We start from the raw sequence: 72,089 nt of genomic DNA, 5'->3' as shown, positions 1-72,089 counted from the left end.
GAGATGTGTAGCAAGCATCTGCTATACTTTTTACCACACACAAAGTACTACAATGCTTTAGTTCTGATCAGGAATGCAATACTGCCCCATAACATCTTGCATCCAAGGTGGCTACCCCATGCGACCCATCCTAGGTTTGCCTCTGATCCAGGAGAGGTACATGAGCACAGCCAGGAGTCAGTCAGGTATTATTTTGGTTTGAACCCTTTTAATTTGCCTATTCATTTTAGTGGAAGTGGCTACTTTTAACAAAGTTTTGTGGCATATCTGGAATAGAGAGTATCTCCTGCAGCATTGTTTGAATTTGTGGTAGCCAGAAGTTTTTCAATGGAGATAACTTTCTGCACAGTGACTGTTACTAAAGGATGTTTTATAGGGAGAGACAACAAAGTGTAATGATGGGAATGGAGTGTGACATCTCTGTTCAGAGTGTTGCATTAATTTAGGTCTAAGAGGGTAAATCACCAGGTAAGTGAAAGCAATCAGTGTCTTTTGTCTTGGTCGTGTTAGGTAAAACAAAGGGGAGAATCATATAATAGCAGACTGTGTAAGTATTTCAGACAAGATGTAAAAGAGTTGATTAATATTGTTACATATTCAAGTGGTGGCCAGTAGTATAGTTTGCACACTGAGCTGTTGTGCCAGAATGACCTTGGATAACCTACAGCCCTAAAATGGGACAGGAGAAAGAGAGAGAGCTAAGGGGTTCAGTATTATATGCAAGATAGGGCTGGTACTGTTTTGACTCAATTCCTATAGTGGCTTCTAGATGTTACAAAAAAGTAAGACAGTAGAAAGCCTAATTATTATCAGCTGTAGGGGAGTTTATGTGAGACCTAATCAGCTCTGTAAACACCTGGATTCCATAATTAATAGTTAAAACTGTACTCCAGTTGTTACATACATTGCCAGTTGACCAGAAAGGATGGCTGTTCAACTTCTGCAGTCACATAGTGGCTTCTTGGGTGATTCACAAAGTGTAGTGTGAATAGTTTCAGGTAAAACATTTTGCTTTGTTGAGAAATAAATCTGTTGCTATGATGTTTGTTCAACTTCGATGCTAACATGTGGCTTCTTGGATAATTCACGGTATGCAGTTTGAATAAAGACAGGTAAACTGTTCTGTTTTTTTGAGGAACACAGAGCTGATGAGGTGATCACCGTTCTGCTAGAGAAGGTGACTAATTTGTAAATGGTGCCTCTACTTGTTATTTGATATTAACCATATTATGTGAAAAAGTGTATAAAAGGATATGGAAAATGTATGATTAGACAATCAGACAATATGATTAAACAAAATGGAGCCATTTTAAGGTCAAGGAGCCTATAACAAAGATGCATTCAGGGATGGATTTACGCATAGGGTGCCATGCTTGTAGTGACAATATTTCTATACTTATTTATTTGGTTGTTTTTACAGAGAAATGTTTCTTTTTTCAAAAAAATAAAGAAGTAAATAAAGCTCCCTACTGACAGACACTGCACATGCAGCACAGTGGGTGCTCTAGGGGACAGTGTTCCAATTGGCTTGACGTCCAGGTCACTTCACATTAATCTTGAAAATTGCAAGAGCACACAGCAGACCTCACAAAATCAAATGTGTGTCCAAAGCTGTCTGAAGGTTTATTATTATTATTATTATTTTATTATTATTATTATTATTATTATTATTATTATTATTATTATTATTATTATTATGGGTTTTTTTTTTATTTTGAATGCTTGGCTTTACTGACCGATTAATATGGTTATCAATTTACCTGTGAGGAACAGAGGCAAAAGCTAGGATACAAAATCAGGGGCATTCTACAGTTGAGATGAAGGTGTTGGTATGGTAAAAGATGAGTGATCAACCAGACAATTTTGTTAATATTTGATTTGTGTGGACAGCTGAGAATAGAGGAAAGGTGTTGTAAGATTAGTATTACTACTATTTTTTAAATGATGCTGGCAATGCTATATTTTTGTTAATATTTGATTTGTACCAATAGTTGGCATTAGATGAATGATGTGGTGACATAAGTGTGATTATTTGTAAATGGATGCTGTCAGTGATCAACTAGATATTTTTGCCAATACTTGACTTGTATGAATAATTGGGATTAGATGGATGGCACAGCAAGATAAGTATTATTATTGTTTTTAAAATGAAGTTGGCAGTGATCAACCAGATATGTTTGCCAATATTCGATTTGTGTGGACAGTTGAGATGTAAGGAATAGAACTGTGAGATACGTACCGTTATTATTTTTACAATGATAAACCACAAATCCAAGTCGGATCGGATTGGGGATAGCTTCAGTAAAAATCAACACAAAAATCCAAATAAGAAAAAACAAACCCCACACAGAGGAAGACTTTATTAAAATACAATGTGAGCAGTTAAAACAGGATAAGCGTTGTTGACTGAGCCTTCTTCAGATCCAGTTTAACATCAAAAGGGTGCACAGAAGGTGGCTGTCTTTGGGGTATGATGCGAGGAGTCATGCTGTATATACATATGACATCAGCAGCATTTTGAAATATATGACTGTGGACATTTCTGACTTAATTTTCATCCCAATTTAACAAGAGGAGGATACTCAGAAGGTGACTACCTAATTTGAGAGGGAGGGTAAAGGGCCAGGTACTATTCCCAGATATGATACATGTATATTCACAAGCATTTGTCTACTTAATTTATTAAGAACTGGTGTTTAGTCACCTTTGAACATTAAAACATGGATACAACTTATTTCTTCCTTGAAATAAAAAGTTCACTTCACTCCCCTCTTACCATCAATTTCCACCCACCTCATCGTACTGTACTATTATACTTCCCTCAGAATGCTATCACTCGTGACACCCAGTCCCTACACCTTCTCAAACAACTTAATTACTATCAAAGAAACACTATTTTTTCTATTCTCCTCTTCCTACTCCTATAAAACAATTTAGCATCATTCCCACTTGCCATTCCCACATACTGCTTTGCACTGTATCTTCTACTCATACCCCTCCCCAATGTACTTCTAGTTCTTTCTTGAGGAAAACACCCTCCTCCTTTCATCCCTGTAATCATCTGTCATATACTACAATCAGATTATTATTTGTCTCTTATCTCTTCCTATATATCTCTCAGCCTTCCCCTTATGTCTGTATACTGCTTATACTGCAGTCAGGAAATCCTTCTACATGGCACACCTCATCACGAAGGGCTTTTCTTCCAGAAAAAAAGAGGTCATTGTCCCACTGTACTCATCCCTCATTAGACCCATTATAAAATATAATGCCCCATTTGGTATGTAACTTACAAGACATCTGCAACAGCTGGAAAGGCCACAGAAATACCTCACTAAAAGAATCACATGCCTAAAGCAGATGCCATATGCTGACCGTCTAAAAAAACTCCAGCTATACTCTGTGGCATATCGTCTACTCAGAGGCGATCTCTGCTTAACATACAAGGCCATGTCAAATCCTGAGCTGTTGGACATGCTCCATTTAAAGAAATCCCAATACCTCAGAGCCACACGCTCCAGGGATCTAAACCTTATCATCACAATGAACAAAACATGCTGGAGGGATAGGTTCCTGACCCAGAGACTCCCCATACTCTGGAATAGACTGCCCATACATGTCAAGCAGAGCACCTCATTGGCCCTCTTCAAAAGGAACCTTGATGATTTGATGGGAGATAGGAAATTCACCCCGGGGATCATGTCAGTTGCCCTGCTAGACAGGGGCCCAGAGAAGTAAATATTGTGGGAAAACATTTCCAGGGAATTGTTATGGCTAGGCTTGCATAGGCCTTAGGGCCAATAGTCTAGTACCAACCTATAAACCTATGAACCTATACCCATCTACCTTCAATCTCTCTGTTTCTATACACAATTAAATCATTACTTTTTTCTTACTTCCCTTCCTTTCCATAGCTAGTCTACAGTGTTAAGACTCCTCACTATATAAATTCATACTCATTCATGTCAATATTTCCCTGTACCTACCTATCAATCCCTATACCTACCTATCAATCTTACCTATCACTGTATTTCACTTTACTCTTCCCATTAATCTTTATAACCTATAACTGCATCCCTCTACACTCCTCCTACCACAGCCTATCATACAGCCCTCTAAATCTCAAACATGTCACTACTTTATCTTCTGTCACTAGCATGTCTCACTATACTCACATTGTTAAACAGCTATCATAAGTCTTTTTCCCACTGTGACTTACCTACATCTACCACACAATACTTAAACCAGAATGCCACAACAAATTTCTCTAACATCTCCTCCAGCCTACTCAATGTTAATTACATTAACACCCTGAAATCCAAGCAAGCAGCACATGCTCCAGCATTATCCATAATTATCTATGAACTTATTCCCAAATATAAGGGCTCTTCAATAACCACATTGCTAACCGGACAATAATACTAGGAGGGGATATAATCCCAGTCCCAGACCTATTCATCTAACTCTAGACACCTCAAACCAGCCCTCACATATCCCGAAACAGCAACAGGCTACCTCTCCAACCACCTAGGACTTAAATACTACACAGTAACCCAATAAATCTTTGTAACAAAATCACAAACTCTCAGAAGTTCATGCCTGTATAGCCCATTACTCCCCTGATCTCTTCACAGCTACACAAACCTGGTTAGAGCCAATTACCAAACATACAGAAATTCTCACACCAGGTTATAATATACACAGGCTAGATAGAAGCAGCAAAATAGCATGAGAAGTTATTATTTTCTACAGGAATGTTTTAGATCTCTCCATTTTTCCATGATACCGTACCCACGTTCAACAATGCTGAATTTCTCATCTCACTTCTCAAACTGAATATTCACAAATCTTGACTATCGTAGGTCTATGCATACAACCTGGAAACAACATTCCCATTCTGGAAGAAATGTTCTGGATCTTGGCCAACAAAAGTCTAGAAACCATCTTTCTAGGAGATGTTAACATAGACTGGCAAAAGATAGCCATAGAAAACACAACAAATTCAGTTCAGTTATACAGCGTCTCTCAATTAATCAAGGTTCCAACTAGAATTAACAAGTCTATATCTAAAGAATCCATCCTAGACTGGATTTTAAGATTCACCATAACATTGTTGCCACAAAGGGCACCCTACCCAACAGGTCAAGTGACCACCAGCTAAGTTACATAATCAGGCACCCCAAACAGTCCCACAAAGTTCATCATTATAACACAGTTGGAAACATCAGTAATGTCAGTAAAGAATCTTTTACTTCCAGCCTTCTACCGATCAATTAGGCTCCACTTAAAACTCTCTCTCTTGATAAAATAGTAGATACATTTAATACAATATTTCTAAACATCCTTGCAGAGCAAGCACTATTAAGAACCAAAAGAGTTAAAAACACATCAGTTTTGAGGAACTTCCCAGATGGTTGCAAACTGATCAACAACTTAATTTCAGTTCTCCTAGTGCAAAAATAGAAAATGAGCAACAAGAGCTAGTAATTCTGCCAGCATGAATCAAATTCAGTTACTGGGTAGTAAGTACACTGCCTGGGTGCCAGCAAAGAAGATATTCAGAGAACCTTTAAGAAAATCAATTAGGAAAGGTGAAGAAAAAACACTGACTGTTCAGCAAAACAAAGTTCAAACTTCAGCTTTAGTATAAGAAATGACTTCCAGTAATTTAGAGGAAAAATAAATCAAATGTACTCAGAGGCGATTACATTAAATGAAACATTGAAAGAGTATGTCAACTCAAACAAATAAGACTGGAACAAAATAGAAGACTCTATTTAAATGAACTGGTAAAACTACAAAAAATATAGGTTAGTACCAGGCTAACTGCCTTTGTGGGCCATTTTAAGGCTAGCCAATAACCCCATGGGAGAACCAAACCCTGCACCTTGTGGTTGTAAGGGAAACACCTTAACCATTATGCCAACCTCCTTCCCTAAAATAGAGCTGATGGAACCAAACCCTACACCACAGGAATTATAGTTCATAGTATCCCTCTGCGCCATCAGAGGTTGAAATGAAGAAAAGACTGGAAGAGTATGACACCTCTCAAGAATAGCTGTTACAAAAATGGTAGCTAGAAAACAGAGCACACACAGAAAATCTGGGATTTTCTGCTGTACCAGAGAAACTGGAAGGAACATACTGTATTAATTTTATGAAGGTACAAATAAGCAAATTGACTGGTATTTCACATCAGGATTTGATAACTGAAAGGTCATGAAAAAGACCTGTATTATTAAAGATGTAATTATACCAGCAGAAAGAGCTGATCCTGATTTTACTGTGGCAAAAGGGAAAACTATTAAAAATTGCAGGCAGAGTATTTGTGAAAAATGATTATGCACTGCACACCAGGCAGAACAGAAGTAAAAGATGTCTTCAGAATTTTTTTTTGTGGAGGACCAAGGCATTTTTGATGCAGAACAGACTAAGGAGGAAATACAAAAATGTATCCAAAGAAGTGAGCCATCAAGTAGAAGGGGAACTCTACTTCTAATGCTTCTGACAATAAAGCTCATAGACAGACTTTGCTAATGAAATTTTTTCCAATGCTGCAAAGGAAACTATTTGTGAGACAGAGAAATGCCCAGGAGTTGACTAAAAGAATCAGGAGTACCTTGGGCTTGCATCAGAGTATTGTGCTGGGAGATGGAGATGAACAGGAAGAAGACGAGAAACACAGAAATAAGTGAAGAAATGTGAGATTATAAAGCATCAGTCACATTTGTGAAATACGACTTTGCAAGAAAAAGAAAAACTTGACTTCCGTTGACTTTGTTAAACTTGTGGGTGGACTGTAAAGCATATACCCCACTTTATATCATTAATGTTTAGAAGGGCACTAAAAGAGAAAAAAGTAACTGTATGTAAGTAAAACAAATTGTGTTCTTAATAGCATTTGTATAAAACTTTTCATAATAAAACTGCATGTTATATGGTAAATCGGTTTTGTGTAGTATGTTGTCAGGGATATTTTAAATGCTAGGTTGAGGGTGAGTCTTTTCCGTGACTGTTGTATGTAATAAAGATATTAAAGTAAAGAAATAGTTTTCTAGTTGTAAGAAATAGAGGCTTTACAATGTAAAAGGAGAAGAAAGGCTGGACAAAAGCAAGTTTAAACTAAAACTCTCTAATATTGGGCTTCTGGGTTGGGGTGGTGGTTCCAAAAGTGTATTGATTATATTATATGCAGAGTTGAGATATTAACTTATTTTCTTTTTCCTTTAGCAACTGCTAAGCAGGAGTTGAGTAGTCAGCAGCTAAAGGCAGTTGCATAGTCTATTCTGTTCTGAGGGAATTTACAAAGATTCCTTTATGCATCTACAGAACTGATAGCTGTTTTTTGTCATTGCTGACTATGTTTACACAGGAACAGTGGTATTTTCTTACTTTTTGATTCCCTCTGGATCATCATTGCTCTCTTAATGTTATCAAATGTTTGCCTCTCCTCCACAAAGCCATATTGATCTATAGTTATAGATCATTGTGACTGTCTGTAGTTGCAAGGAAATAATCTTGAGAGTTCTGAACGTACTTTGCTGACTGAAATGCAAAATTTAAAGGTACAGGGGCAAGCAATTTAGTAAAAACCAAAGTTTGAAATTACTTGATGTGAATAACAGATTCCAGATTTCCTAGCAATCTTAATACTTTCAAGAATAAACTAAAATAGTGTAAAATCTACTGTAACTGTATTTAAAGATAGCCAGCGCACTTTTTCTTAATGCTAAAAGTTAATGCTTTCTGAAAGCATACAATCTGATTCTCATCTGGGAGAGGAATAAAGAGGAATAGAGCTAAGAAAAGAACAGGCACCAATCAGTGTAAGCACTTTAAGCATGGATAACCTTAATTTTAGGTTAGGTAATGCCTGGAGATACAGCTGCCAATTTGGGAAAATTGTTCCTATCTGGAGGGTTAAACTTCATTTTTGAAGATGTACATGTTTTTTATGTTTGTTATTTATTTATTTATTTATTTTATTTGGAGCTTTTCTCCCTGGGCCTCTTCTGAAAATGGGTTCCTAACCCAGTCGGACTTTCCAGGTCAATAAATGACAAATAAATAAATAAAATAATAAATAAATAAATGTTCTTACTTTTTGATTCCCCCTGGATCATCATTGTTCTCTTAATGTTATAAAATATTTGACTCTCCTCCACAAAGCCACATTGATCTATAACTATCAATTTTGACAACAGCTCGACCATTCTTTTAAATAGTATAGACATAAACACTTTATAATCATGGTTTAAAATTGAAATAGAGCTATATAAAGCTGAGTCTTTACTGCTTTTTTGGTATTGTAGCCACCACAGCTTTCTTCCAATATGTTGGTACTTCCATTCCTTTTAAAATACTGTTAAACAAAATGTTCCAGATCTTTATCACTTTCTTTCCTCCTAATCTCCAAACTTTACAGGAATACCATCTATTCCTGGAGACTTTCCTGCAGATTTATTATACGTCACCATTTTACCTGCTATCTTAACTGTTAATTGTTGAGCCTCAATTATACTGGTATTGTTGTGGGTCTTGATATAGAGAAAGCCTTTGACAGAGTAAATTGGGATTTTATGAGTAGGGCAATGGAAGCATTTGCATTTTCTGATACAATAATAAGGTTGATTAGAAGGATATATGAGTGATCAGAGGCAAAAATCAATGTGGGAAGGGTCCTCTCTGATAAGTTGTGTCTGAACAGAGGAACCAAGCAGGGGTATCATCTTTCTCCTTTGTTATTTGTTTTATATTTAGAGGCATTGGCAAAGAAAATAAGGGACTCAGAAATTCAAAGCTATAATGGGTATGTTAATCAAAAATATTTGCTTTATTTGCAGATGATGTTATTTTGCAAGTGATGTATACAGAAAAGGACATCTTAGTGTTGTGGAATATTTTTAGAAAGTTACAAGTCTTTTGGAGATATAAAATTAATGAAGATAAAGCAAAGGCTATAGCCATACATTATATACCTACACATGAATTGGTTCAGCAATGCCCATATCTGTGGGGGGCACAATTAGATGAAGGGTTTAGGAGTCTGGATTAAAAAAGGCTTCTGTTATGGCAGCTATGGATATGTGGAAAGAGACTAAACAAAAGATAATACAAAAACTTAGAAATTGGGTGCTCTTCTTTATGGATATGGATAGTGCAATACAAGTAATGAAAATGTTTTTAGTCCCTTTTGTTTTATACACAGGTCAGGCATATTGTGATCAACCAAAGAAGAAGTTGAGGACAGTAACTAATAAAATTCTGAATGAATTTATCCAGGAGTGGAAGAGGACAAGAGTTAAGTGGGATAAGTGGATCCTTCAAATAGAACAAGGTGGTTTAGGTTTACCTGACTCAAAGGAATATTTGAGAGCAACATAATTAAAGCTGATATATCTATCACAAGCAGAAAGTTAAAATTAAAAGTGGAAAGAGATGATGATGATGAAGCAGGGGTGACATTTAAGAAATATGGAAAGAGTGAGATTTTGGATGCAGATCCTTAAGGAGAATAACTAAAGACAAGCAGAATATTATATTCATGAAGTATCAGAACTAAGTCAATATGAGACTGGAGAAAGGTGATTTCACTGATAGGGATGACTGCAAGTAAGGGTAAAGAGAACAAGCAAGAGGAGGATGGACTTTAATGGAGAAAACTGGCAAAGGAACCAAAGTATTGGGAGCAAATAACTTGAGAGGGAAAGGTAATAGAATGGGATAAGGCCATAAAGACATTTGGACTGCAGGTAGAGACTACCTTCCCTACCTGGGATTGATATCAGAGCACAGGCAAAAAGAAAGGAATAGGGGAATCATAAGACCTGATCTGGTAGAGGTTTTAGTTCAATAAAGAACAGAAGCAGCTGTTAAAAAGGGATAATTAGTAGGACATATAAAATATTGCACAATAACTATAAGAATTGATCAGAAGGGGTTATAAAAGATTGGGAAGAGAAATTGGATAAGTATTTTACAAGGGAAAAATTGAAGGACATATATATGTCTCCCAAGTATGCAACAAAGTTTAGAAGGTTTAGGATTTTTTCCTGGAAGTGTTTGCATTGGTATTTTTATACCCCAAGCAGACTTCAAATATTTTTTTCTCAGATAGATGGCAAATGGAGGTGTGACGAGGATGAAAGTGGTAACTGGGAACATTTGTTTTGGGAGTATAATATGCTGGCAGATTTTAACAATTCTGTACATAGTACTCTGTCAGAAGTTTTGGGTGAGCGAATGGTTGTATCTAATGAAATGGTTCTTTTGAGCTGAAAGACACAGGATCTGAATTGTCTAGACACAGTAAGGTTTTTCTGGTGACTGTCAAAAAGCAATTACTAAAAAATTGAAATCAAAGTCTAAACCAACTGTATTTGAAGTATTGAATATTGTAACAGAGATAAAAGAAATGGAAGTGGGATCCTTAGAAAAGGGAAGGAGCAAATTACATAGAAATAAATGGAAATTATGGGTGGAATACATACAGAATAATGTTCAGGAGGAGGAATGAGGTTTAAGGGAAGGAAGAACTGAGCAATTTATGTAATGTTGGAGTGATGATAGTTACAAAAAAGAACATATTTTATGTATAATGCATGTAACTGGAACCATGTTAGTATGTTTTTTCTTTTATATTAATGCATGTTTGCCTATATCTTAAGTGATAATTTAATAACATTGTTAAAAAAGAAAAAAAAAGCATCATCAAACAATCCAAAATGTTTCTGAAAATCCATAAATACATTTTTCAGTCCTGGAAAATCAACCCAACCCAGCCCATCTCTAACCAATAACTCAAAAATATTGCTTCACAATTTAAATTACATTTTATAAATACAGTAACCTCCCTTCTGCAAGAAACTACTATACATCCAGCCATCCTATCCCAATCATTGAAGCCACAACAGATCTTTACTCTCATTCCAGCTCCAACATCTACAATTTAAAAAATTCCTATGCTCCGATAAGACAACTACTGCCCCTGTCCAGCTTCCATCTAAATACCTCAGGCTTACTGCAGATGGCCTTGCATGTTCTGTCTCAGTTTCTAATATTCCCCTTTATCCAAGAAAAAATATGTACCCACTTTATGGAAAAAAATCCTATATAATAACTCTCCAAACTCTACAAAAAGGGGCTCATGAACCATACTCACAAGTTTAGAGCAATCACCATTCTCTCACCCTTACCCAAAATCTTGGAAAGATGCATTCACTCTCAAGTTACTATATATATTACTTTTCATAACCCCTCTCTCTCTCACAGCATGGTTTCAGACCTAATCCCAAAACAATCACTACCCTTCTAAGGTTCACAGATATAATAAATTACAATAGAAATTCAGGTCCTCTGACCTCAGCCCTATCTCTGAATTTATCCAAGGCATTTGATGCAGTCGGTCATCAAATTCTTCTACCTGAACTCTCTTCCTATGGGCTATCACCCTTCTCATTTAACTGGTTTCATACTTACCTCACTAATACTTCCCAAGCAGTGAAATAGAAAGATGATTTTTCCTCTTTATTTCCTATATCCATTAGAGTCCCTCAAGGCTCAATCCTAGGACCATTGCTGTTTAACTTATTTATCAAACACAGCAGCGTCAGAGGCCACCATAGTACATTAATGACTCCACTCTAATATATGCTGCCAGGATAATACTTATGCTCCAAACACTGACCCAAAAATCCTTCTCCTTCTCACAACCCCTGAAGCAAAAAAAAAAAACTAAACTACTACTGTTCACCCCAACTCTATCTCCTTAAATATAAATGCCTTTAATATACTGTCATCCAACAAGACCAATATAGTACTGATATCTCACACCAAACTACAATGTTTGATCATAAATGACTACTTAAACATTGATCTCCACCTTCAGCAAGCCATAAAGAAGACACAACAGAAGCTAAGCTGCCTGTACAAAGTAAAACATTACCTTAATGATTCTGCTAGACAAACATAGTCACTTCTGTTTTACTCCCCACCCTTTTATATGCCTCTCCTATCATAACCAATCTCAACTTCTCTCTATTAACCAAATTAAAACAAAGCTACAATAAAGTAGCCATATTTGTAACCAACAGATCACATCACTGCCTCTCTTTAAAACAACTAGTGTCTCAAACTAAATAAATCTCTACTGTACTCATAATTAATTACAACATTCAAAGTACTTCACAACCATGAAAAATTCCTATGTTTTCACTCCATCATTCAACCTTTCACTACAAAGAGACCTCTCCGTTCCACTGGCAAATCATTTCTCTCTGTAACTACACCTAATAACAATGCTGGATACTCCCTACATTCACACACTGTATTGCTAATTGCTGCAACACCATTCCTCTCCACTTAAGAACAGTCTGCAACCTGAATTACTTTAAATGCCAAATGAAGCAACACGTGATAGAGAAATTGCTCTGCACCTTCACCACCCCTAGTTAAACTGGTACTATTATAACAATATGAATTTGTGCAATAAGTCTCTGATGCACAACACTTAATGAACTATTATCACAATTGTACCCTCCTCTGTCATTTGTATCTTATCTCCTTTTACCTTCCTCACATCTCTTCCCCTCCCTCCTTTCTTTGGGATTCTCCTACTCTTATCTTATGTTCCTATGTCCTAGATTTTGTGCAAGTCTTGAATATAACAAATATTCTTACATAAAACCCGACGGGTATAGTCTAGGCATACTGATGTTATTCCACTGCATATACCTCATAGTATTAAAAAATGATTCGTATATAATCCAATGAACTGTTACTTTTAAGCAAAACTATTTGCAAATGATGTAACTGATGTTAAGGATGTCTTAATAATGGAACTGTTGCTCATGAATAAAACCGACTGTAAAAGATGAAACAATGCAAATGAAATTCATGATATCTGTATAATGGAGCTTATCTCCCTGGGCTCTGTGAAAAGAGCACTGCTCAGTCTTATTTTTTCCAGTAAACACATGCAAACAAATAAATAAAATAAATAAATAAGAATACATTGTTTCCATAAGCATGATTTTTTTGTTCAAGCCATCATTGAATCAATAGGTTGGGAAAAAGCTCTAAAATGCACCTTAAAACATCTATAACCCCATGGCTTATGGGTGTTTAGCAGCCTCCAGACCCACTGTTTAATTTAGTTCTTACAGTGTAATTGTGGTTAGTTAGGGTGTGCAAAAAAAAGGTGCAGGAAAAAATCAATGTTGCAGAGCAAGACTAAATTTCTTTCGTTAATCATGGTTTTCATTCAGGCATTCAATGGATGAAAAGGTTGTTTAAAAAGATTTAAAATACACTTGAGCATCTAAAACATTCATGACCTCTGAGACCCTAGAGGATCCCAGAGCCCTGATATAATACAATGATCTCCACTGCAGTTATTACACTGTAGTCTTCATCAGTTAGGATGTACTGAAAGGATACAGAAGAAAACAAAATTGAAGAGTAAGAATAAAGTTATTTCTTTCTGTGTTGTGCACAAGCTGTCATTAGATGAAAATATTAAAAAAAAACTCCTAAAAAGCACCTCAGGGCATCTAGAAACAAATGTGACTGCTGGGGACCTTGCAGTGTCCAGACTACCAGTTTAATACAGTTATTTCCACTATAGTTATTACATTGTATCTTGGTCAGTTAGGGTGTGCTGAAAGGATGCAAAAAAAAAAAAAAAACTTAAAACAGTAAGATTGAATTTCTTCCTTTGATCATGGATTTCTTTAAACCATTATTAGATGTTGGTTGTTTAATAAAACACTAAAATGCACCTCAGAGCATCCAGAAACTCCATGGCTTCTAGGGACCTTGCAGCCCCTACTACATCCCTGGCTTAGTGCCATCTTGTCTAGATAGAATATGTTGAATGAAAGGTTAACTGAGAAAAAAATAGAAGAGTAAGATAAACTGTGAGAAAAATTAATCTGGAAGGTATGAGTAGGCCAGGATGGTATGAACATTGGGGGGGGGGGCATTTTCACCTAGGGCCCCAGTTTATCTAATTCCGTCCCTGAATGTGTTACTGGTAAACATGAAACGTCCTGACCCAAAAAAGAGTGAAAAGAAAAATGCAACATAAAGTCACTCTGCAAAGTAGATACAGAACTATGAGGGCACATTGCAAAAATGCACTCTTTACTCTGAATTTAGCACTTTTTCCTGAGAAAGACTTCATAAGAACTGAGACTACAATTGAAGCTATCAGTACTAAAACTTAGATTAGTCACATGACATAAACTATGAATCACAGATAAAAGCCAATAAATAGAATTCATGAAACAAAATGTCACATAGCTAAAAATTAAGCAAAGAAATAAACTTATTAAAAGATGAACTCAGTGATAAAATTACTTGTAATTACAGTATCTGTTTTTTCAAAAACATATTTAATATCCATGTGGTCATTCAGTCCATGTTGTTTATGTCCTTTTAACTTGATCTGCCAATGCATCTGTACAGTATCTGAATAATTCTTGATATCTACACCTTGTAAATCCTGTTTAATACGTTTTAATGTGAAAAATTACATCTACACAATACGCTACGGGGAAAGGTTTTAATTAATTCATCTTACTACAGAAGTAGTGGAACACCTATCTTGGTAAGAATTCATTTTGGGAAGTATAAAATGCTGATATAAGTCTTCTCTGTTATTCACTGCTTCATTAAAATGTCTGAAATAAATGGCTGATCGTACTTTCTAAGTAAGAGTAATGATACCCAAACCAGAATTAAACTGTTTATCTATTATATATAAAATTAAAAAAATGAATGGCCTGTTTTTTACTAACATTCATTTTCATGTTTAGAGGATAAGCACTCTTTGTATGTATATAACTGTTACTGATCATAGGTTTATGATATACACTGGAATTGAAGGTATGTCTATCAGGATTATATTAAAATTATATCCCAGGGATTCAATAAACTCTGAGTCGGCATCATGCAAAGCTGACATGGAGTTTACATGTTAGTGTGATGAGCTGCAGTGCTAATCACATATTCATGTTGCTCGTAGCACTTGCATGAATACAAGCAACAGTGCTGCTTGCCAGGAGTCCATGCAGAGCAGCACAAGCACAGGAAGACGTAGCATTCAAGTTGGCCTATGGGCAAACCTGCTCCGCGAGATCACGCATACAGCTACGACTATGAGGGCTGAAAATACTGCAGCAACAGTAGTGGCAACACAATAAAGAAAAGTGTACTGAGTACAGTGCACTGAAAGAGTTATTTGCAGGATGGAATAATGGAGGGGGAGGCTAAACGGCAAAGACAACTACAAGGATAGGTACACTGGGCAGGGAAAGTGTGCTGAAGAAAATGTGCACAGACATGAATGATAGGAATGAATAAAAAGGAAAAAGGAATCATAAATATGGTACTGTCCCCACGGAAAGGTATGTCAATGTATGTACACTTCCAGGCATCCCTCTCAACTGTCCAGATTTTCGCAGAATGTCCAGAACTTTGGCTTATATTTTGCATCTGTTCCTCACATAATTTTTGGTTTTCTGGCAAATCACTGAGATGATCTGAAGATTGAAGTCACTAAATAATAGCATATATGAGTTTCAGGTTTCAAACCCTTCAGAAAATGTATGTTAAAACTAATCCTGTTACTCTAGCAACTTTCTAAGTTTATAAGAACAATATTTAAAATATGTCCCTATTTTGGGGGCTTTGTCCCCCCCATTTTTGTCAGGCTTTGTCCAGATTTCTTGCACTAAGAGGTAGAGAGGTATGCTTCCAAGACAAGTCAGTAGCTTAACATTATGCACATATGTAGATAGCACAGTATGGACTGCTATTTACACCTCCTGAGCAAGTATATTATGATATAAACACACATGATAATATATATATAAATATATGTGATGGTCACATAAGGTTACATGTCAATGGAGGTGAATGGTTGGAATCTTAACATCACTGACATGCTCACTGGAGAGTACACTGAGCAAGGATAGTATATAATAGCTCCTCTCAGCATATTCAAAAGATCTGCAAAATGACTCAACATAGCTCTCAACCAGTCGGGGACACAGCAACAAACTCCTGGACAAATGTAAGAAGAAACAGTCACAATCATGGACACATGCAATTAACCTGCAGCATTAACAGAATATGTGACTGTAACTTATTATACATGTTCTGCAGTAACAGGCATGTACAACTGTACTGATTGTCAGTACTTTATAAGAGAAATTTATGACCCCTTCCACAAAAGTGGCCACTATTTGGAGAGGTTAAAGTGGACAGTGTTAAAGCTGGAATAAAAATCAGGGGCAATCCTTGTGAGTTGAGAGGTCTGCATGACACATAAGCCACAATCCCCCCTGTAAGAATTAAATCCATGCCATCAATGTTGTCACTGAGCTGTGTATTTACTGTTTGCAACACAGAAAGATGTTTCACACTTGCATCTAGTAGTACACCTTGAAGGAAGTCCGCACTATCAAATCCTAATGAGCATGCATCCCAGAGAATAGTTCTGCATGTGCTACCAGATGTTGCAGTGCAGTGTGCCAGATGTGATACACTTGACTAAAACACCCCTGCCTGATGTAGGTATTGGCCATACAGAAAACCACACATACAAACTCCACACTATTATGAGTAGATTCCCTACACACAGTTGAGTATTGCATGCATCTGTCACATGGCACTGCAATGGATATTGTCCGAAGCATCTGCAATTGATGTGTGAATTAGGATGTGATCCATGATAATGAATGGTACAGAGACTAATGGTAATGCCTCAACTATGCCCATGTTCACAAAAATAACAACAGTGCCAAGTCAAGTGTCAACGATCAAGGAAGCTGTCATTGTAATATTGTACACACACCAAACAATACATGGACTATACTATATAAGACATGTCAAACCTTAACACATCAACATGATCACTGTCCCCCTTACATTGCCACTGAAAACGTTATACTGCCATGAAATTCTAACATACATCCATATGTGTTCATGCAACCCATGAAGTAGTAATACTGATGTGATAAAGGGGTGCATCCATGATGCAGTACAGTCACATGCTAACTGTACCTATGTTACAATTAGACTTCAAGCTGTACATCACCTCCAAATAAAACCTTGGCGATGAATCACATGCGATACAGTGGAACTGTTAACACAGTCATACAGCTCTACTTATTTCACATTTTTACATCAGTTGTATATCATATGACTATGATTATCTGTGGAAAAGTGTGGGCAAGGACCCTGACACCATATATGGACACACTTTAGTTAACACAGTATGGTTATGCTGACAATCACACAATGATGCTGGGAAACACCTGTATAATCCTTGTGAATAGCAGCACAATAGTGCATACAATGAATTCACCAAGGTTGCAAGTGAATCTGAAAATATGATATGTTTCTGCATATAACAGGATTTCAACATGTTGATGAACCCAGGACTCTGTCCCCATGTAATCAGTATGACATAATATTCCTTTATGTCAAAGAACATTTCCAGATGCTAGGTATACACATGCACACCTGTGCCATATTGCAGCTGTCACTGTGATGGTTGAATGAGAACTGTGTAGAATATGAATACACTGCACTATCATAACACATGGCTTAGCAAGACAACAATATACATAGCATCATCCCATGTCTCCCATTCTCAGGAGGCATATTACTACAGCTGTTATGGAAGGAACATGTAACCAAATGGCAACAGCAAGCATTGGTACTGTAGCTTAAATCCCAGATTGGAATACACTGCTCCACATCTTAGCATAGCATATGTGAGTGACAATAACTTCAACATGTGCAATGTTCATAGGGTCATAGGAGACTACTAGGCTAATGGCCAAGAGCCCATACAAGCTTAGCCATTATTATTCCATTTAACCCAAATCACTATCGCTAGGGGAGTGAAGATAGTAGGGGGTATATGCTTATGCACTGATTTTATTACAGACTGCCTTCATCCATATGGGACATGGGCACCACCCCATGAGTGAATTAGCAATCACATATCCAGTGGTCTGGAGATGGCTTGTACAGAATTATGTAGAGGGTCTGCTTTGTGATCTGTGTATGCAGCTTTGAGATGATGACACCCTCAGTGTTCCACCGAAAGGATGTTATGTGGACAGAGGGGAAAAGGGTATGTTGGATTCAGGAGGCTATGTAAAAGGTTGTCCTGAGTGGGAGTCAAATGAGAACAGATTCCAAACATCATTCATTGACTGTAATATACCACAACCCCCACACACATAAGTTGACTGAGGTCAGATTCAAACACCATACATATCTATGTATACAAGCTGGATTCTGTACAATTTAAGACTAGTGCCACTACAAAAGTCCAACTTACACTCTGTCAGAGTGCACTATATAGAGGATCAAGAAGATGCTAGGAGGAGTGTCTGACAGAGCTGTAGACTCACATCATGGTGTAAAACTGTCTCCAGACTGATAGTTGAAGGAAGACGTGCACACATTACCTATTGTGATGTTAAAACCCCTACCTTACTAGTTAGGCAAGCTAAAAAGCACAGCACTTAATGCTAGTACCACTGTAGAAGTCACACTTTAGTATTGTCAGAGTGCACTTTGCAGAGGATGACATCATCAGTGTATCCTGAGAAGAAAATGTTGGAGGGAGTGTCTGACAGAGCTGTGGATTTGTATCCTGGTGTAAAATTGTCTCCAAATTGACACTTAAAAGAAAGTACAAAGATTGATTACTGTGAGATTAGAACCTCTTCCTATCTAGTTACACATGCTAGAGTGCACAGTACCTAATACTAGCACCACTGTAAACATCTAGCTTTAACACTGTCAGAGTGCACTTTATAGAGGATGACATCTTCAGTGTATGCTGAGAAGAAGAAGATATTGGAAGTAGTGTCTTAAATAGCTATAGACTCATTTCCCAGTGTAAAATTGTTTTCCAACTGATAGTTGAAGGAAGACACACACACATGTGCTGCGTTAACAGGTAGCATATACTGTTTTGAGACTTGGGCACAAAGCCAGGAGTTTGTGATAAGATTCTGTGAGTGCAATTTGCAAAAAGTACTTATAAAATCATGCTGGCAACCTAGGTCAAATAAGCTCTCATGAATGCAGAAGTGAAACAGACATGTAGCTGTTTTGCAGGATGTGGTGTAGATGGGACACACATATACACACACACACACACACACACACGCACACACACGCACACACACGCACACACACACACACACACACACACACACACACACACACACACACACACACACACACACACGTTAGAAAACACCAGTAGTGCAATGGTAGAGTTATGTGTCTTCATATTCTGTTGAAGGTATGTCCACATTAATACAAATTACTGACAATATCAATGGGATATGATCATGCATGACCTATATCCACTGTCACTATAAACCCATACCAAATCTATCAATGCAGTTAGTTTATTTTAATTCTGGAGTCTGTTTGACAATGGCCCAAGTACTGATATATCATTTGCAAGTGCTTTGGTGTAGGACATATATGAATATCAGAAGGCATGTGTTCAGTCAAGCACACATGTCACCACCATACTCTTGTGTTTAAGAATGCATTTCCATTTATTGGAGTATTAAAGTCCAATAATCAGGGTTAGACATGCTATACACCTCTTCACAAAGCGCATCGCCAAGAAGCTGATTTGAGAGAATGTTGGCAAAGTATTAGCACATGTGTGATTCAAATTTCGGAAATTCAACTTTGACTGGTGAAGTAGCACTGTCGACTGATACTCATTACCAAATTGTACACAAATAGGGACATCAATAACTTACCTGACTGGGCTAACTGCAAAATACATCTGTTTGTTGTTAATGTTTCATGTGTCAGACTTGCCAGATATGTTATGGGAGAAATTGCATGCAGCTAGAATGATGCGCATGCTGTAGTCTACCTTTGACATGTTGGGACCAATATTTATTATATAAATAACTGTTGTTCTTGCCTTCCCTGTTTGTACAACATTAAGTGCCAAGAAAATGTAATTCTCTGCTTAAGGAAAATAGTGAAAAGTGTAATGTAATATGCCTTCCTTCATGCAAACAGGCTCAGCAGTGATGCACAGTCATCAGCGCTCCGGACAGAAATGTGTGTGGAAAATACACTGGGTAACAAGATTTCTCTTTGGCACAGAGTGTAAGAGAAGTGAGCCAGGGTTGTTTGACTCCAGATAATTCTTTTTTTTCTTTTTTTTTTTTTCTTTTTACAAATGGTGTCAGGCTGTCATTAGCTAAGTAAATGTGATCAGGACTGCAAACGTGACTATCAATGAAAGTAAAATGTGTCTTCCCCAAATTATTTCAGTAATGCCTACCTCAATACATTTGTACAATGCTTGCAGGCCTCACTGCAAGGCATAAGCTAATTGTGTATACAGATTGCTACAAATGATAAGGGATGGTACATCTTTTTAAATGATTAGTATGATTCAGCAGATATGCTAATTATTTGTGTAGGGCCAGATATCCTGGAAAGTGTATGCAGTATGCTTCTTTACAGTAAGGACAGTTTCCACATCATATTAAATGAGCATTTCATCCATTATCCCACTAAAGATGCCACAGCATATTCTGATGAGGCAGAGGAGGTGATGACAGACACAGCGATGTAGAGGATGTAGGAGGCACTGTCCTGGTTTATTCACGTACATCCTAATGGTGTGTTGGTATGATGTGTCTTCTCAATCAGACTATATTTTGATCTGTAGCATGAATTGCATGAGATAAGGACAGAGGAGATATAGAGTGACAATAATTAACAGACCCATGCACATCTGTTTCAAGAAGATGTGGGACATCTGAAATATAATGGTTCAATGTGGGAATTGATTTTTGACATCTATATTAATTGTGGCCCACCTTACAGTTTACTTAGGTTTACAGGTTCATAAGTAAGTACTAGGCTATCTGCCTGAGGGCATCTATAAGCCTAGCCAGAATGTGTTGGCTTTCACCGCCCCCTTAGATTAGATACCCTGTGCCTCTGTCCAGCAGAGCCATTAGTTCCCTGTGCCTTTGTCCAGCAGAGCCACTGCAGTGATCCCCATCCACTCGTCAAGGTTTCTCTTGAAGAGTGTTAGCGAGTGGTTCTGCCTAATGTAGATTGGAATCCTGTTCCAAAGCACAGGGAGTCTCTGGGACAGGAATCTATCCCTCCAGCACGTCCTGTTTATCGTTGTGGTGAGGTTTAGATCCCTAGAGCATGTGGCTCTCAGGGATTTTTTTTTTTAGGTGGAGCATGTCCATCAATTCTGAGTTGGACATGACCTTGTATATCAGGCAGAGATCACCTCTGAGTAAGCGGTATGCAGCCGAGTACAGCTGGAGTTTCTTCAGTCGGGCTGCATAGGGCATCTGTTTGAGGCCAGTAATCCTCTTGGTGAGGTACTTCTGTGGTCTTTCCAGCTGTTGCAGGTGTCTTGTAAGGCACATCCCAAATGGGGCAATGTATTCTATGATGGGTTTGATGAGTGATGAGTAGAGGGGCACAATAACCTCTTTGGTTCTAGATGTGAAGCCTTTTCTGATGAGGTGGGCCACATAGAAGGATTTTCTAACCACCTTGGCAATATGGTTATCAAAGGAGAGATTACTATTTACTTGGGTCCCCAGATCCCTTATTACATTTTCTGTATTTAGGGGACTACCAGGTATGTGGTAGTTCGCTGGTACTTTGTTTTTTCCAAAGGGGATGATTATGCACTTTTTGGCATTTAGCTTGAGGTCATGATTTTGACACCAGGTATCCATCTCAGTGAGACCCTTCTGGAGGATGTCTGTATCAGCCGGAGAGTCAATTATGGCCCCCAGTTTGCAGTCATCTGCAAACTTGGTCAGCCATAGTCCTCCTGTGCTTGCCTGTACCTCTGAGAAATATATACCGAACAGGACAGGTCTCAGGACTGAGCCCTGGGGGACACCACTTGTAACCGATTTAGAGTCAGACCTAGAGCCTGCAACTCTCACTGTGTGGGTCTTATCCATGAGCCAATTGGTAACCCATTTTGTGACATAGGGGTTTATATTCAGGCTGGTGAGCTTCTCTATAATACCAGAATGGGGAATGGTGCCGAAAGCCTTTGCATGGTCTAGGTAGGCTGTGTGGACTTCCTTTCCCTCATCTAAAGCCTTGGTAACTGTCTCAAAGAACTCCACCAGGTTTAGGAGGCATGATCTGCCCATAACAAAGCCAAACTGGGTAGGGTCCAATGTTTGGAGGTTCCCAGTGTCTCTGATAATTAGTTCTATGATGATGCTCTCCATAGCCTTGTAGACCAGGCTAGTCAGGCTTATAGGGCGATAGTTCCCAGGGTCCGTTGTGGCACCACCTTTGTGGAGCGGGATAACTGTTGCTGTGCACCACTCTATGGGTACGTAGCCTGTGGAGAGGCTGAGTTTGAACAGTGTGTTTAGGTGAGGGGTTCGTTAATTCTGGAGCTCATGTAAGACACAGCCAGGGACACCGTCCAGTCTCATTGAAACTGTGTTTTTGGCTTTGGATAGGGCTGTTTTAACCTATGCGTCAGTGATTGCCTGGGCTCTACATTCTTCTGGTATGGTTATGGGCCCTTTATGGGGTGAGAGGGGGGTGAAGTTTGCACTAAACCTGTCTGCCAGAATGTTGGCAATATCAGTCGGTTCAGTGTATTTTGTACCATTCTGCACTAACTCAGAGCAGATCTGAGAATTTCTTAGGTTCTTGACATAGCTAAAGAACACTTTGTGGTTATCTTTGGAGTCCTTGGCAATTTTTCTTTCGAAGCCTTGGATGATTTTATGAGGGATAATAGTTTCTTGCTGATACTGATCAGGGATGTCTTTCCTTCTTGGGATTTTAGTCTTTTCTGTACTAGTTTCCTCCTTCTGTTGTATAACTTGTTTATGTTAGGGGTCCACCAGACTGGTTTCCTTTTCTTGGAGGAGTGAGTCTTGGTTTTGCTTGGGATAGCATGATCCATGCATTCTTGAAGGTGCTCATAAAGTGCCTTTGTAAGGGATTCAACAGCTTGGATAGTGTTGTCCTTTAGCATAGGGGGTGTGAACCTTTCCACCTTGGACTTAAGTAACGTTAAGTTTGATTTTGAAAAGTTTTTCACGGTGGTTTCCTCAATTGGGGGTGGGGGCGGAATGTGGATATCCAGAGTGATTAGTCTGTGGTCTGATCTAACCAGCAAGGGGTTGATCTTCGGTGTGGAACACCGGTTGCTCATGTTGGTGATGACCAGGTCCAATATGTTGTCACCTCTGATGGGGGTGTTGACCAGCTGATCCACGGCGTTCAATTTCATAAATTCAAGGAAGCATTGGGCAAGGGAGTTAGTACTTGAGTAGTTCTCCCACTTAATGTTTGGGTAATTGAAATCACCCAATATTAGGGCATTTGGTAGGACCGTCATATTTTCCAGTGTCTCCAGAAACAAGGAATGGGGGTCCTGGGTCATGGTGAGTGATCTGTAGTAAGCTACAATTTAAATTGCAGTTTTGCCCATTGTTAGTTGCACATGGATGATCTCTGAGGCATCATGCTGTGCCACTAACCTGAAGGTGTGGGTATCCTTGATGAATATGGATGCACCCCCGCCTTGGGCAGATGTTTCATACTTATGTAGGAGAAGGAGTAGACAGAATCCTACAGCAGATTTTGAACCTTACACACTACAGGAGCATTGATAATTTATTGAATCAAGGTAACATGTTGGTATTCTCCATCAGCAGAATGATGACAGTAAGAAGAAACCATGAGATGACCTTTACATCCATTAGCCTAAGTGATGTACATGTAAAAATGGGTGGGAGTGAAGGAGCGAATGCAAGGAGAAATGGACAAACACATAACATTGTTAGGTATAATGGAACATAATAACCTGCCATGCTCTGTAGCATGAAGTGACTGATATAGCAGTAAAGAAAGATTAGGAGAGGGGCAAAAGGCTTATGACAAGTAGAACAAGGTTAGATAAATATATCATAGTTGTAGGGGATGGATGTCTCTTCAAATATTCTTTTTTGGCCAGTATTAAACATATCTCCATGAGAACTCATAACTGTGGCAAATGTTAAGGTGTGGGTGATTAAAAATCATCATCATCATCATCAACCCCCTTTTTCCCATTTTTCTACATAGGGTCGGGCTATCGTGTTAACTGTTGCCATTTCTCTCATTTCAATAACACACTCCTGCCTTCTTTGACACTCATGTTTGACTGTAGCAGATCTTCTCTCACACAATCCATCCACCTCTTTGCTGGATGCCCTCATTTCCTCTTACCTTCTTCATGTCTCAAATATTTGTCACTAGATTGTCTTCTGCTTTTCTGCACATGTTCCCAAACCACCGTAATCTGTTCTCTTTGATCATCTCTGCAATTGGAGCTACTTTGGCTTCTGTTCTTTTGTCCTTATTTCTTCATCTGTCCCACAGTATCCATCCTGCCACCCTTCTCAGGCACTTCATGTCCATCACCTCTACTTTTCTTATCTGCTCTACCTTTGCTGCCCATGTTTCTGCACCATACAGTAGTACTGGTCACACCACTGTTTTGTACACCTTACTTTTCACCTTCTTGGGCATTCTTCTGTGATACATTACACCTGACACTATGCCAGTTGGCTGCAGCCCCTCTCATTCTAGCTTTGGCCTCTTCATTTAGACTTCCCTTTTCATCAACCATCCCTCCCAGATACTTGAAGCTATTAACCTGTTTCACTGTCTTCTCTTCTACCTCAATTCTCAACTTCTGATTTCCCAAATTTGCTGCCATTGCCACTCTCCTATCTGTACTTAGCTTTATCCCATGTACCTCCAGTTTTGCATTCCATTCCCCTATCCTTTGCTGACGTTCTTGCACTGAGACTGCCTCTAATGCTACATTTTCTATATACAGCAACTTTGTTCATCTGTCCCCTCTAATCTGTTTACTAATGTAGTCCATCACCAATATAAACAGCAGTGGGCACAGAGCTGAACCCTAGTGTACACCCACTCCCACTGGGAACCCCTATGTGGTCCGAACACTGTTTGTAATTGAGTCATTGGATCCTTCTACATAGCTTACACCAATTATACTAATGTTTCTGGGATTTCAAACCACCACAGTACTGCTCAAATCAGCTTTCTTGTGAAATTGTCATGTGGTTTCTCCAAGTCTAGGAATGCCCAGTTGGACTCTTTCTTTATCTCTAGCTTCTTCTCAGCTATCTGCATCATTGCAAACATCAGGCCAGTTGTGCTGTATCCTGATCTGAATTCAAACTGCTCATCATCCATCTTACTTTCTAGTACTCTGCATATCCGTTTATCAAGCACCTCCTCCAGAACTTTCATGCAGTGTGACAGGAGTTTGATACCTCTGTACTGCCCACAGTTCTTGATGTCCCCTTTGTTCTTGTAAACTGGCATGAGTATGTTTATTCTCCAGTCATCACGGATACACCTTTCGCTCCACACTGCTATAAGTACCCTCTGGATCCATTTCTCCCCTATCTCACCCAGCACCTTTAACATATCTGCTGTGACCTCCTTTGAGCCTGTTGCTTTCCATGACTTCATTTTCCTTAGTGCTGTTCTTACTTCTTCTGGGGTAGGCTTCTTTTCTTCTGTAAATGTAGGCTGTGTCTGGGGCAGTACAGCTTCTATGAGGTTTTCTTCTTTCAGAAGCTACTGGAAGTACTCCTTCCATCTGTCTTTGATGTCCTGTAAACTGGTGAGCAGATTGTTACTGGGATCCTTTATGAAGGGTGTCTGACTATCTTCTTTATCTTTCTGTCATTGTCTTGCAACCTGATATAGTGTCTTTGTGCCATCTACTCACTCACTTTCCAGAAGCTGTTAGGGTGCCTCTGATGCCCTGTTCTTTGCTATGGCAACTCCTTTCTTAGCTTCTTTGTTAGCCAACCAGTATTCCTTCCTAGCCTGGTCAGTCTTTTCTATTCCCACTTTTTCCTGCATGCTTTCTTTCTTTTGATGACTTCCTGGACTTCTGCATTCTACCACCAGTTTTCCTTATGTACCTTATTTCCATAATTGGCTCAGCCACATATCTGTTCTGTGATTAAAAATATTATAGATATATAAAATCACTCTAAGAAATTATGTGATATGCATCTGGAATTGAACCCTTGATGTTATGGGCAAAAACAAACTTCAGTCAAGTGAATTATATTAATACTCCACATTGGAAGTTGCAGTTTGTTACATTCAGCAGTCTAAAAACTGCTAGAGAAAGTGTTTCATAGTAGTGCCTTTAGTCTGCTGTAAATCTGTGTTTCTCTGGCCCAGCAAATTTAAGCAGTAATTCGCAGAGATAACGGGACTAGTGTAGCTGATGGCAAAAACTCGCCAGGTTTTGCCATAGGGCATGACCAGCCATGCATCACTGCTTGGCATTGGCGAGTGATGCCAAACTCCACACAAAAGCATAGTACAAAAAGTGAAGGATTTTTGTGAGATATTTCTGGCGACGTGTGTTGTGTGTGATTCTATTTTTTGACCAGATTAAAGATATAAAAATGGAGTTGATAGGAAAATGGTGAAATGGGGGGTCAAACAGAGGTAAGAACAAAGGAGAAATAGTACAGGCATTTGCAGGAGGGACTGGGAGAGAACCATAGATATCCACTTCTTCACCACAGTAATGTGCACATGTAGACAAAATTTGATGAATTTGGACTGCCACCACAACAGAGATGGGGGACAACAATGCAATGGTATTGTATAGCCAATTGTACAAAATCTAGTGTGTCAAGAAGACACATATGTGAAGTGGAGAGCTGTGTATGGAACAATGTTTTTTTTTGAACAGGTACCCATTTTTTTTTTCAAAAAGAGAGGAATGTTGGGGATGGGACCTAGGAATGTGAGGGTCAGGTAGGTATGGTAGGTGAGGAAGCAGGTGCAGACAGAATATACAAGACATAGGTTCATACTTTCATAGGTGTGTACTAGGCTAATGGCCCTGGAGTCTATATAAGCCTAACCCAAGAAGATTCCCTGGCATCATGCCGCCCAAAGTTAGTTCCCAGTGCCCCTGTCAAGCAAGGCCACTGAAGTGATCCCCCGGCTGAACTTCCTGTTGCCTATCCACTTGTCAAGATTTCTCTTAAAGAGGGCCAGTGAAATGCTTTGCTTGATGTGAATGGGAAGTTTGTTCCAGAGTATAGAAAGTCTCTGGGTTAGGAACCTGTCATTCCAGCATGTTCTGTTTATTGCGGTAATGAGGTTTAGGTCCCTGGAGCATGTGGCATGGAGGGATTGGGATTTGTTTTAGGTGTAATATATCTAGCAGCTCTGGGTCAGACCTGGCTTTGTAGGTCAAGCAGAGATCGCCTCTAAGTAGGTGATAAGAGACAGAGTATAGCTGAAATCTTTTTAGTCTGTCCATATAGGGCATGTGTCTAAGGCCTAAGATCCTCTTAGTGAGGTATTTTTGTGGCTGTTCCAGTTGTTGTAGGTGTCTAGAAAGGTACATACCAAATGGGGAGTAGTATTCTATAATAGGTCTAATGAGTAGAGAGGGATTATGACCTCTTTCATCCTGGATGAGAAACCTTTTGTAATGAGATGTGCCACATATAAGGACTTTCTGACTACAGTGGCAATGTGGTTATCAAAGGAGAAGTTGCTGTCAACCTGTGTCTCCAGGTCTGTTATCACAACTTCAGTGTTTAGTGGACTACCACCTCTGTGGTAGATCATGGGCACTGAATTTTTCCCAAAGGGGATGAAAATGCACTTTTTGGCATTAAGCTTAAGGCCATGGTTCTGGCACCAGTCATTGGTGTCAGTGAGGCCTTTTTGTACAATGTCTACATCAGTTGGAGAATCAATAATGGCTCCCAGTTTGCAATCATCTGCGAACTTGGTCAGCTAGAGTCCCTATGTGTCGGCTTGAACTTCAGAGAAGTAGATGCCAAACAGGAGACTTAGGACCGATCCCTGTGGGACACCACTTGTAACTGGCCGGTAGTCAGATTTGGAGTCCACTACTTTCACACTGTGGGTGCTATCAGTGAGCCAGTTGGCAATCTATCTTATGACATAGGGATTTATGCCTTGTTTAGTGAGTCTATCTAAGATTCCTGAGTGAGGGATGGCATTGAAGACCTTGGCAAGATCTAGGTCGGCTGTGTGAACTACCTTGCCCTCATCCACAGCTCTGGTGACAGACTCAAAGAAGTCTATCAGGTTAAGCAGGCATGATCTACCTTTCACAAACCAAACTGCGTGGGGTCCAGAGTTTGGAGATTCCCTATGTCCTTGATGATGTGCTCCATAGCCTTACATATCAGACTCATCAGACTAATGGAGCAGTAGTTCCCAGGGTCTGTAGTCGCTCCCCCTTTATGGAGTGGGATAACCGTAGCAGTGCATCATTTGGGAGGAACAAAGCCTGAAATAAGGCTGTGATTGAACAGGGTATTCAGGTGTGGTGTCAGTTCATTTGTAATTAATGTAGAACACAGCCAGGGATATTATCAGGTCCCATGGAAGCTATATTCTTGGCTTTGGACAGTGCAGTTTTTACCTATGTAGCTGTGATAATAGGGACTTGGCATTCCTCAGGTATTGTAATAGGCCCTTTGGGGGTGAAAGGGGGGGTAAAGTTTGCACTAAACCTGTCGGTCAGTATGTTGGCAATATCAGCAGTCAAGCACCTATTTTCCATTTGCATGGGTGTCATGAAGTTAGCCACCTCTGTTTTTAAAAGCCCAAAATTGGCTTTGGAGAAGTTTTTTACGGTGGTTCCCTTTGGGGGGGGGGTGAGGGGGGATGTGGATATCCATGGTGATTAGCTTGTGGTCAGATCTGACCAGGGAGGAGTTGATTACTGGTGTAGAGCAATGGTCGCCCATGTTAGTAATGACCAGGTCAAGGATGTTTCTACCCCTGGTGGGGGTAAGAATGAGTTGGTCCAAGGCGTTGGAATTAATGAATTCCAGAAAATGTTAAGCAAGTGTGTTGGTACATGAGTAATTTTCCCAGTTAATGGAGGAGTAGTTAAAGTCTCCCAGTAAAAGTGTATTGGGTTGTACCCTAATAGTTTCCAGTGTGTTTAGGAATGTGGAGTGGGACAACCTGAATTACAGTTTTATCCAGTGTAAGTTGTACCTGAAGTATCTCTGATGTGTTATGTTGGGCTACAAGTCTGGAGGTGTGCATATCCTTTATGAATATGGAGACACCATCGCCTTTACTGCTTCAGCCCAGGTTTTGGGGCTGAAAGGTAGGGTATGAATTATAGCCTGGTACTGCTGGGGTGCTCTACGGAGCCTTGAACCAGGTTTCAGTCACTGCACAGATGTCGATGTTCTCCATATTAAGGAGTGCTTCAAGCAAGTGCATTTTGAGATTTAGACTTCTAGCGTTTAGTAGCATAACCCTCAGATTTTTTTGCTTGTAGCTGTTATGGTGGTAATTTTGTCTTCATGAATTTTGTCTTCATGACATTGCCTAAAAAAGCCACTAAAGGGGTGGCAAGACCCTTGGCCAGTATCCAGAATCCCTGGGGTGACAGGTGCAGGCTATCTCTGGTGAAGCATGAGGTCTGTCGATCATGTCATCCCAGGCAGACAGACACAGGGATGGTGATGGCCACAAAAAGGTTGGGGTACACCATGATTAGGGATAGGTAAGGACATCAGAGGCACATGCCCGTCAGATGTGGGAATAGTGAGAATCTAGTCCTCACCCTCAGAGCTTTCATTGCTGTCCGCTTCCTGAGTTACCTGTGAGACTGCTTGACATGGGAATCTTTTTTAATTTTTAGATGCAGGTTCCAAGACCGCTCTCTATTAGATTTTGCACCATCCCTGCTAGCTCCTAGCAGGTGACTTAATACTGCCTCCACCAGTACAACAGAAGGGTGTCACTGGACCATCAGCTGGGGCACTGCTACCTGAAGAGCAGGGGCCAGGTAGGGCAGGGGTTTTGGAGGCAGTACTACAAGGCTGCATCCCAGAGGTGCTGGGTATTGATGCAGCACCAAGTGGAGGGTTTGCAGGCCAAGCCATAACAGATGTGCTGAAATGCATTTGTTTTGTTGGCAGGAAGGTATGACATCAGAATGGTGTGATCCCAGGTAACCCCCCCCCCCAAGAAATATAAGAAAGAGATAAGGTGTGGGTTGAGACAAAAAATAAAAGAGATGATTAGAACCATGTCATGTGACATTAATTCTTTATTACAATAAATAGCCATTTATTATTATCCTAGGTATAGAGCTTTTTACACTCCCAAAAATGATATGACTGTGAATTGTTACAAGTAATCCTTGGAATATGCACATATTCCATAGATGCTTTTAAAGAAACTACAGAGTAAGTTAATAACATGGCATTAAAGCCAGTATTGCTGCATTTTAACTGTAAAAATGATGCTTGTTGAATCTGAATCTATAGGTTAGTTGCAGGTATTGGACCCACGTAATCTGAATACACTACTGCACTTACCTAATACAAACACCAACAGCTACAGAAGAAAGCATGTATGCTCCTGTTACAATTAAGATATGCATGCTGAAGTTGTTATTAATCTGTGGAATCGCAATAATTAATACAATCAGGGTCATTTGTGCTGCAAACATTTGCCTTGCCTCTCTAAGTCTCATCAGTCTTTTGTCATACCCCTCCCTGTTCACCGCAATTTCATCCACAGCTGCAAAATAGACGATAACAGAAGAAGAAGACAAGAAAGCATAATGCATACCAGTCTTGGCTATCTACACCACTCCATATTATTTCAAGTTGCTTGATCTGTTTACGTACACAACTGGGGGTGTTAGCAGTTCTGAACTCATCCAGTCACTGGTCAGGTTGTGCCTGTTTGCACCTCTTAAGGTCACTGTAGTGGTGCCTACACTGCTCCCTAGTGCATGGTATGCCAGTCACACTAGAGCTAGCCTTGGCTAGGCTGTTTCAAGGTTCAGCCTTGTACTGAGACCCAGTATAGTCTCCCTGCAGCAACCTCCAGCTGTAGCATTTCACAACGAATGCAACAAAGATTTTGGACTCCTCCTCACCCCACCTCTGTGCCCTGAATTTGACACCATGATACCCATCACCTGCCATGTCTGCAGAGGTCCTCCAACAACATTAGCAATGGTTTCCCACCAAATTGTGATCTAGCATTTTACAACCAGTGTGAAAACATGCACAGCCATGACAACAGCATTTGTGTGATGGTAAGCAAAGACAGACATTGCCAAACAAAGATGAACAGAGTTTATGAAAAAAGCAATGATGATGTGAAACTTGGCAGTAATATTTGACATGTGTGATGCTATACCTGGTCACACTTTGTCCAATGTTTGACAATGAAATGCTCAATGGCTTGGCTTTTAAGCCTTGATATTGGAGGGATCAATAGGGTGCCTTGGCACATATGTTTTTGGGACTTCACAAACTGTTAAAAGTAAATTGCACAAGGTGGGATTCAAACCTATGTGAAAGGGAATTCATACATTTCCATACAGGTGATTATTATTTCTCATTGCTACAGAGGAAGTGTAAAGACATATAGCATAAAGTGTGACTGGTGCTGTACTTCAGTAAGGCCTGTATGTGTTTGACATTAAAAGGTCTTGGCTCATGCATTCTCAGCTGTGATGCAGGAGTAATGTCTGACAATATATTGGAAATTAATAGACTTGCATGACTTTGGTAATAGAGTTTAGAGGTATGATTAATACCTCACAATACTTTCTGTTTTATAGCGTGTAAATGATTGTCAGTACACTACTGTGTCCGTCAGAGATATGCAACTGAGTTTTTCTTTACACAATCATAATTGTCATGCTAAACCAGTTGCACATATAATCAGTTGGGGTTTATATGTCAATCATTAATGAGCTATGGTACCTACAAAAGTATGTGCATGCAAGCAGTAATGATACCTTTCTGTCAATCAGCCTAGTATACACAGCTAATGTTATGTAGTATTACCTTTATAATCAAAATTCTGGGAGTGATGCCAGTGGGATATTCTTATTAAGATGTAGAGTCTGCTGGATTTGAACCATGGTTCACCTGTTGTTCTAGACATGAACAAACTGCACTTCTACCTGGTGCAATTGGGAGAGCTAAGCAACAGCTGTATTTTCTCCACTCAGTACTGTCCAGAGTGCTGATCACTACCCATCACCACTGAGTCTGTTTGCTTGGAGGAAGGTGAACTAAATTAAAATTTTCACTTTTTTTCTTAAGTAGTGAACCATGTTTGCGCTTAAGTAGGCAACACGCAAATGGAAAGGCAATAGCTAACATGTATTTCTTGTGTTAGAACACATTATGATCCCCCCTCACTAAAAATATGTACTGTGGGACTCAAACCCTGCTTTACTTCTCTTCTGTCTTTTTTTAGCTCAATACATTTAAACGTTGTGTCACACAGACAGTTAACTAACAGGTGGAATTTCTACTGTCATTACCACCCATGGTGCTGGCCTCAGCGCAATGCTGCTAAGCGTGTTTGCATTTTATAAGGTGACTGAAATTAAATTTTTCACTTTTTCCTTAAGCAGTGAACCATGTTTTGTGTTATACCACATGTCGCACATATTGTAAAATCAAAAGTGCAAAAAAAATAAAAATAAAAAATAACGAAAGGAAACAAAGGTTAAACAATTAGACTGCTCTGGGTTTAAATAATCAGACTATTGCACTTACCTAGCACAGTCACAGTGGTTTATCTCTCTTTACCAGAGACACAGCTTTGTGGTACTTATCAAATAATGCACATACAAGCAATTCACATTTCATATCTAGTATTCAAATAATGCACATACAAGCAATTCACATTTCATATCTAGTATTAAACAGTGGAATGAGTGATCACACAATATTTATGAATCTGTTTGCAAAACTGCAGCTCTGCTTTCTCTTTGTATTCTGGGAATCCTTCCCTTATCTCTATCATCCCTAGTGCATATCTTCTCATTTTTCTTTCAAGGTGTTATACAAGTACATGACAGTGAACAACAGTTTTTAGAAAAGGCAGGAAGATGTTCTATTATGTCAAGGAAATATACATGTGGGTTGTTTGGTTTTGTTTAAAAGCTCTCTGCAGTTAGTTCCACACCTTGTAAGTGTATCTTCACTGACACATCCATTTCAGGGAAGGGTGTCTGTGAATTACTGTGTTTTGTTTTAGTCAGACTAATCATTCATAGTTGCAAGCCATTAGCACCTAACAATGATGTAGAGGCTACACTATGTTTACATCTGTTACATAAAGTTAAAAGTTTGGGAATTCAGCAATTCTAATGAGTTCACATATTGTTTGCATCTTCAGAGTGCTCAGAGTTCTGAGTCTACATTAAAAGGTAACCATATAGCTAGAGGACTTGAAGGTGAGGAAACTGTTTTCAGTCATGTTTATTGCTCAACTTGTGAGAATATAGGAAAAGTAGACTTTGGACGGCTTTTTCTATAGTTGGTATTTTAGTTGCATGGGGCAGGTTATTTGGTAAACTGCTCGAGTATATAATACAGATGTCAGTCATGTCAGATATTGATGGCATTACTGGACAACTCACAAACATTATGCATAGGTACATTTACAAGTGCCAGTTATGCAGGTATCTGCCATTCATTCATGCTCTTACACATTTATTTTTCTGTTACAGGTTCCATACTTACATTGGCAGTCCTGCAGTTACAACTGTTGTCATTCAAGGCTGACTCCCTCTGATGCTAGTAGTATACAACCATTACATGGAGAAGTAAAGGATGTGAGCTCTGCCTGGCATCAATTTTACTCTATGTATGTGCATAAGATGAGAGGTGTAACCCTTACAGGTTCAAAGGTTCATAGGTTCATAGGTTGGTACTAGGCTATCAGCCTTAGGGCCTATACAAGTCTAGCCATAACAATTCCCTGGATATTTCTTCCAACAATATTTACTTCCCTGGACCCCTGTCTAGCAGAGCTCCTGACGTGATGCTTAGGGTGAATTTCCTATCTCCCATTCAATCATCAAGGTTCCTTTTGAAGAGGGCCAAAGAGGCACTCTGCTTGACATGTATGTGCAGTCTATTCCAGAGTCTGGGGAATCTCTGTGTCAGGAACCTATCCCTCCAGCATGTTTTGTTTATTGTGAAGACAAGATTTAGATCCCTGGAGCATGTGGCTCTGAGGGATTGGGATTTCTTTAGGTGAAGCATGTCCAGCAGCTCTATGTTTGACTTGGCCTTGTATGTTAAGCAGAGATCACCTCTGAGTAGACGATATGTGATAGAGTATAGCTGGAGTTTTTTAACAGTCAGCATAGGGCATCTGCTTTAGGCCTGTGATTCTTTTAGTGAGGTATTTCTGCAGCCTTTCCAGTTGTTGCAGATGTTTTCAGAGGTACATACCAAATGGGGTGTTGTAGTCTATAATGGGTCTAATGAGGGATGAGTACAGTGGGACAATGACATCCTTTTTTCTGGATGAAAAGCCCTTAATGATGAAGTGTGCCACATAAAAGGGTTTCCTGACTGTTGTGGCGATGTGGTTATTGAAGGTGAGACCACTGTCCACCTGTGTCCCTAAGTCTCTTATCACACTTTCGGTGTTTAGTGTACTACCACCTTTGTGGTAATTCACAGGTACATGTTTTTTTCCCAAAGAGGATAACTATACATTTCTTGGCATTGAGCTTGATATCATGGCTCTAGCACCAAGCATCTGTATCTGTAAGGCCCTTTTGTAGAATATCCACATCATTTGGGGATTCAGTAATGGCTCCCAGTTTGCAGTCATCTGCGAACTTTGTTAGCCAGAGTCCCTTAGTGTTGGCCTGTACTTCAGAGAAGTAGATGCCAAACAAAAGCGGTCCCAGGACTGCACCCTGAGGTACTCCACTTGTCACTTGTCTGGAGCTGGATTTGGAGTCAGCTACTTTTACAGTGTGGGTTCTGTCAGTAAGCCAGTTGGCAACCCATCGAGTGATGTAGGGATTAATGCCCAGCTTAGTAAGTTTATCTATGATTCCAGAGTGGGGGATGGTGATGAAAGTCTTGGCAAGGTCCAGATAGGCTGTGTGGACCACCTTACCCTCGTCAACAGCTGTGGAGACTGATTCAAAGAAGTCAATCAGGTTCAGGAGACAAGATCGGCCCTTCACAAACCCAAACTAGGTGGGGTCCAGTGTTGGAAGGTTGCCAATGTCTTTGTTTATAAGTGCCATGATAATACATTCCATGGCCTTGCAGATCAGGCTCGTCAGACTGATGGGGCAGTAGTTCCCAGTATCTAAGGTGGATCCCCCTTTGTGGAGTGGGATAACTGTAGCTGTGCGCCACTCAGTGGGCACAAAGCTTGAGGTGAGGCTATGACTAAACATGACACTTAGGTGAGGTGCCAGTTCATTTTGTAGATCATGTAGTACACAGCCCAGGATGTCATCTGGTCCCATGGATGCTGTATTCTTACCTTTGGAGAGTGCGGTTTTTACCTGTGTGGCCGTTATTACCAGAATTTGGCAATCTTTCGGTACTGAAATGGGCCCTTTAGGGGGTGAGAGGGGGTGAAGTTGGCACTGAATCGATCTGCCAGGATATTGGCAATATCCTTGGGATCAGTATATTTAATGCCATTCTGTTGGAGCTCAGAGTAGATCTGAGCATTGCCATTTAGATTCTTGACATAGCTATAGAATGCCTTGTGGTTGTCTTTGGAATCTTTGGCAATTTTATTTTCACAACTAGCTTTGGAGGATTTTATGAGGGATCTCAGCTTCTTACTGAGGCTGGTAAGGGAGTTTTTGCATCCTAGGATTCTTCCTTTTGTTGTAAAGTTTGTTTATGGCAGGGGACTACCAGATTGGCTACCTTTTTTTGTATGACAGTGTCTTGGCTTCTATTTGGGATGGTATGATTCATGCACTACTGGATGTGTTGGTACAGTGCCTTAGTGTAGGATTCAGCAGTCGAACTTTCAGTTCCCGTCTGCATGGGTGTCATGAAGTTTGTCACTTCTAACTTGAGTAGCATGAAGTTGGCTTTGGTGAAGTTTTTTTACGGAGGTTTTCTTACTGGGGGGTGGGGGATGTATGTGGATGTCAAGGGTGATTAGCTTATGGTCAGACCTGACCAACGAGGAGATGACCATAGGTGTGGAGCATTGATTTCCCATGTTGGTAATAACCAGGTCTAGAATATTGGAGCCTCTGGTGGGACTATGTATTAGTTGATCCAGGGCATTAGAATTTATGAATTCCAAGAACTATTGAGCAAAGCAGGGTAGTTGAAATCACCCAGTATTAGGGTGTTTGGTTATACCTTAATATTTTCCAGTATGTTTAGAAAGGTGTAGTGAGAATCCTGGGGCATGGTGGGGGATCTGTTAGCAAGCTACAATTTGGATTGCAGTCTTACCTACTGTTAGTTGCACCTGGAGAATTTCAGATGCATTGTGTTGGGCAACTAGCTTGGTGGTGTGAATATCCTTGGTGAATATGCACACTCCTCCACCTTTAGTGTTTCAGTCCTGGTGTGGTGGCCAAAAAGTGTGGTAAGAGTTGTAGCCTGGAATTTCAGGGGTGCTCTCTGGAGCCTTGAACCAGGTCTGTTACTGCACAGATATCGATGTTCTCTATTTTTAGGAGTGCCTCGAGAGAGTGCATTTTGAGGTTTAGACTTCTAGCATTGTTTCAGTGGTGGTTTTGCCCTTTGAACTTTGCCTAAAAAAGGCACTATAGGGGTGGCAAGAGCCTTAGCCAGTAACCTGAATCCCAGGGGCAACAGGTGCAGACTATCTCTGGCAAAGCATTGTAGTCTGTCGATCATGTCATCCTAGGCAGACAGATACTGGATCCCCTTTGAATGACACCAGAAGCTTAGCCAATTGTTGAAGTCAATCATTTTGCCCTTATACTGTGGTATCATTCTGGGTGAAATAGGATGCTACTCAGGGCTAGGGCCATACCTGTCTGGGCCACATGATCCGAGAGCTCTACCATGTCTCTTTTCATGTAGTCCAGGGAGGTACATCTCAAGTCATTCGCTCCAACATGGACAATGACAGAGTCATATTTGTACTTGTTGTGGAGTGACTTGAGTGCATGCATTATGTGACAGATCCTGGCACCCGACAGGCAGTTGACAGTAATTTTCTCCTTGTTCAGCCTGGAGAGTGGGGCATCAGTGTGCCTGACTATAGAGTCACCTATGACTAAAGTGTTGGGTACGTTATCTTGCCTTAGGGGCTGTTATTGGGTGGCACACTGGTGTGAGCTATGTGACACTTTGGTTGTGATTGGTGTTTGTTTGCGTTTCAGCTTTGGAGGCCCTTGTTGCTTGTGCTGGTTACTGTTAAGGGCCTCCGCATATGAGGGTTTAGTGTTGCTATGTGGCGGTGTTGATGGTGTGGGTTTAGAAGGTCTATGTGTTGCTTGAGGTGTAGTGTGGGTGTTAACCTTCTCCTCTTGACTGTCTAGCAAAATCTTTGGTGTAGAGAGATTTGTTTCCAGTTTGGCTATGTAAGTGCATCTCTCACAGGTTGTACTGTTGGGTGGTAGGAGGGGAGGGTTGTCTGTGTACATGAGGCAATTGTTGCATTGCCCCAGTATGCCCAGATTCACCAGGTGAACAGGAGAAATCACCGGAAGCTGACCCTTGGACATGCCATGTTTAGTGCTTTTTTGTATAAAGTACAAGAGCTGTTTACCTTACCTTAGCGAGGTACATTGCAATTATAGGCTGTTTAGTGCCTACGACTAATTTCTCCTTATTAACAAGGAGAGGCGAGTGCTTGTATCAGTTTAAGGCTTCCTAGTGCTTTCCAGCAGGTTTTAGAGCAAGTGCTAGTCACAGGGATGCTTAAAGGTAAGATGAAAAAAAAATGGTTTATCCTAAACACTGCAGTGTGCACTAGAGGAGTTAGATGTGAAAGTAGGTAACTTAAGTTTTACCTGTCCAAAGAGTTAAGCTTTAGTGGAGAGTCATTATTTTTAAAACAGCAAGATAGATTGAAAGGGGGTGGTCACTTTTGTATTCTGGTACTATGGACTACAGTAGGATGGCCAATAAATTTAAATAGTTGAAGGAGAGTGATTTTACAAAATGATAATTTTGCGCTTACTCACATATGCCAGTAAAAGCAGAGAAGAAGTGAGATATATGGTCAAATTAACATAAGGGGCAGGCAACTAGAAGGACAGTGGTGTTTAAGAACACAACAGTAACCACATGGGAGGGTGGGGAAAAAAGTCTGGCTGACTCACAAGACACAGAGCTTGGTCTCTTTTTAAGTTTTAATATGCAGTTAAAAGCAGAATACAAGTAAAACACAAGGTAAAGAAAACAAATCACAATATCATGTGAGCTATCTGTTGTATCTTGGCCAGTGTGAAGGCATATTGTCTTTCTATAGCCACAGTGTCTGGGGGTTCCCCTTTGACTCTTCACATGCATGTGGATGTGGTGGCCCTACCAGTGGTGGTGGGAATGTGTGCTTCTACCCCTTGATGTTCCTGCTGCAACTGTTTTCACAGGATGATATTGTGTAAGATAGCACAGACTATAATAATTTTAGCAAAAGTACTGAGATAATATTGCAGGGTCCCCTCCTAATGTATCTAGGCACCAAAATTGTGACTTTAGCAGCCCATACACATGCTATATAATGTTTCTTGTTTGAGCATGTGCCTCATTATAGTGGTCCTCCATGGGTGGGTGTGCATTTTTGATGAGTGTCATCAGCCATGGTTCCAATGCATTCCCTGCATCCCCCACTAAATGGCTTTGTGGGACATTACCTCTGGAAAACCTCTGGTAGAGCTGTGAGGTGTGTCCGATATGGGAATCATGGTAACTGCTGGAGTTGGTTACTAGCATACACATTCATGATGATTCCCCTAGGATTACATATGACCTGACAATTAAGAGACTGGACACCCTTTTGGTTGATGTAGAGCCTTCCCTATTCCCCAGGTGGTGATTTGGTCTCAATGTGGGTGCAGTCTATTGCACATAACACTCCAGGGAAGTGTGCTATGGTGTAGAAATGCTGCATAGTTTTAGCTCTGACCTCAAGGGTATGACAGAAATATATATAGTCACTGGTATGCTGTAGCATAGCATTCATGAATTGATGTAGAATCCTGAATGCTGATGCCTGGGACACCCCCAGAATGTCCACTGTGAGTCTCTGAATGGTTCCCATAGCTAAAATTCTAAGTGCTGCACATACCTTGGTCTCCACAGGTATTGGTTTCCCTCAGTTTTCCCTTGGCCTCAGGTGAGGACGACAGAAGTTGCAGAGTTCCCGCAGTGTGTCTCTGTCTACCCTGTAACACTCTACTATTTCCACTTCATGCATACCATGAAAAGTTAAATGGGGTCTGAATGTCATTCTCCTACTTGCACAAGGTCTGTCAGCAGCAGCATAGACTTCAGCCTGTTCTACATATACATAAACAAGGGCAGCAGCAGCAGCCCCTAAAATTCCTTCTTTCCTGTCTAATTTCTGTGGCTGCATTCCAGAAAGTTTTGTAGTACAGAGCGCATAGCTACACAAAATGCAAATGCTTGATTTATAGCTCCCTGGATAGCTGCAGCATCTTAAATTGGTTGATTAGCATATAATTCGACTTCTTATGCACTAATTTGCATGTCATGATGTTTACCTGGTTTGCACAGTTCTAAACTTCATGTAAAGCTGTATGCTGTGTGCACCAAACCATGACACAAACACAGTTTGACTGAGCTGTGTAGGGTTTATTGAATCCAACCAAAAACCTAAAAATGTACAGGATTTTTCTAAATATAAAAACTAAAAGTAAAAAACAGTACCATTTTAAATGTTCAGTATGAAGGCATTCACCTGATGTTCTTTCCTGAAAAAATATAAATTATTTAATCTATAAAGCATCCATAGAATACCACTGAAGAAAACAGAGGCAAAAACTAAAGTGTTCTTTTCCCACTGACTTAATACTAAGTTGGCAAACATATGACTAACAATGGCCCCATAACCATTCCAGAGACTGACTGGTAATACTCATCTTTAAATATAAAGAAACTGTCCCTCAAAGCCAAAGCCAAAAATGAAAGAAAGAACAACATTTTGTAACTTCCATGTTAGCAAACTATGTAACATCTGATAAAAAAACAAATCCTAACCATCTGAAGCTCTTCTTATTTATTTATTGCATTTGTTTATCAGGATAGCTTGACTTGGCAGAAAAACTACCCCTTTTCAGCAGGGGCTCAGGGAGAAAATCTCAAGAAAAATTCCAACATTACATAAAGAAATAGTAAACAGAACTATATAAGTAATCAGGAAATATACAAAATCTAAAAGCTCAACATTACATAAAGAACATAGTAAACTGAGGTGTACTAGTAATGAACAAATATCCAACATTTAAACAGACCATGATGTCTCGACTATAGGCCAGTAATCAAGGAGCCTCAATCCTCACCACTGACACCGGAGAGGGATGTTTATTTGGAACAAAAATGGATACACCCAATATTTCCAGCTGCAGCACTCAGCATCAGGCACAGTTTCTCTTAAGAGAATACAGAGAACATACTCAGTCCTGGGTTTCTCTGTCTCCATCCCCAGTAAGACTCCCCAGTGGCACAGCTGTAGGATTGAGTCATCAGCTGAGTGACCAAGCCAAGTCCTCCAGCACCCTCTCTGTGAAACCAGTGCTTCATGTCCCTGCTCCAAGTAGCTAACACACACAGACTTTGATTTTCACACATGCACACACACACACACACACACACACACACACACACACACACACACACACACCTGGGAAAGGCTGGCACAGACGTACTAGTTATGCCCCCTTTTGCTCAGACTCTAAGGTAGTTACACTGCCACCAGGCACCCCAAAGCCAACTACTCTAAGGCTCTTGCAAGGGTACCCAATTATACTGAGTGAAATTAATATTACTACAAATGGCAGTTTGACCAATGTAGCAAGGCTTCCAGGAGTGGCCACAGTATCAGCAATAGATATAAGTACTCTCAAAGGTTAAAATATTCTCTAAAGGACCAGCCATAATGAAAAGTTTAAATATATTTAATAATAAATAAGAAAAAAATATGAAAATACTAAATATCTATTTATAATAAACACCAGAGTTTCAATCACAAGAAAATATTAAAATAAGACAGATGAATAGATTCACACAGATACAGAAAAACAGAACTTAACTAACCCCACTATATTTTCTCTGACTGATCTACTGGTCAATTACTAAAGCAAGGCAAGATGAAGTAGGTGAGGGGTCCTTCCTTGTCAGGTTACAAAAACACACTAAGACTTCAGTCTCACCTAGTATTAAACATTATTTTAGTGTTGGATTACATAGGACATCACATACATCTGGTCATCTGACTTGTAGTTGCCAAGCAACCCACCATTGCTAGAGAGTGCCAAGAATTAGCACATATGTGTCAATAATACACACACATAGAGATTTTCTCATGTCTGTTGCAGCTTCTGGAAGTCATAAACAATTTCAAACTTCTACCCTTTCAGGGTAGTAATTAATTCAGTGCTAAAGACAATACAGAAGGCTTCCTAATGCTTGTTTTCCCAAACATTTTGTTTCTGTCTGCAATCAGAACTGTAAGATAGAATCTTTATGGCCTAAGTTAAGGAATCTAATTTCTTACTATTTTTCAAAGTTAGCTGGAGCTGAGATTAACCTCTTGTCTTCTCATATTCTCTGTTACAATATATACATTCAGTCAGTTACAATGCAGTACAGTATGATGTACATGTATATTTCTTTTCTGTCCAGCAGGGCACCCTGTTAATACATTTTATCACAAGGAACTTTACAAATACATTGTTCAATACAAGCATCTGTACAAATCAGTTCAATATACAAATTACATATAATCCTTTACAAAATTCCAGCGAGCTGTGCTGGCATATGTTACACATCCACTGCCTTACTTCTGCTGGCATAGCTGGCAACACCTCACATCGTCACACAGAGTATCATTAATTAATAGCAGCAACATTTAAAGCGCTATGAACCATATTTAGAAAGGAACTTAGTAGAAGGACAGAAAAGGAAAAAAATGTATGATTAGTATCAAAAGGTGTGAGAAACTGTCTTAGGAAAGTGTGACACCCCAGCACTGGCCCAGTAATCAAGGAGCCTCAATCCTCACCACTAGCAACAGTGCAGAACATACACACTTGATGACAAGTACACACACAGTAAAGTGCAATTTCCCTTAAGAGCACACAGAGACCACAGTTAGTCTGGGGCTGGTTTCTCTCTCTTTCTCCAGCTCCCCAATAAGACTGCACACTGGCACATCTATAGAGTTGAGATCTCAGCTGAGAGGCCAAGCTATGATTTCCAGCACCCCCTCTGTACAAACAGTGTTTCATGTCTTTGCCCAAGTAGCTGACACACACAAACTTTAAGATTTGAGTTATACAAAAACACAAACACACACCTGGGAAAGGCTGGCAAAGGTTTACTATCTATGCCCTCTTCTGCCAAGACTATAAGGTAGTTCCAATCACCATGTATCAACTACTTTAAGGCCCTTAGCAAAGGGTATCCAATCCTACTTTGTAATGTTACTATTAATCCAAATGGTAGTCTGACCAAGAGCAAGGCTATTTAGGAGTGGCCTGTACAGTGTCACCATATATATATATATATATATATATATATATATATATATATATATATATATATATATATATATATATATATATACAAATACTCTAAGAGCTTAAATATCTCTAAACAGACCAGTCACAATTAAGAGGTTTAATTATATTTAATAATAAATAAAAGAACAAGACAATACTAAACAAGTAATCAGTTACACCAGAGTTCAAAATCACAGGAAATATTTAAAATAACATTGCAGGACAGTTTCAAACAAATAAAGAAAACATCTAAGCTATACTTTACTATATTCCTATCTGAATCTAAAAGAGTTACTATGCCCTAAAACTTAATTACAGCAAGGCAAGTGCAGAAGTGGTGAGAGTGAATGTTCTTGCTAGGTCAAAGACAAAATGCAAAATGCCCTCTATCAAATATTACTGCTGCAATCACACGAAAAGTAAACTGTAGAACCAAAGAAACAAACCTTAACGAACCGAGTAGCCAAACTGAGCTGAAACGCAAAATTTATTTTCAAACAAAAGAGCGTTTTCGCTTCTGTTATAACAGGAGCTTTCTCAACATAAAATAAGAGCACGAACTCTTCACTTTTAAAATCACTTCAGTGACACCCATTGATGTCACTTCCTTTACATCAATATTAAAAGTTACATATCATATAAATACTAAAAAGAAGCAAACACAACATGATTAAAATAACAGTCAGCAGTCTATCTTGACAAGTCAAGCATACACTTTCATTTAAAGAATGTTCAATAAGGTCAAACCTACGTAAATTATTCATATTATTTAGCAAAAAGCTAAAATCTTACTAATCTATTCTACCCTAAAATCTATTGAAATAGATCATGTCTTAAAAGTGGTCTGGTCCTTTCAATAATAAAATGAAAAAAATATTATACAATATTACGTTATATATTAGTAACCAATACCAGGAACCTGTTGTTTTAATAAATCAATGTCAAAGGTTACTTTCATATAGATGACCTATGCTAAAGATTACCTCAGATAGCTCCTATATTTCAACACCGATGAGATATTGCAATTCTCATTTAGGCCCGGGAAATTGAAGGCATCAAGCTTCATCTGCCATTCCAATTCCCGGGTTTCTAAAATCAGTGATTGTGGGCCCCCTCTTATATCAACTTGAATATGGTCAATAGCCATAAAGTGAAAACTGTGTCCGGCATTATTCAATAGATGTTTTGATAAAGCGTTGTCACTTTTTCTATTTTTTATAGCATAAACATGCTGGTAAATACGGTCGCAGAAACGGCGATCTGTTTTACCAATATAATAAGCAGGACAACAGTCACAAAGAGCTATATATACTATAGATCTTGTGTTACAGTTAATTTTGTAGTTGATATAATATTTTTTATTTTTAACAGAGAATGAGTACCCCACCCGGAGATAACTACACCATTTACAACTACCACAGGTAAACGTACCCTTTTGTCTAGAATGAAAGTCAATTGTCTTATTTCTCTGAAGAAGTTCCTTGAGGTTACTACCTCTTCTATATACAAAAGAAGGGGACAAACCTAATCTTTCCTGTAGCCCTGAACTAGTAATGAAATACCAGTTTTTCCGGACAATAGAGCAAAGATTTTCAGAATTCCTATTAAAGGTTGTTACAAGACTAATAGGAAAATTAAGTTCCTTAACAGGTGTACTAATAGTAGGGTCCAGTGATGGACCATCACCAGCAAGCATATCAATCCCATCCGTGAGGGGGGAAGGAGTCTGTGTATTAAGAAAAAGCAAAGGTTGATATATGCCATTAATACGCTTAAAAGATACTTCAGCTATTAAGGCTTCAACCATATCCCCAGGATAACCCCGGTTCAAAAACAAATCCATTAAAAGGGAACACTCATTTTCAAAGGCTACGTCCGTACTGCACATACGGGCAGCCCTAACTAGTTGCCCCTTAACTATGGAACGCTTTTGTTTCCATGGATGACAACTTGAAAAATGCAAGAACGAATTGCAGTAAGTTGACTTCCTAAAAATAGATGAGCAAAACCTATTGTTCTCGAAATCTTTAACCAAGTTAACATCCAGGTAATCAATCTGAGATGTTGAAAAATGGTACGTGAATTTTAAAAAATCTGTTGTACCATTCATATAAGAAAGGAGATCAATAACTGTATCCTCACCGCATTTTATCAATATGAAAGCATCATCTAAAAAGCGAGTGTATAGTTTAGAACATTGCTGGAACACTGGATGGGTAAATAAATAGTTTTTCTCCCAATATGCGACAAATAAAATAGCCACAATACTACCACAGGGGGACCCCATAGCGATCCCTTTCTTTTGTAGGTAGTAGTGTTTGTCGAAGATGAAGAAGTTGGAAGAAAGAACAATATCCAACAATACAGTTACAACTGCAATGTCATTACTTGATGCACCACATTCTCGTAACATTAAATTGACCCATTCAATAGCTTCCTCGTGGGGGGTGGAAGTATAAAGATCCACCACGTCAATGGTAAGAAAATTAAGAGACTCATTAAACTGAACCTCATTAATGGATCTCAAAAAAGACCAAGAGTCCTTGCATATTTGTGGGATCGATTTCAAATGTTTCGCTATGATGCTGTCAATAAGACGGTCGCAAGGGTGGGTGATAGAACAACTCCCATCAACTAACGCCCGCATGGGTGGGTCTACTAAGTTCTTATGTATCTTTGGTATCCCAAACATCACTGGCACCTTAGGGTAAGTCACATCAATAAAATTGTATAAATCGATGTCAAATTTTTCTTTCCAGAAATAAATCTCTGAAATACCCCTTAATTCTATTGTATGCACCTGTTAATTCATTCAAAGATGAAATTTCATAAGCAGGTGAATATAACACAAGTAACATTCTCCTATTATACTCTGTCTTGTCAAAAATAACCAAGCCTCCCCCCTTATCAGGCTTAATAATTCTAACTGCCATCCCACTTAAGTTGTTCAATGCCATAGTCTGATCATAAGAAATATTACTTTGATTATCAGATCTATGGGTAGCGGCAAATGAATGCCTCAAATCTAGTTCACATATGCTTTCAAAAATGTGAAGATTGGGATGTAGCGGGGGGTTAAATGTGCTTGGTAATTTCAAACATGCTCTGTCCATAGGTAAATCATTATTGAAAAAAACATTCAAATTAAGTTTGCGTACAAAGCATTTCAAGTCGATAAGAGTTTTGGCCAAGTTGAATTTATGGTCTGGAACAAAAGTCAGACCATTAGCCAATAATTCAACTAAATCAACTAAATCATCATCAACAGTAACATTTGAAAAATTATAAATCTGAAAGTCCCCTTTTTCGTTAGCCAGAATAATAGGAAAATGACTTTCCAACCGTTCACCATCAATTAAACCAGTGTTTACTACTGTTGTTTCCAGTTCCTGTTCTGTTGGTAACAATTGCCCTTCTTCCCTAAAAAAGGCTTCTGGTGGGTGTTGTAATTATTTTTCTTGTTAATAGATTTAATTCTATTACTTCTCCTTAAGCCCTGTCCAGGTGCCTCTTCACCAAGCCAAACTGAGCTGAAACGCAAAATTTATTTTCAAACAAAAGAGCGTTTTCGCTTCTGTTATAACTAGGTCAAAGACAAAATACAAAATGCCCTCCATCAAATATTACTGCTGGGTTAACTTGGATGACATCACATTTTGTCATCTGACTATCCCAGGTGAAAAACCCTTTTGCCACAAACTAGCATCTGCCTATGAAAATACATATCAATAAATAAGTACAAGTGAATCAACCCACCATGGTCCAGCCAAATAAATGTCCAGAAGATATGTAAAACAGCAAACAGTTTATTGGAAAAAGGTTAGTGCTTTTGCAGGGTTACCGCTTCATCAGACCAAATACAAAATGAAAATAAAAATCATATATTTTTAAAAAAGGTACTCAGCCAATCAGTAAGAAACAATTAAAACTGAACCAATTAAAAACAAAAATGATCTTACAACATCTTCTGCCTAATAAGGCAGGCTTAAGGGAAGTGCCACTGTTAAGGCCTGGAGGTTCATAAGCTCTCATAGAGATAATCCATTTTAGTTCACATAATTAAACAGTGTTGCTAAAATCACCTCTTCATCTGCAGGGAAGCAGCACTTGCAAAACCCTAAACAAAAAGATACTATGGCCCGGATAAGATAAGGCATGATTAGCTAGGACATTAGATATAACCTGATTATGTATGTTCTATAAATGATCAAGAATTCTTTGCCTGAGCTGGCGTGTGATCTTAACAATGTAAAAACCATTACAGGAACAGCATGTAGCAAGATAAACTAAGTTCCTGCTCCTACATGTTGCTACAAATCTAGGTGTAAAAACACGTCTGGTGACAGGGTGTGTAAAATAGGCATCTGGAGAAATAGCAGAACAAGCTTTACAATTATAACAGGGAAGGGTACCTACCTTTCCTGAGGGTGTGGGACATACAGACCTTGGGTCATAACATAAAAGCCTTTTAAGTGACATGTTATTCCTGAATGTAAAGGAGGAATAATCTCCCACCACCTGTCTTACATTTTCATCTGCTAAAAGAACAGGCCGATTTTTTCCAATAACATTACAGTAATGTTGTATATTATTAGAATATTTAAAAAATATCCTGGGAGAGCAACCCGTATTACCAACCTGTCATTTATTTGTAGTGTGATTGTTTGAAGAAAAATAGGGAGCACCTCTAGTGCGTCAATTTTAAAAATATATGATTTTTATTTTCATTTTGTATTTGGTCTCATGAAGCGGTAACCCCGCAAAAGCACTAACCTTTTTCTAATAAACTGTTTCCTGTTTTACATATCTTCTGGACATTTATTTGCCTGGACCATGGTGGTTTGACTCACTTATACTTATTTCTTGATATGTATTTTCACAGGGAGATGCTGTGGCAATTTCTGGATTTGCTTCTTTGTTTTGTGAGTCTCCTTTAGCAGTGGGATAGCTTATATATATATATATATATATATATATATATATATATATATATATATATATATATATATATCAAGATACATATCACTCAGATCTTTGCAGCTGCTAGAAAGTCATAAAGCAATAAAACACTTCCACAACTCAAGCCTAGCAATTACTTCACTTTCAAGACAATACAAAAAACTTATAGCTCTAGACATTGTGTCTGCTACTACACTGAAACTGAAAGATATCTCTTATTATGTGGTTATGAAACATTTTAATTTCAACTATTTTCTCTGAATTTTTTAAAGTTAACTTCCTGTGTTTCAGTTTCTATTACACATATACATCTAAACAGTCACACTAGTCCAGGTACATTCCTGTTCTATTCCAGTAGGGCATGCTGTGGTTACATTTTAGTTCAGTACTTTGCACACACTTCTGTATAAATCATATCAATATTCACAAATGACATAGAATTATTTACAAAATTCCATATAGCTATGCTGGCAGTATCGCCTTCTGTCACACTTTTATATAAATCATATTAATATTTACAAATGACATATAGTTTAAAAAATTACAGATAGCTAGGCTCACAGTGTGACAGAGAGACAGAAGGAAGAAGAAGGAGGGCAAGAAATTTTGAAATTATTTTTGTAGTTAGTTGAATGCTTTGGGGTAAATAGGATCAGTTTTGATTTTTATGGTTAAGGAGCAACTGTGTATCAGACAGCCAGACCTCTATGGTAGAGACAGACTCTTGGGAAAGTTGTTTTAATGTATCTATGCTTTTAGCAGAACAGATGACTGTTGGATTATCTGCATATGTGTATGATAGCTGCTTGTTTAGAAGCCGAGTAGAGATAATTAATGAATATATTTATTTAAATTTACCTAGGTAATGCACTGCTCAATACTGACCAATTTCAGGCTCAGCCTGGGAGAAATACAAAACATTTCACAAACAAAAAATACAGAAATGTTTCCAATAACAGAGTAGTTCAGACTAATTATGTAGAAAAAAAAACTGTTTTTATAAATTCTAGTGAACAAGTACAGTGCAATGTACAAGCATATCTAAACAATCCTACCTTGGTTTGTGATTTACTGTGGAGTTGACTGGTAAGAGAAGTTTTTATTTGAATTTATATTTTATTTGTTATCACTGTTTTTCACTATTTGGAGGTAGGAAGGGATAGCTTGTTAACAAGATTTACTTTGATTCATATTTTGTTGTTTGTTATACCTTTAGTTTCACTGTTGGTTGTTAGAAAGGGATAGGTTTTAGACAGGTAAGCTCTAGCAATCTCTAGGAACCTGGACAGCTATAAATTCACACAGACTGCAGAGAGGAAAATCGAGAGCATATCTAAACAATCCTACCTTGGTTTGTGATTTATTGATCTTTACTGTTAAAAAGAAGTGGGACTGCAAGCAGTAGTGATCAGATGTTACTGAGTGCCTTTGCGCACGACGTAAAGGAATTACAGCTTTTGTCTGGCTTGCAGAACTTGTACAGTCAGAACAACTTTACTGTACTTACTTTAGAATTTAGCTATATATTGCTTGTGTGATTTTGTCATAGAAGCTGATTTAAGTCACTGTGAATTGTGCAGTTACTGATTTTGATTATTCTTTTCTTTTACAATATTTTATTTTTTTGAAGATGAATATAGATTCCTTAGATGAGTATGCAATTAATGATTTGATAATGCTCAAATAGCTTGTACAGAGTAAGAGTTGGGAGGGTGGCTTAATGGCTAAGGTGTTTGCTTTATAAATGCAAGGTGCAGGGTTTGAGTCTCACAAGGGATAATTGGCTAGGCTTAAAATGGCTCGCAAGGGCAGTTAGCTTAGTACTAAACTATGAACTATGAACTATAAATGCTATGCATATTTAAAGGTAACAGCTGATAACACTGGTGATCTGTGGTCCTCGTGTCAAAAGATGGATGATTTGCTTCCCATTGTTTGAAGTAAATCTTGACTTGATGATTGCATTTGTGCAATTTGCACAGCTTGGAGAACTGTTGCTTCATATATAATGACTGGACTGCTGAGACAGATAATGTTAGGCAAAGAACAAACAGAACACATTTAGGAAATGATGCATCTATTGTCTGCAAAGATCATTCAACCCCTATGAAACAAGACGATGACCCTGACAACTTTGGAATTCTGGATGCAAGTAGCCAGCAATCTGAGGATCTGGTTTGTTTAGAAGGAAACAAAAAAGGAAAGAAAAGAAGAAGTTCACAGCCAAGGAAGAAAAAAAACTGATCAAAGTCTGTAAAGTAAAGTGAATACATACTAAAAAGGACACTGCTTTGTTATGTAACACACAGGTTACAGGGAATGATAATATTTTTCTATCAGAAAACCTTCAGTCTACAGAAGAAGGCATCATTTTTCCAAAAGAGAAGGTAGGAAAAAGAGGCAAGGGGCAGGTGAAAAGGGAGTAATCAAAACTGAACTTGGAAGGATTGAAGAACATTACTGTAAGAAAAACGAAGACAAAGACAGATGTTGACTACATGGCTCAAGCTGTGGATTTACATTGCCAGCTGGATGAGAATTTAATACACAATGAAAACAGTGAGATTAATAAGACTAATGGTGATGAAGATCTAACCTTTGTAACTACTGGCAGAGCAGATATTATTGTATTAGAAGCTGAAGATTCTTCAGAGTTGGTCAGCAGAGATATTCTTGTAATTGGAAATTCAATTATTAGAGGAACTGATACTTATATTTGTAAGAGAAGATAATGTACATCAGATAGTGTTATGCTCGACAGGAGATGGAACATACTAGACATTGTTTGTGTTCCTAAAGAAATTACTGTTACTTCAAGTAAAGTTTTACCACCATTGATGTACAGTGATCATGGGGTTATAAAGGTTAATTTGTTGCTAGATAATTTTGCCCAACTGAAATCTAAACCAATGCACAAAAGGTTAATTACAGAGTATATGGAAGCAAAAGAGTCACTATGTAAAACTAACTGGAGAGAGGTCTTCAGTGGAAAAACTGCAAAAAGAAAAAAGAAAAGCTCAAGTATTTTCTGTAGAAGATGGATCAGAAGTTTATGTAGTGCAGTCTGGGAAAAAAGGCAAGAAAAATGCACAGGGAAACAAACAATCTGATCAGCGATCAGAGGACTTTGAGGGGCGAAAGAAAAAGGGAGAATGTTTCAAATGCGGTAAAAAAGGACATTTGGCAAGGGATTGCAAGAAAAACAAGAAGGCAACAATGGAAGACAAGGAGGATGAGGACTGACTATATGGTATTCAGGAATCATTAGAAGGGGCTAGCAAAGAAAGGACAAATGAGAATGTGATAGAGGAAGTAGAGGAAGTTAGTGACAATGAAGAAAATGAGATATTAGACCTAGCTTTATTGAGCTTGGAGCTCTATTTGGCAGACACAAAACCAGAAGTTACACTTTTGGTAGAAGGGAGGGAAGTCAAATTTTTGTGTGACTCAGGGGCATTACGAACCCTGATACACCCCTCCAAACTACCAGATAATGCAGAGTCACCTGATTATATATTGGTCAAAGCAGCTAATGGACAGCTGTATCGGGAGCCTCTCTCCCGTGACATTGCAATAACTGATCCAGTTTCAGGACTGACACAAAAAAGCAAAACTGTAGTTTATGCAAAATGCCCAGTAAACCTTTTGGGCAGAGACCTCATGCAGCTATTTGGCATAGCAGTAGTCCCAACCATGCAGGGTATGGAAGCACAGTGACAAAAGTACCTTTGTAGTGCAATCAGAGGGTGAAATGTTTTATTGGTACAGCCAGGACTTGGTTACAACTGGTCCAGGGACTGTGACCAAAGAGTTAATGAACCTAGCCATCAGCAAGTTCCCCTCCCTTGACACAGATAAGCAGCACCTGTTGCACTGTACCCTGTATTATTGTAACACACCAGGACATGATAAGGAATATGAGCAAAAATTGTTTAAAAATCATGTGAACAGATTGATATTGCGTAACCTATACTGGGACACAGAAGGGAACAGTGTAGCCAGCTGTTCATTGCCCCAGGAGTTCCTTGCACTTTATAAATCTAATCGATTACCACATGTTAATTTAACCAAAAACAGAAACATAGAATGGGCAGACCTAGGAGAAAAAGTCACGAGATGGGAGAAACAGACAGAATTAGAATTGTCAGAACAAGGAATACAAGCACAAAAGCTGAATTGGATAACTCAGACCAACCCAGCTGTGCACTTGCAGTCTAGCAAGGACAGCTGATTGACACTTCTATTAAAGGAGGAAGAGAATGCCTTACGAGACATACCAGAGACTCTCTGGTCAACAGGGAAATCAGATGTAGGACTCATTCATACAGCGGGACCAATTACTATCACACCAAAGTCAGCTTTCGGACCACAGAAAAGACAGTATCCCTTGAGAAAAGATGCAGAGGCAGGGATAAAGCCTATTATAGCAGCCTTACTTAAAGGAGGGATACTAGTAGAATCTCCCGATTCACCATGTAACACACCCTTATTCCCAGTTAAAAAGGCCAACAGAGAATGGCGTATGGTCCAGGACCTACAAGCTGTAAATGATGCAGTAATATCAAGGGCACCCACGGTGCCAGACCCACACACTCTGTTGAATGATTTAAAATCTCAACAAAAGTATTTTTCTGTGGTAGACATTAGCAATGTGTTCTTTTCGATACCGATACACCCTGACAGCCAGTATTGGTTTGCATTCACATTTCAGGGAAAAAGGTATACATATACGAGACTACCACAGGGATATTGTGAAAGTCCAATGATATTCTCACAAGAAATGGCAAGCAACTTGGCAGGATTCACCCCACCAAGACACAGTCAGATTTTGCTTTATGTTGACGACATCTTGCTGGCGGCCCCCACCCAGCAGGATTGTAAAGAAGATACCATAGCACTTCTATGATTTTTAGCCACTGAGGGACATAAGGTAAATAAAAGTAAACTTCAGCTTTGGAAAAAAACAGGTAAAATACCTAGGATATATAATATCCAAGGAAGGTAGAATATTAGATGAGGACAGAAAAATAGCCATTTTACAAGCACCAAAACCCACTACCAAGAAGGAAATTATGTCCTTCCTGGGTACAACTAATTTTTGCCGGAGCTGAATTCCAAAATATGCCTTGGAATCTACACCTCTGACTGACCTTATATTTAAAAAGCCTGTGGCAGCACAGAATTTTCTGCAATGGACACCAGAGGCAGACTCTGCCTTCTGTAAACTAAAGCAGTTAATAGCATCCTCTTTGGTTCTAGGATTACCAAATTACCATAAACGTTTTTCCAAACTATAGACTGTAAGCAAGGTTACATGGCATCGGTGTTAACACAACAGCATGGGGGTAAACAACGCCCCATTGCTTACTACTCATCACAACTAGACCCAGTGGCATGGTCCTTACCCCACTGTGTACAAGCAGTAGTTGCAGCTGCAATGGCAGTACAGGCTTCAGCCTCAGTAGTCTTATTCCACCCTCTCACTTTGAGAGTACCTCATGCAGTCACGATTATTTTACTACAAGAAAAGGTGGCATATCTTTCCCCTGCTAGGCAACTATCCTGTATGACTATATTGTTGAGCCAACCTCATATGACAATTGAACGATGCACGACTTTAAACCCTTCTACTCTGCTCTCGACCCCTGCAGATGGCACACCGCAAAGCTGCTTGCAGGTAATTGAGCAAAAGACACTACCTAGAAAAGATCTCACGGATGTCCCCTTGAATGATGCCGAGGTGACATATTACGTACATGGTTCATGCAAGAGAGGTCCTGCAGGATAGAACCTAGTAGGATATGCAGTAGTTTCTGATACTGGGATTATAGAAGCAAAACCTTTACCACACAACTTATCCACACAGGCAGCAGAATTGATTGCCTTGACTCGGGCATGTACCTTAGCAAAGGGTAAATGTGTAAATATTTTTACTGATAGCCAGTACGCTTTTTCTACTGTACATGTTTTTGTGCAACAGTGGAAAAACCAGGGAATGATAACATCTACTGGCAAACCTATAAATCATGCGCAGTTTATTTTAGATCTTTTAGAATCTATTCAGTTACCTCAGAAAGTAGCCATATGTAAATGCACAGCTCACACCAAGCAACAAGATAGAATTTCGAAAGGTAATGCGAGAGCTGATACAGCTGCAAAACAAGCAGCCACAGAAGTATTTCTTTTAAATGAGGAATTACAACCCTCTGAAACTTTATATCTAGATATGTTAAAAACAATGCAGACACTCACTACGCAAGCTGAAAAACAGCGATGGATAAAACGAGGAGCAATCCTCGAGAAGGGGCTGTACATCTCTAAAGAGGAAAAACCGATACTACCCTCTAATTTGTTTCGCTATGCAGCATTGTTGAGCCATGGGCAGTGCCATGTCTCAACAGGGGGGTGGTACAGCTGGTGAACCAGGTGTTCACAGCATATTTACAAACTACTCTAAAAAATTTTGTTTGATGTGTCAGATTTGTAACAAACATCATGCACAAGGGGCAATAAAGCCCAAGCAAGGGAGTTACCCCACACCACCATATCCATTCCACACTATTTGTATGGACTTCATAGAATTGAACAAATGTGAAAATAAGAAGTATTGTCTTGTCATTGTAGATATGTTTTCCAGATGGGTGGAAGCCTTTCCAACCAAAAATCCAGATGCAGCCACGGTGGCAAAAGTACTTGTCAAAGAAATCATTCCTAGATTTGGAATTCCGGAAAGAATCTACAATGACAATGATACACATTTTGTGAATCAAACCATACAGCAGTTAAGTAAGCATTTTGGTATTTCTTTAAAAAATCATTGTGCATATCATCCGCAATCTGCAGGGCTAGTTGAAAGGCATAATGGTATACTAAAAAACAAACTGAGAAAATTAATAGCTGAGACAGGAAAAACTTGGTTGTACTGTTTACCCCTGGCACTGTTGAGCATGAGAACTGTCCCTACAGCAAAAGGATTGACTCCTTTTGAAAAACTATTTGGAAGGGCTTATTATACACCCTAGTGGAAACTTCTCATGTCATCAGACCAGGAAACTGACTTTACACTAGCTGAATATATGAAGAAGTTGTTGAGTTCTAAACATCTGTTGCAGTTAAATTCTGTTTCAGATAAAAGACAAATCGAAACATCAGAAGCGGCAGTGAGACCAGCAGTTTGGGTGTGGATCAAAATAATCAAGCGGAAAAAATGGGCTTTGCCAAAGTGGGAAGGTCCTTACCAGGTGCTTCTTTCAACACCCACTGCAGTCAAGATAGCAGAATGAGCATCATGGATACACCTGACACACTGCAAACTGGTTAAGAACTTTGAGTTGGACAAAAATCTTACCTCTCCATCGGGGCCCTCAGCACAAAGTCTGGCTACAAAGGGGGGGTCAGATCAATAGAATTGATCCGTCTCAACCCCAGTGAAGAAACCATCAGTGTTGAAGGTCCTATCAGGGTAGAGAGTAAGAGCACGTGTCCTAAGTAAAGATGGTGGAATCCAATAAGATCCAAATACACCTACTTGAAAGAATCGGAGAAAACAGAAATGCAGAACAACCGTTTCCACAAAAGTATTGCATAACCATCCTATTGACTGTACTAGTGACAATAATCTTTTTGTTGTGGCCATTCCTTTTCTCAGCCACACAAATTGGACTGAACAAACTTTAACACTTACCAGGCAATCAAATATGTGTATGCTGAAACTTTCAATGTTTCGAATTGCTGGATTTGCACAGCTTTACCGACAGCATACGGGGGGTTACTGTTAACTTCAGTTCCCCTGGGAGCCAACGAGACCTGGGAAAACCTAATTCATGATACATCAAAGGTCACATCATGAGATAAAGTAGCATTACAATTGTCTGTTCGACAAGAGGGAACTGTGTGTTTTTTATAAAAATGATACAGTCAAGGTGGGTTGGAGCAATTGCAATGTGACTGTTCCCTATAGATGCTACACTAAGACTGATAACATCAGATCCTATTGCAACACGAGCTATGATACATTTTTTGAACTGATGCATAAAACAACTGAAGAAGTAAAACATAATACTGATCTTTATAAGCAACTGTCCATAATTGACAAGAAAATGTTTCATGCAGAGGCAGAGTATAGTAAAGTTACTACTAAAGTAGAAGACTGTTACTTTATATGTGGTAGAAAAGCATATAAATGGTTACCTGAGATTGGTCCGGCAGTTGTTTTTTGGGATACCTGGTTCCGGCCATACGACATACCGCAGTTTTACCTCAAGGGAAATTTGAAATGGTCGAGAAATCAGAAAGCCTGTCAACCCAGTGGGGCAAATCGATGCACGCTGGAAACATCATCAAGTTGTGGACAATGGACTGACACACATGGATTTGGGTGATGCCATTATATCATGGGCAGGTGTAATGCCAGCATATGGAGCAATGAAATCAATCTGGGAACTGAGAAAATTGTCTAAACTTCTCGAAGTAATGAGTAATGCAACCTTTTCCACCCTAGAATTAGTGACTGATGAACTGAATGCCATGAGAACTGTAGTGCTTCAAAATCGTATGGCTCTTGACTTCACCCTAGCGGCTAGAGGAGGTGCATGCACTTTAATCCAGGAGGAGTGCTGTTTTTATATTCCTGACCATAAACACGAGATAGACAACCACCTTGAGGTAATTCAGCAGGTGTCAGCTATGACCAGACCAGGACCAAATGCATTGATGGACTTTTTCCAGAAATTGTTTGGGGGTTGGGGCAGCATCCTGATGAATGTTCTGATTGCCATCTGTGTAGGAATAATCCTACTGGTGGTATGTGTGTGCTGCTGCATGAAAAAACTGATTAAAAATTTCATAGACATTTTGGTTTCAGAAACCTTATACCAAGTTACTGAACTTGAATCGCTAATGTCAAAAACTGAAATGCTTTCATGAGCTTAAACTGAATGACTCTCTTAACTGAAAATCCTGAGCGGAAAGAGGTTGGGGGGATGAAAACTGTTTATGCTTATCTTGAAAGTAGAATAAAAGTATTAAAAGGAGGGAAATGTTAGAAAAATATATAGTTATGTGCATGCTTAGTGCATTAACCGTTCAAAGTTTAAAAAGGGTTAATACATTTATTCTGTTCACACTGCATGAATCTGCACAGCTATTAGAAAATAATAAGAAGCATTTCATTTCTGCTAATATCATGAGACCTAACAAAGAAGCATTTCATTTCTGCTTATGCCATGAAAAAATATGCAGCTGCTAGAAGCTTTGATAAAGAGAACAATAGATGCTTGAAAGTATAAACCACAGTCAGCATTACTTGTACCAAAGCTAGAAATGTACCTTGAATCTAGACAAAATGTAACACATGTATTAGAACTGTACAACTGAAGAATTGAAATGTTAAGGTGGGCTAAAAATAAGCCCAAGGCCAGGTTGTTTTTCAAAATGTTTTTGCAAGAAGACAAATAAGCTGACCATGTCAGCAATAAATCTGGTAACATTTTCTGTGAGACATACAGAAAGCTGTGTCCAACTATGTCAGCAATAGAAAAGTAACATTTTCTGTGTGACATGAAGAGAACTGTATAAGAATAACATACTGATCACCAGAAAGTTAGACAAACCTTGTACCTACATGCTTTGTCTCCTTGCTGCAAGTAATAAAGGGTGCCTTGCTTGAACCTAACGTGCATTGGTCTTTGAAGTTTTTTCCTTTTACAGAAATCAAAAATGATGAAGTCATTGTTAGTTACATTAGACTCAAACCTGAGTGTGGAATAACAATATGGAAACCCTATAAGAAAACAAGCATGAGTAAATTGGAAAAAGTACAGCAGAAATATATCAAGGGCATCCATGGATTTAAAAATTTAAGTTATTATAAAAGACTAAAATATCTGAACCTGTACAGCATCTCTTACAGATATCTAAGAGGAGATCTTATTCAGGTATATAGGGCATTTCGAGACAACTACCATTGGGAATGTTTGGGGCTATCAAAAAGTACTAGTGAATCATCAGATAACCTATGTAGAAGATTCTATAGGAAGGAAAAGTGTGCTAATTGGTTCTCTAACAGAGCAGCTGATGCATGGGACAGACTACCAAATTACATTAAAACAAGTGATAGTTTAGATATTTTTAAGAACAGTCAGGACACTTATTATGGAAACAAGTGCTTTGGTATATTGGCAAACTAGAAGGGCATTAATGCTCGTGCTTGAAATATTTGTATGTGTGTATGCATGTGACCATGCAGAGTGTAATGTACAATATAAATATTATTTTCAAAAGCGGGTCAATCTTCAGTGATTCTTGTCAGAGGAAAAGTGACTTGGAAAGGTTAGGTGATATATGCCCTCTGTTGAAATAGGAGCATTTGGCTTGGATGAATAAGTACTTTTTGAGTTGCATTCTAAATTTGGAATAAGTGTTGATTTCCTTAATGTCAGTGGGGAGGGCTTGCCAAACAAGAGGTCCTTCAGAGGAGAAAGCAGATGAAATGCTGTGAAGTTTGTTTCTGGTAGCAATGAGAGTTGGTGTGGCTTGTGAGGAGTGTCTCAGGTTGTATGTGGAGGTTTGTTTGTGAAGTCTAGCTGCAAGAGGAGTAAATATGCAGAGCTAGAGTAATTTGTAGAATGCGAATCCAAAAAGCAGGTTAGATCTATCTTTTTTGAATAGCCATTTGACTTTTTCTAGGTGATACAGTGATTTTCACAGAGAGGTTAGTTTGTAATGAATCAGCAGATGCTGTTAGAGACAGTCTGGAGTGTGACAATGTTTTTCCTGGAGGCAGAAGTAAAAACTGGGAGCCCATATTCAAGTTGAGAAATGAGACCTCTTTTGCCAAGGACTGCTTTGGCTGCTTGGGATATAAAAAGGGCTATCTTTTTGGCCCAGAAGAGGAGGGAGTTTATCTTAGTCTGTTTATGTGGAAATGTAAGAGTTGTTTTCTTGCATGCTTTCATTTTTTCCAGACTATCTCCCTTTTCCATGAGCAATTTAGTACTTTTTGAAAACCAGGGAGCTGAATTTGATTTAATTATTTTATTCCTTATTCCAGCTAGTGCATTTAATATGCTAAGGAATACTGAGCTGAACAGAAATGTCATTTCAGCAACATTGAAAAATATATCAGAAATCAAGTACTCAAAGTTTAACTTAATTTAAGAGAGCCCATGAATATCTTACTGATAATATAGAGTGCTATGTCACTCTGCTTAAAGTATTATCCAGATACAATGAAATTCCTTTGTTTTTGACCACTTTAATGATATTATTGGATGAAAAGTTTCTTCAAATGGGTCGTCATGCAATCTTGGAATAAAAAAAAGAGTGTGTGTGGTCCCCACCTGCGGTAGAAATGAAACTTCTGTAAAGAGGTATGAAGGAAAGCATATGGTACAGTACAGTATAAGCTCTTTCACACTTCCTTACAGAAGTTTCACTTCTACTGTACATGGCAACCATGCACATTCATTTTCCCTGCAACCATTTTGAGGGAGACTAGATAGAAATGTTTACTATGCATGCTGCCTGTCACTACTTTGCCTTTGCACTGCCCCTGTTACAGCTGCCATTGAATTGCTGCTGCCCCAATGCACTGACATTTGCTTAGATTTATTTATTGTAGTCATGATGTTTTCAGAAAAGCATTTGGGTATGAACCTGTACTGTAGGTATGTATTCCACCTGGATATTTTGCATGCATTATTTCTATTCAATATGGTCACTTATGCACGTACTTTCCCTTATTTTCAGTTATCTCTGCATATTCCTTTTTCTTGCCCCATTGAACCAGTTTGCAACTGATTTAGGGGCTTTGGGACTGAAAACTTACCTGGTTATCAAGTAAACACCTACAACAATGCACACATACATAAACAAATAGATGAATGCAAAATAAATAGAATCTGCCAACACATTTTCAACGTTTTCTGCCACTACCAGCTCAATGACTCATCTGACACAAGCCTGGAAAAAAAGTTTGGACAGTTAAAAAAAGTAGCACTCTTAACTTGCCTTAGGAATAACAATTTCAATATGTATAATTACGGGGATTCTTACTGCATATGCTGGTCATTTAAATTTGTCACACCTGACTGCTATGCATTACATCAGTACTTTCCACATAAGACAAAGCAGGAGGACAGTCAGTTTTGGTAATCAGCATTTCAACAATGGAGAAAGGGCATGTGCAGACACACACACACACACACACACACACACACACACACACACACACACACACACACACACACACACACACACACACACACACACACACACACACACACACACACACACACACACACACACTAAAGACATGGTAAGGGAATAGTGCATTGTGATACTAGTACACCTTTAATTACATATAAGTGAGCGGTATGGTTCTTTGTTCCCCAGTTATTTGTTACTCTGTCCATATTTCTTGTGGTAAGGGTTTGAGTGGTATGGTCAATAGATGCTGCTGCTGTGAGGGGATCGCACATGCTGAAACTGTGTGTGTGTGTGTGTGTGTGTGTGTGTGTGTGTGTGTGTGTGTGTGTGTGTGTGTGTGTGTGTGTGTGTGTGTGTGTGTGTGTGTGTGTGTTTGTATGTGTGTGGTTGAAAAGCTAAAGTAGAGTGCAGAAACCTTTCAACAGCCTGTGTGTGTGTGTGTGTGTGTGTGTGTGTGTGTGTGTGTGTGTGTGTGTGTGTGTGTGTGTGTGTGTGTGTGTGTGTGTGTGTGTGTGTCTGTGTGCATGTGTGTGTGCATGTCTGTCTGTCTGTCTAGCTGTCTGTGTGTGTCTGTCTGTATGTGCAGTTGAAAAGCTAAAGCAGAGTGCGGAAGTCAAACTCTGCCCTTAGTGGGTGGAGTTTGACTTCCGTACTTCCATTTCACATTTCTCTTCCACTCCAAGCTCTCACACTGTCCAATAAGAAATTTCACTTTAAAAAAAATAGCAATCCTAGGATGTGGAACATGTGTAATATAAGCAACCAAATCTCTATAACTATTGTGAAGCAGATCTAATAATTTTAAATCCGCATACTGACACTTACTGATAAGACAAGTTAATATCTGTTCTATTATCTTTCTTATAAAAATGAACACTGTTCAAACTGTCAAGCATTTTCTGTTCATAGACAGATTTTAAAATGCTTAGTATGTAGTCTTTCATGTATCTAACCAGTATGTTAGACTTTAATTTACTGAGTGCCTGCCTTTCAACACCATTTAAATTATGTTTTTTAACAGGGGATTTACATAACATTTTCCAGATGTCATACTCACAAGCACTTTCAAATGCCAACAACACTGAAAGAAGAGGTAGGTTAAAAGTACATTTTTTTGAAAATACATCTATACATTACTATAACCAAGAATGTTATCAGCCAGTAAACATTATAAATTAAGTTTTTATGTAAACAATTTTAAGTCAGTAATACTTGTGGTAATATCAGCATTCCTCATAGCACAAAACAAAACAAAACCTCTTGTGCAAAACCTTTATCTCAACTGATGAAAACTTATGGGAACTTAAACTGACTATCTTGCACTTGTTAGTCAGGAATGTTGCATTCTAATTTCTTCTGCACCCCCTGCCATGACTGAAAGTCATTTTGGATAATTCACTGAAGCTCTTTGTTGTTGCAGTCTTGGTTGTTAATTTGGTTGTGGATTCCCATTACTCACTGCCTTACTGTATGACTGAAATGACATGGGCTGCTGGGAATGATGTAAATTCTGATTGGTTGTATTCATAGTTCAGACCTGTTTGAGAAACCCTTTGGGTTCTCTCTGCAACACCATTGGACAACATCTGCTCCTGATGTTCTCCACTAATTTCAAGAAAATTAGGTGTTTTATTAGAGTCTACATCACCTCCCTCATTAGATTGTCCATTCTAATTGCTCACATCTGAAACAGCTTTAGATCTATTATTACTAGGAAAGTGATATGCCATTCCCTCTGTGTATGTTTCCAGAACATGGTGGTGATATACCGATGATCAATCATTAAAAATGTGTCCTCATATGCCATGCTGAAGGTGGAAAATGTGAACTCTTTAATGAGATTATTGCTTAGCTCTGTAATCTCCTTTAATAAAGAATACAACTGCCTTTCGTAATGCTAAGTTAAAATAGCCATGAGCTCACAGAGAATCTTGTCAAGAAATATATAACTATATTTATAACTGTCGCTCATGTAATCTATTCCATTCACAGCTCTAGAAATCTGCAGTCCTTTAGGAACCTTTTTTTTTGTGAAATGCAATATTTAAAATATGTATAGCACCATATAAGAAAGTGGCATTTGTATAATTTATCTAATGTCTTAATATCATCAGGTAGAAACAGTACAGTGACATGGCAATGAATGGTGATATTTAATCCAATATTAAATTGATTGGATTTGTTTTAAATTATTTAATATCTAGTACTTTAGGTATCATGTTATCTGAAATATTTACTCTCCTGGCTGTGAGAGTTCCATTGGAACCTTTATATAATGTTTAACCTCCTGCTATTTGGAGTGCCTTCATTAACTGCCCTTCAGGATGAGGAGTACTATGTAAAGTTAAATTATTGAGACAGTCCTCATAGATGGAATTGCTATTAGCCAAACTAGGGTCAAAAGAGAAAAAGACAAACAAAATAAACACAAAATGCCTTGATCCATTAGAGTATAAACAAAAATACTACAGAAAAAAATCACTCTGCAAGGAAGACACCAAACCTTGATGGCACATTGAAAAAAGTAATCTTTACTCTCAGTTTAGGTCTTTCCTATTTTACAAATACTGAGTCTATAATTAAGACACTTAGTATTAAAACTTAGATAGATCAGTCACATGACATAAACAACCAATCACAGAAAAAAGCAAATAAACAGAATTCATTAAACACACACACACAAACACACACCGACACACATACACACACACACACACACACACACACACACACACACACACACACACACACACACACACCAAAATTAAAAAGCAAAGAAATAAACTTATTGAGACCAAGTCAATAATAAAATAAATCTTACTTATTAATTATAATGCATTACTGTAGATGGTGCCCGGTCAGTGATGACTTGAATAAACATGTGTGATAGTTCTGTTTGATGATTTCATTAGACTGCTTTCATTTAAAGTACTATGTAACATGGCATAAGTTCAATGAACAGCAATACATGACCTAAGTGGATTCCTCAGCACACAACTGCAGGCATAAGCATGTTAAGCTTGACGACATGGTAAATTATTTAATTTTCAGTGAACACGTAACTTGTTATCGGTTGATGGAAAATGGAAAGCAACAAACACACATTATAGTTTCACTATCATACTGTAACTGAAGAAAATGTATTTACTGAAAGGTTTTATTCTACCTCACAATACCATTGCATGCATTAAGATTGTTTAACCTTATTAAAACCTCATATTTCTTTCAAAGCACATATTCACTTTGTAAACATATCAGGAGCAATGTAAGCAGAGTAAAACATTTTTAGCATTCTTAAAACCTTTATATGAGTTTCACTTTAGGAAGACTATCAGCATTTCTTTGTATTAGACGTGACACTTTAAAAGTGTTTTTTTTTTTTTTTGTAACATGGTTCATGTGTTTGTGCATTATGGATTTAATTATTCATACTGTAAATGGAAGGCAAGTTATCTGCAGAGAAGGCACCTTAGTTGGGAAATGAATCAAAGAACTAAGAGTAAACATATGTACAAAAACATACGAGTATGTGTGTGTGTGTGTGTGTGTGTGTGTGTGTGTGTGTGTGTGTGTGTGTGTGTGTGTGTAGCCGATAACTATATTATATGCCTGTGTGTGTACTTCATGTCCTTTCAACAAAAAATAAAAATAAAAATGGAAATTTTGTGTAACTGTATATGTGTCTACACATAAACATATACACATACATGCACACATATGTGTGTGTGTGTGTGTGTGTGTGTGTGTGTGTGTGTGTGTGTGTGTGTGTGTGTGTGTGTGTGTGTGTGTGTGCATGTATATAAAAACGCATGCAGCTTATAGAATACTACATGTGGGATGCAGTACTGTACTTAAATGCACATCTGAGTGTGTGTGTGTGTGTGTGTGTGTGTGTGTGTGTGTGTGTGTGTGTGTGTGTGTGTGTGTGTGTGTGTGTGAGTGTGTGTGCATGTGTTTGCATGTGTGTGTGTGCATGTGTGCATTTAAACACAATTAAGTACTTCTGATTTCCTTTTCTTAATGTTTTTAATGCAAAACCACATAGTAAACTGCATATTATAGTTGTCATCAATGGTCACATTTCCTTTGTAGACTACAAAATGCTCATGCACTCAAACAATGTAACAACTGACTCAAAGTCAGTGGGAATCTCTTACCATGGATCTGTGTGTACCAGATATGCATCCTCCTCTGGAAGGATGTCACAAAAAAGCATAAAAGGCCTTTTTATGAACATTATCATCGCACCTAGTGGATATAGTTGCCACCTGTCTCTCTTTCTGCAGTTCTGTTCTGTGGGGGGTGGCTTGAAAATGGTAGATGTATTGGTACTTTACAAGAAAAAATATTTTTTGACTTTTCTCTAAATGTCACAGAAATCTTTGATATTACATTTAAATTATCTTAACATAGAAACTATTATAGATAACCAACATGTAAAGCTTAGCATTTCAATACTGTGTTGCTACTTATGTAAATTTGTCAGAAGAGTTGACAATTGTTTTTAAACCCCTTACTGATCTAGTCGCTTTGAAAGGGGAGTGTTAAGTTCTCCTCCTCTCTGTAATAAAAACAGTGGAAAACAGTTACAGAGCTTTATGTCTTGTTTATATCAGCTGCTGTGTTCCTGACATTAGCAGGGTTAATTGCCCATCTAAGATTGACAAGCGGTACCTGACAGGGTAAACTACAGATTTAACTGTGTCTATGATATGTCATGCAGGTGGAGCAAATTCCTCTGCAAAGTATGTGAGAAGTTAAGCTTAAAAAAAAGTAGGTGGGCTTTCCCTTCTTTTGACTCCAATGCAAATAAATAAAAGTTTTAAAAACTACAAGCAGGATTCTGGTACCTATACAATGCTGGAACCATACTGTAGGGAGAAAAGAAAGAAAGATTGAGTTAAACTGGAGGAGAGGGCAGAGTTTTCCTTTAAAACTGGCAGTCTCCATCTGAATGTGGTTATAATAGTTGAATGGGCTTGTTCTTATTTCTGTTATTAGTAATTCAAGCAGGCTATTTTGTACTGACTTTTTGTGAGGTTTACTCATTCTGAGATTCATTGCTTTCACTTGGCTTTGAATATCTGATAACTTCTCCTAATCTTTTCTGCCCTTTTTCCTAAGAATCCCCCCCCCCATTATAGACCTCAGCAAAAGCTGACTAGACAGGCCATCATCCAACCACCCATGGAAGAAGTTCACTCCTCATTCTGCTCTCCCTTCATCTTTCATCTACTCATGTGCCAATACTATCTTTAGCCCAGTGACCAGAGAGTCTGGCTTCACTTCTCTCACCACAAACCAGTTGCTTATGTTTAAGTGTAGATCCTAATTGTTCCAAGTTTGGGAAACTACATGCTTCCCCCCACCAAGTATATAGGTTCTATAGAGAAGACAAGGATTACAAGGATTATTCTGTTTAGCTAACTCCTCCCCATGGTAGCCACAACAACCAGAGATTAGAACCTCAACCTATCTAGTTACACAAGCTAGTCAACACAGTACTTAACACTCACACCACTGCAGAAATCTGACTTTAACACTGTTAGAGTGCACTTTATAGAGGATGACATCATCAGCCACATAACTACTACAGAACTGCTTGATGGACATGCACATGCTGATGTGTACTTTTAACCCAGAATGGACCTACTGTGCAATGAGGTTATCAGCCCCTTCTGTGACATGCTGTATTTCCTACCTACAGTGAAGCCACTCGTGCAGTGAGTTATGTGTTCTCCCTTCCAGCAGAGTAGGTGAGTTAACATTAGTGAGTCAGTTCCATACTGTTCCACTGGCTGTTCCAGTTTCTGAGCTACAAAATGAACTGAGTCATTTGTGTCACAGACAAGGTTTCAACCATCTGTGACATTGGGCAATATTTTGTGCTGCGCATTCAGGCAAGTGATTTCATAGTTGAGTTTCACTGTGCTGGCATGTTAGTGACATTATATCTCATGGAATAGCTCCTGTTTCTGATAACAGACAGTCAATGCTACTCCAGAATAGAGGGCCAGTATAGCATCTGAATATGACTAAATACTTTGGAATTGTGGCAAGATGTTGCTAAGATAATTAATTACCTTTAATTGCTTGATATAACCCATATCATTCAGTTGTAGCATGGAGAGATGAGACCCTGACTACTGCCCAGTGAACTCAGGTTCATTTAGTAGCCCAGGTACTAGAGCAGCTGATGTTATAACAGGAGGTCAATAACAAGGCAGGTTCTGCTCAGCTCTTTCAGGGCAGAATTGAGAGATGCATGACAGGACACACCTTTGACAATACATCCAATGGACCCATGTTAGAAAAGCACTAGTTTACAGCAGAGTGGGTGGGGCAGTAGAACTGGTATGTTGCCACATTAGCAATAGTAACTTTCTTAAAATGTCTGTTGTACACCTACACCCACTCCATAGTACATTATCCTATACATTAGGGTATTATTAGGATGTGATTAAAAGAGGTCATTTCTTCAGTTAGCAGTCATGACAATGCAACGCCCTGCCTTTACTCTCCTGTTCACCTTCCAGCCTCATATATAGTTAACTCGTGTTCCAGTCTGGGGGTTTCTGATAGACCCAAGGGATAATGTTGGTAGCGGCAAACATGGAATTTGAGGGGAGGCAAATGTGTTCATTGCAGTGGCAGATTATCACAATGCTCTGACAAGCTAGCTTGAAAAGCTAGGTTGATCCAAAGAGTCAAATGAAGGGTTCCCATCTGCAGTGCCAATAACCTGGATTTGATTAGTGCCAATATGTTAGATATCTAGCAGGATGATTTAAATTTACAACAACAAGCTTTCTTCTCTCAGATGTGGTACAGAAGAAAATGATAGACAGTAGGGAGAGACCAGGAGGAGATTTGCAGACAAGAGACAATGAATGAGGACACAGCCTGATTTCTACAGTAAGACATTTGAACCTATTAATGACATGACATCATTGCAAAGCATAATCCACATGAGTGAAAATTTTTACAGTATTAAGAAAAAAAAAAGATCATGACCTGTAGTTTTATGGCCCGGGCATACCTCTCAACTGCACAGATTTTCACAGAATGTCCAGATTTTTCCCTCATATGTTTGGTCTGTTTTGCCTAAAATTGTGGTTTCCTGGCAAATTAGTGGCAAATCATTAAAGACTGAAGTTAGAAAATAATGACAGACATTTGAGTTTCAGAATTCATACTCTTCAGAAAATGCATGCTAATGCAACACCTGTTATTCTATCAACATTCTAGGTTTGTAAGAGTAATATTTAAAATTTTCCCTATTTTTGGGCCTTTCTCACACTTTTATTGATGGCTCTGTTTAGATTTCTTGTTCTAAGAGGTGGAGAGATATGCAGGGGTTTCCACTATCACACCTTTACCCCTAGAATCTATGAATAAAGTGGACCTGGGACTTAAAGTCAGCAGGAAGGAAACCAAAAATGAAAAAAAATGAATTTAATTTAGTGAGCATGCACAATGAAGAGATATTTGTTGGCACATCACATACAAACTTAAAACAATTGCACAAAGCAAATGAATTAACAAGTTAGACATATCAGAAATGTGTATTATTAGATTTTAATCTTTCTGTTTTATTATTGTATTTTCATCCTTCTAGATTTGTTTAACTGTTTATTTTTTTCTTGGTTGAGATGGTCTTTTTTCAAGAGATACCCCAGGTAAGTTAATTTTGTCCTTACACTGGGGAAACTCTCCTTCTTTATTTTGTGGACATCTACCTGAGCTACAGCCAGAACCGGCAGATGACACCTTATTTTAACAGCCCATCCAAAACATCAAGAATACAGAAAACCTTAAGAATATGGCACCCTCTTATACAGTACTACAATGTCAGTACTGGAATGCACATCCAAGCAGGTGGCATAAGGATGCAAACAACAGCCTTTTGATTTTCCTGGCAGTTTCAATATATATTTTAAACTTGAACTGGTTAAGGTTCAGTGTGGTCAAGTTCAACTCAGGGAAGATGAGTGTACCTGTCACTGTATTTTTTAACAGGAAATCATTACCAGTACAAATGTATGTTTTAATGGTAGAAGCTGGAACATACAGAGTTAACTTGCAAACCCTCAAGAAAATAAGTTGAAAAGTAAATTGTTTTACGATTCTGTTATCTCTGTTTCAGCTCAGGGCAGACACAATGTCTAGAAATGGAGGTTTTCCTATTGTCTTGAAACAAAAAATGGAGAGTGAGGAATCTACTACTCTAAGAGTGTAGCCCACTCTCTATGAGTGAGTAAAAAAATAGAAAGGAAGAACACTCTTCGAATGTCTGGTGTCAGGTGACCAGATCACTTGGGAATGAGCTAAGTTGTTGCCGAGGCTGGAGTCCTCAGAAGGACTTTTTTTGGTTAGGTTGTAGGTTTGTTGCTTTGTCCAATTAGTCCTCAGAAGGACTGTTGATTTTTGTGGTCTGGAGATATGATGGAGGCGGTGGTTCTTAGAAGAGTGGAGGTGGTCCCAACTAGAACTTTTGTAGCCCTGATAAGGACTATGTTGGTCCTTTTCAGGACAGTTGAAGTCCTGAAAAGGACTGTGGTGGTCCTCAAAAGAACCATTGAAGTCCTGATAAGGACTATGATAGTCCACAAAAGGATCTTTTTAGCCCTAATCAGGACTAGAGTGGTCCTAAACAGGACCTTTGTAGCCCTGATGAGGACTGTTAATTAGAGGAATCAGGATGGTCCTTATAAGGACCGTTGTAGTCGTCAGAAGGACTGTGCCATCTAGTGGTCTCAGTTGTTCAATTAGGGCCCTAACAGGGTCTGATTTGGTCCTTATAAGGGCCTTTGTGGTAAGGTGTCTTTTGGATAAAAATAGTCCTGAAAAGGACTTTTGGTGATCACTCCCTTAATGTCAAGGCTGACCACTCCTTACTGGTATCAGTCCTGAGTTGTTGTTTGTTTTTCGGCTTTTCCCGGTAAGGGGTCGCCACAGCTGAACTCCAGTCCACTAATGATTGGCAGTAGATTTTTACGAAATGCCGAGGTGCCAGCTCGACATCTAACCTGCAACGAAGGCACGCCCATTTACACACGCATGTCTTTCGAATGCTACCCAACCGCGGGAAGGACATGCAGACTCCACACAGAAGGCACTCTCAAGCCCAGCTGAGAATCGAATGGGAGAACCTCTTGCTGTGAGGTAACAACACTACCACCATACCATCACGGTATCAGTTCTGAGTAGAAGCTGTAATATAACAGCCAAAATGCAGAAACATATAAACACAAAAAACACAAAAGCAAAAAACACAATCAAGCAACTATTTTCAGAAAAGCAAGCAACATAAAAAAAGAAGAGAAATCTTTGATTAAAAGATCCTCACAGTGAAAGGAGATAGCTGGAACAAACTGACACCGAAGACAGTTTGAGTCAAACAGCAGTCCTTTATTTCCCAGTCTTGCATGAATACGGATGTGAACGTTCTCCTAGCATTGTTCTGAGTATACCATACAATGATCTTTGGCTTACTTATATACACATATGAGTGGGCGTGCCTTCACTGTTAACCAATCAACATGAAGGGGCATTGAGGGAGCATGGCCTTTATTCAGAGAGCCCCTTCAGGTGGGAGTGGTTAAAGTGTTACAGTAGTAGATATGGCAGAACTCTTAATGTGCATATCTTACGTTAAATAGTCATGATACAAGTTATTAAAGAACAAGCGTATGTTAATTACATAGGGACTTAATTTCATTTTAAACATATAACCTCATACAACTAAGATGACAGAGAATTCCCTCTTCAGAATACTTGATAAATAAACAGGCAAAAACAAACAACTTAGTCTTACTACATAAACATGTAAACACATAACAGTATGTTTACTCCAATGTTAAAAGCTAGATTGAGGTGATAGGTGACCTAGATCTTGAAAATGTTATATTTGCTTCATTACTGGAATGGATTGTCTTGAAACAGAAATAATTATGAGGTTTCAAATGTAAACGTGTTTAACTGTTTTACAACTTCCATTTCTAGGAAAACTTGTGAGAGATATGTACCTCTGACGCAGAGGTGCTAAATTCATAGTTTCTGTTAGCCTGGGAACTGAAGGCAGGTGACAAAGAGTGATGCCATCCTGGCTAACCCATCAGTAATGTGTATTATTAATTTAAGATCTATCTCAGAGAGTGAGTCCGTGCATTTTGTATTTGTCTTTGGACCTAGAAACATCCACTCATCAGCACTTCTGCTTGTGTCTTGCTAATAGTAATTTTGCTTAGATATAGATAGGAATATAGTAAAGGCTAGTTTAAATGTTTTCTGTATTTATTTGAGACTGTGCTGTAATGTTGTTTTAAAATATTTCCTGTGATTCTGAACTCTGTAGTCACTGTGCTGGGTTGTTGGAGTATTGTCTTGTTCTTTTATTATTTATTATTAAATATATTTAAACCTTTTAATTGTGGCTGGTTTGTTTAGAGATATTTAAGCTCTTACAGTACTTGCATATTTATCTGATGACACTGTATAAGCCACTTCCAAATAGCTTTGAAAGTCTTGGTCACACTTACTATTTGGATAATATTAACATTACACAGTAAGATCAGGCACCCTTTGGTAAGGGCCTTAAGTAGCTGATAAGGGTGGCTGGTGGCAGCTGATACTACCTTATAGTCTGAGCAGAAGGGGTCATAGCTAGTAAACCTGTGTCAGCCTTTCCCAGGTGTGTGTGTGTGTGTGTGTGTGTGTGTGTGTGTGTGTGTGTGTGTGTGTGTGTGTGTTTGTATATCAATCAAATCTCAAAGTGTGTGTGTGTGTGTGTGTGTGTGTGTGTGTGTGTGTGTGTGTGTGTGTGTGTGTGTGTGTGTGTGCGTGTGTGTGTGTGTCAGCTACTTGGGCAGGAACACGAAGCACTAGTTGGACAGAGAGGGTGCTGGAGGTCTTACCTTGACCACTCGGCTGACATCTTAATTCTTTAGCTGTGCTAGTGGGGGTCTTATTGGGGATCTAGAGAGAGAGGGAGAAAACCAGCCCCCTCTGTGCTCTTAAGGGAAATTGTACTTTACTGCGTGTGTACTTGTCATCCTTCCAATGTGTTTATCCCTCACTGGTGCTAGTGGTGAGGATTGAGGTTCCTTGATTACTGTGCCAGAGCAGGGGCATCACAGTGACCATGGAAGTGGTATATGTAGGTTTGGTTTCCCTCATGGCAAGATGCAGGTTGGCTTGTCCCCTTTATTTATGTTTTTTTCTATCCATAGCAGGCTATGACTGTTTGTTTTTGGCCCAGTCATAACTTTGTCCAGATGTAGCTTGACATGTCCTAGTGGAAGTAATATACTGAGCTCTCTGCAAGGTGTGGAAGTTATAATGTTTCTAAAGATTTGCTTATACAACTATTTGTCAAATGTGTTTTTGTTGCTACAATTTAATTAATGTTGTTCTGTGTTTGCTGGCACTCAAATCTTAATGTGCTAGAAGAATGGTACTAAACTGGACACTAGGGATTCATTACTTAAAGGGTTTACTTATTCCATTCCCTCTAGATGCATTGCCCCATTAGTTTACATAGTATCAGTCCATATGGCTTCAGTATGGTGCCTTTTGAAAGACCCAAAAATTGAAACAGCAACACTTCTCCTTAGGCCTTAACAACACTTAAACTAGTTATCAGGTGAGTGTATAAAAGGTTCATAGGTGTGTACTAGGCTAATGGCCCTGGAACCTTTACAAGCCTAGTCCATAGGATTAACCTGGCATTGTGCCACCCGACCTTAGTTCCCAGTGCCTCTGTCGAGTAGAGCCACTAGAGTGATCCCCGGGGTGAATTTTCTATTTCTTATCCACTTATCAAGATTTCTCTTGAAGAGGGCCAGAGAGGTGCTCTGTTTGACATGTATGGGAAGTCTATTCCATAGCATGGGCTGTCTCTGGGTTATGAACCTGTCCCTCCAGTATGTTCTGTTGATTGTTGTAATGAGATTGAGGTCTCTGGAGCATGTGGTGCGGAGGGATTGGGATTTCTTTAAATGTAGCATTTCTAACACAGCTGTGTCAGACATGGCTTTGTAAGTCAAGCAGAAATCGCCTCTAAGTAGGTGATATGAAACAGAGAATATTTGGAGATTTTTCAGTCTGTCCATATAGGACAAGTGTTTAAGGCCTAGGATCCTCTTTGTGAGGTACTTTTGCAGCCTCTCCAGTTGTTGCAGGTGTCTAGTGAGGTAAATGCCAAATGGGGCATTGTATTCAATGATTGGTCTAATGAGGGAAGAGTAGAGGAACACAATGA

The sequence above is a fragment of the Protopterus annectens genome, chromosome 3.part0 (genome assembly GCF_019279795.1).
Source record: "Protopterus annectens isolate FY-2018-M chromosome 3.part0, PAN1.0, whole genome shotgun sequence".
NCBI classification, from domain to species: Eukaryota; Metazoa; Chordata; order Ceratodontiformes; family Protopteridae; genus Protopterus; species Protopterus annectens.
Note: the sequence above shows the minus strand (reverse complement) of the source record.